Genomic DNA, 70,335 nt, shown 5'->3' on the forward strand with positions numbered 1-70,335 from the left:
CAGTTATTATTTATTTAGTGCTAATATCTTCTGCAGCGCTGTACAGAGTTTCGTTGTCTTTTCACTTAACTGTTCCTTAGAGGAGCTCACAATCTAATCCTACCATAGTCATAGTGTATGTCTGTGTATATCGTGTAGTGTATGTATCGTAGTCTAGGGCCAATTTAGGAGGAAGCTAATTAACTTATCTGTATATTTTTGGGATGAGGGGGGAAACTGGAGTGCCCAGAGGAAACCCACACAGACACGAGGAGAATATACAAACTCCATGCAGATAGTGCCCTGGCTAGGATTCAAACCGGGGCACAGGCGAGAGAGCTGACCACTACGCCACCATGCTGCCTGGTTGCAATGTAAAGCAAGTATAAAGTGAAGTGAAGAGGGGTGGTTCAGAGCAGAAGCGGCAGTAGGTCTACAGCCTAAAGGGGTGGTTAGATGATGAGGTCAGGCTGGTTTTTAGATGCACTGTTTTTTGATAGAATAAAGTTTGATATATACTTTTAATATTTCGGGTTGAATTGTCTTATTGATATGTACCACTCACCATTCCAATTCCTTCCTACCCTGGTTTTTCTACAGCCTAAAGTGCTGCACTATATAAAATACGGTAGTATAATGCTGCAGTTTATTGAAAATGTATGTGCTTTGTGTGGTAGGTTAATACCTACCACACAAAGCACATACATTTTCAATAAGCTGCAGCATTATACTACCGTATTTTATATAGTGCAGCACTTTAGGCTGTAGACCTACCGCCGCTTCTGCCCTGCCCCCAATCAACCTAGATTTTCCGTCCTGTCTGATTGACACTTTCAATTTCATCCCCCCAGGCCAATCCGCGCCTGCGTGCGATAACCACGAATTATAGACAAGACGGAAATCCTGGCCGTTGTCCCTCAAAATGTATTGTGCCCCCCTGATGCCTGTACTTTACCTGTCACACTGTTCACAGTGTCCTTGCTGTATTTCCGCATTGGCACTCCACGTGATTACTGGCATATACACATGGGGTGAGTATGTGACATAATTTGGGCTGAGGCTGCCATGATAACGGGCCTCTAGTCTGTGTTTCCCCCCAGGCCAAAAGGTCCCAGTCCTCCCCTGAATCTACTACACCAAAAACGCTTTACAAAACCGCAAAATGCTAGGTGAAATGCTACAGAAAAATAAGAAAAAGTGTTTCAAAATCTGCTACCATTTTGCGGATCTGCTAGCAGTTTTTGGTGTGCTCCAGGCCTCCAGGAGCGCCACGGGGAGGATTCCCAATGCCCCCTTTTTATACAACTGGGGGGACCGCAGGGTCCCAGGCTCTCTCACTGCCTGGAAACCACAGCGGCACCCGGAGGGGGAGGCTGGGTGGCGTGGACGACCCCCCCCCAAGTGTGGCCAGCGCCGGGGAGAGCCGTCTGCACCCACCTCCCAATATTAATAACAGGCACTTACCTTAACGTCCATTGCGTTCTGCTGCATGCGCATTAATTTGGGGGCACCACATGACAAAGGAGAGAAGCATGGGTCACCCCGAGCTTTAGAGCTCAGGGCTGGCTCACACACAGCACTCCAGAGGGGGGGGGGAGGACAGGCACACTCACTCCAGGGTTCACACCACCGGAGCAAGCCACCCACCCACCACCTGCCTCCAAAGGATACAAACTGCACAAGATGCTTTCCATGAGAAAATTAATGCGCATGTAGCAGAACCCAATGGGCGTTAAGGTAAGTGGCTGTTTTTAATATTAGGAGGTGGGTGCGGACGGCTCTCCCCAGCGCTGGCCACGCTTGAGGGGGGGGGGTGGCTGCACCACCCAGCCTCCCACTCCGGGGTGCCGCTGTGGTTCCCAGGCAGCGAGAGAGCACTTTGCAGTATTGTTTTTTTGACCCTGCATAGTTTGGCATGCGAAAGCAAATGCATATTTGCATGAGCATTGCCTCATGAATAGCCAATTAGGCCACATTTGGAAAGCCAGACTTGCTAGGGTTAAACTTGGTGTTTGAGCACGCAAAATTTTTCTCATGGAAAGCATTTTTTGCAGTTGTATCCTTTTGAGGCAGGTGGTGGATGGCTTGCTCTGGTGGTGTGAGCCCTGGAGTGAGTTGTCTGCGCCTGTCCTCCCCCCACCCCGGAGTGTTGTATGTGAGCCAGTCCTGAGCTCTAAAGCTCGGGGTGACCCATGCTTCATGTGGTGCCCCCAAGTTAATGTGCATGTTGCAGAATGCAATGGACGTTAAGGTAAGTGCCTGTTTTTAATATCGGTAGGTGGGTGCGGATGGCTCTCCCCGGCGCTGACCACACTTTGGGGGGGGGGGGGATGCAGCTGCGCCACCCAGCCTCCCCCTCCGGGGTGCCGCTGTGGTTCCCAGGCAGTAAGATAGTGCTAATGTAGCATGAACTAATACCCGCAGGGCGATCGCTTTGCGGTATTGGTATTTGCATGAGCATTGCCTCATGAATAGCCAATTAGGCCGGATTTGCAAAGCCAGACTTGCTAGGGTTAAACTTGGTGTTTGAGCACGCATACATTTTCTCATGGAAAGCCTACTTCTTCTTGCTTCAAGGTTGAGGCACGTACTCTATTAGATAGCTAGATGTGGCGTATGCTACGACGCGGGTTGGCTAGTACATTATATTAATGTTTCTTAATGGGAATTTTTTTGATCTCTTTTGTAGAAAGTGCTTATACAGTGGCCTGATGAAGGGCATTATATGCCCGAAACGAGCGTGTCGTTGCCAATTGATTTCTTGCTGAAAGCCTTTTTTACAAATTACTGAAATTTCCTGTGATTATTCATGCAAATGAGGAGCATCCTGCAGAGACCTCCTTTTTAAGAATTTTGTAACTGTGTCAATAAAGATTTTGGATATTTTTGTACCACAAGACCTACAAGATTTTGTGCTTCATGTCTATACCATAGTCCTTTCTACAAATAAAGTAAGTAATGTACCTGCCCTGACCATGCTTGGCAGACCAGGCATCCGTGGTCAGATGGACCCTTGACCCAACGCTGTGTGCCAGAGATGACACCACTTGCCTCTCAACTTCATGGTACAGTTTGGGTATCGCCTTTTTGGAGAAATAATTGCAGCCTGGTATCTTCCACTGCCGTGTCCCAATGGCCACAAATTTTTGGAAGGGCTCAGAGTCCACCAGCTGGTATCAGGGGCGCCCAAAGGCACAGGCACACCAGGCAGCTGCTTGGAGCGCCGTTTGCCATCAGGGGGCGACAGTTGGACCTTGTAGTGCACCTGGAGCACACTCATTCATTCCCTGCTGGTGTCCTTTCTTCCTAAGTCGCTATAGCTGCGACCTCATGCGCCCCCTGGACCAATAGAATTAGAGCAAATGTGCTCTGCCTCGCCTCCACCTTTAGCTCCGCCCCCCGCTGCACGGAAGTTGCGTTAACATGTGCCGGTGGGTAAGAGGCATTTGTTTTGTATTAATCACTGCATCGGCATGCCTGCTAATAGTAAGGGCATGAAGAAGAGGGGGAGGGAGTAGCCATAAAGAGTAGAGTCAGCGTTGAACTCCGTGGGGTGCTGTGACCTGTGAGTGACATGAGAGCACTGTGAGGCTGCGGGGACTCGGGAAGGCAGTTGCTCTCTCTGCCTGCACATTCACTGTCAGTGTCTTCTGGGGCTGGCTGGGTCACCCGTCTCCAGGGAATAATTTAGGATCAGCTTTCTGCCTCATTGAGCTCTGGCTGCAGGATGAGGGGAGCTGTGACTGTGTAGCGAGGAAAGTTGGAGCAGCATTCTTTTTCTATTGGCCGGGTGGGGGAGAATGTGAGAGGCAGAGCAGACTGGGTGTGTAGAGCGAGGCATTGATTTTTATTACTAGGGGGTTGTAGCTGCTGTGTAAACAAGCACAGCATGGGCATCTGTGTGCACAGTGACTCAGTGTGTTACTGTGCACTGCAGTGTTTTGTGTTCTGACAGGTCAGGTGTGGACTGGTAGTACGTTTGGCTATCTAACTCACTCACTCACTCTTCTATCTATCTCTATTCCCCTCCCTATATCTACCCATCCATCCATCCCTCTCTCTCCCTCCCCCCATCTTTCTCTTCTTCTCCCTATAAGGGCTCTTTTCCACTATGAAATCGCAATCACGTTTCAATTTCCATCATGCGATTGCAATTGAGCTACTATACTCATTGGGCTTGATTTACAAAACGGTGCTAACTTTAGCACTGGCCCTTAGCACGTCTAAACTCAGTTGAAATGTGAGAAGTAGTGATCGTGCGCAAAGTACGCACGCAGGGCGCTCCGCGCGAAGTGCCCATTAAAGCCTATGGGACTTAGCGCGCACATAGAACTTTGCGCGCGTAAAACTTTGCGCGCAAAACTTTGCGCGCGATCTGATTGAGAAACCCGGTGCTAACCTACTTAGCACCCTGGTTAGCGCGCCTTAAGACTTTAGACGTGCTAAGTAGGTTAGCACCTCTTAGTAAATCAAGCCCATTATAGTCTAGCTCAATCGCATACAAAACGCGGCAGGACGACGATTGCGCTTTGTCCAAAATCGCATCGCAATCGGATCGCACTAATGGAAATTGCTGCTGCAGTTTCCATTAGTTGAATGTACCTTGCGATTTGCGATCAGAAGCAAATCGCAAATCGCAGGCTAGTGGAAAAAGGCCCTAACTACCTATATTTCTCTCTCTCACACACTCACTCTATCTATCTATCTATCTATCTATCTATCTATCTATCTTCCTATATATCTATCAATCCATATCCATTTATCTATCCCCCCCCCCCCCATCTTTCTATTTTTCTTCCTACATCTATTTCTCTCTCTCCATCTATCTATCTCTGCCCCCCTCTCTCTCACCCTGTATCTGTCCTATCTCTCTCTCTCTCTCTCTTCAGTTCAGGAGCCACATGTCAGCCACGAACAGAAGGCACAGCATAGCCAGGAAGGGGAGCCCATCCAAACGGGTGCCTTTAAGTATTTGCACCCCAGTACACTCATTGGCAAAAATTAAAGGGGGGGGGGCGCCACAGATTTTCCCTCCTGGGGTGACAGAAGGGCCAGAGGCACCCCTGGCTGGTATGGTAACAGCTGGCGAGGTAAAGTAACAGTTCCACCAAGCCAGCTGTCAGACACCGGGCAAGTGGGTGACTGGCAGACATTGGCTTCTTCCTGTAAGGATCCGCTCAGCTGGCTGCACAGGCAGACAGCTGTTTGATCATTCCTCTAGTCTGTGGGCTGCAGGTCTCTGGAAGAGAGACCTGTCTTTCCTTTGCAAGTTTCTGATCTGCTCTGCTGCTGAGGAATTTGCATACATTGGTTATGCAAATCATCTAGCTGTCTCATTTGTAGGCTGGCAGTATAAGAGGCTATGTTTCCCAGAGTCCTTTGCTGGTCATTCCTTCAGGGTTTGGTGAAACACTCCTAGAGTGTCAGCCATGCTATTTCTTGTCAAAATTATCTTAGAGTAATTCCTGGGACTGCACTAGGCAGCTTCCCTAGTGCAGTTAGGCTTATCTGTTTTGTCTGTATTGCCTCTCTGCTGCGATTGTCCTGTCGCCAACGGTGGGCGTCAGGAAATCGTTCTGTCTGTCTGGGGGTGCTAACCAGAGCAGCAGTTGTTACTGGTAGCCCCTTCTGTTTATCTTGCTTGGATCGCACTAGCCTCTAGCGGTAGCGGCTGTGGATCCTTCTGAACTTTGTTCTTGGAGTATAGCTGGAGCAGCGGTTGCTCCCTGCTATCTCATCTATCTGTCGTGCTTGGATCGCACTAGCCCCTAGTGGTAGCGGCTGTGGATCCTTCTGATCTGCTTTCTTGTTCCTGAGCTTGGATCGCACTCGCTCTGATGGAAAGAGCAGTGGATCTTTCCTCTCGTATTCCTGTTTTCCGTTTGTCTGTCTTGTCTGATGCGAATGCTTGCTGTAGGCTCGGTGAGGTAACTGCTAAGCAAGCGCTCGCGTTCTTTGTTTTGTGTTTGTCTGTCGGGGGTTAGTTAGGTGTGCTTGTCTCTGTTGCGCTTAACGTGCTGAGATCGCAGAGTAAACGCGTTCGCTGTTGCGAATGAGTGCGGTGTTCGCGTTTAGTTAGCGTTTGTTATTTTCGTTATTTCTCATTGTCGTTTGCTGTGCCTTTGCTCCTCTCGTGTTCTGTTCTGATCTGTCTTGTGTCACTTCTGGCGATCACCCTTCTCGCGATCGCGTTCCTACTTTTGTTTCTGCTGATGTGTGTTCACTGTCGCAGGCTGTTTAAGGGCTGTTCAGCCCCTCATTGTCTTGATCTGTACAATCCCCATCTGGCATCTGTGGCCGTGCAGCGATTTTTCTCGTCTGCACTCCACAGCACCATCTGCCGGTGGGAATTGCCCTCTACTGGTGCTTGCACCAAAGCTGGGTTCCCCCCTTCATACGCTTGTGGAGGATTTCCGCCGTGTCAGCGCACGCCTTGTGCGCTGATCACGGAGATTATTCCGCATTCGTTACAGAATGACCAGCTAAACCGTAATTCCCAGTGTAGAGGGAATTTCCGATTTGTACACTTTTGTCGAGTATGGGTCCTATGTTTTTAAGAGCTTTAAAAAGCTAAATTCTGAGACCAAGACGGAATTCCTCTCTGAATGTGTGAGATTTTGCCTGAATCCTACCTTTCAGATTGTTGATCCGTCCACGTCAGCTCTCCAGTTAGCCTATGTGCTCTTGCAAGGGGATCTGTTCTCCTGGGCTTATAATGTATTAAAAGTCAATTCTTGGAATGATAATCTGTATCAATTTCTTACATTGATCTTCTCTCACTGGTTTAAGCTGCCTTGCTTACCACCTGCTCTGTTTGAGTCTGTAGCTGTTAATAAGTCAGCTGATCTATCCATTCCATACAAAACCATGCAGTATGACAATCAGTTCAATGTTTCTGTTGCCACTTCAGGTTTTAAGCAGATGCAAGAGGAATGCTCTGATTCCTCTTTTGCGTTTAAACAGCAGCCATTCAAAGTTGCTAAAAAGAAAAAATCGAAAAAACACAAACATCTGAATAAAACGTTTCCCAGTGATGTTGACAATGATGTTGCTCAGTGTCAGGATTTTTTGCCCCAATCTGAAGCATTTGTGGACCCCTTAATAGGCAAAATTATTTTCTATATTAAAGGAGTAAGAAAGTCTATGCATATTCCTGACCCCAACCCTTATGAGTGCTACTTAGATACTGGGTTGTTTGAGCCCCCATTTGCTCCATGGGATATTGGAGCATTGGTTGATGAGTTCGAGATTGATTGGAAGGCGGTTTGCGATTTCTACATCGCAGAAAGCGCAGAGACGCTAAACACTTGTATAAATTCTGTGTACACTTTGATAGATTCTGATGAGTGTGACCAATGTTTTGTGGATCCTGTGATGTGTGTCTGGCAGACGATCTTGGATGAGTTGCACACACACCAGTCAATTGATTCCAATAGAGAGACATTGTTATCGAATGATTGTTCCTGCCTTCCTGGGGTAAAGCATGTGAGTTTGGACACCTTACGTTCTGAAATGAATGGGTGTACCTTTGTGGTTGATTCCTGTGCGAATCCTGAAAGATTCTCTCCTGACTGTGTGCAGTTTGAATCTATGCGATCTAATGCCTGTTTCTCCGATGTTCCTGCAAAGTGTGATCAACATGAATGTGCCATTCCCCTCAAAGGTAGACGGGATCCTTGGTCATCAAAAAACAGATCTTTAAGATCTTCCATCTATGATCCTGCTATGGGGAAAAGTCCTAAATTATGCAGCATCAAAAGTAAAATTAATATGTCTAATAAAGTTTCTCCTGTTGTTGTCGCCACTTCTTTTGCAAATGAATCTATGTCTCATTCTGTTCACACCTGTGAAGGCCTGTTGCCTGATGACAGTTGCTCCAGTGTTTCTGTCCTAAATGCCTTGCAGTCTGCTCCGCAGATCACGGAGGTTTGCGCTATGGAAGCGTCAGTTTCACAACCTAAAGCGATCTTGGATTCGCAAATTTTGCATTCTGTCTCCTCGGATTCGACATCGTTAGCCGAGTCTAAGAGTGAGACAGCACTTTGGTTTTACGAATCTGACTCTGAACCATCTTTGCTGGGTCCAGAGAAGGTTTCTCTGAGCCTGCCCTGTACCATGAATAACAATATGATGTCCAATCACACTGACATTTGGGAGTCCCTTTCTTGCTTTGAAGAAAGTACTGACTCTCCACCCTGTACTCTGGATGAGTAAATATTGCCTTGTACAATATCTCCTGCAGTGTCCCTAGAGGCTCGTCTAGGTATTGCTGCTATTCTCACCCATTTTTCTGCAGTTTTGGAGTTGCAAGCTAGTTTGACTGCTATGCAGAATTCTGGGTGCAGTGAGATTGAAGTTAGGGAGTCAGTGTGTGTTCCAGTAAATATTCCTGTACATCCCGCTCATGATGATGAAATTCAGTCTCAGCTTATGGTGGAACCATTCCTGGGACATCTGCCCTGCCTGCAGGAGGTATTTAATGTTCAGCCCTGTAACATGGATAGTTCAGAATCATTCATAGAAAACTTGGAAAATGACATTTCTGAGGTCTTAGTTGATGTTTTGGAGATTTCCAAGTCCCTCCTAAAAGGTGCAGAACTTCTAGGAGATACCTCCTGCCCCCCAGATCCGTCTGAGGTTTTGCCCACTTCGGTAGGCATTGCTCTTGTGCTGACTACCTTTGCAGGTCTTGTGGTGCTCCACTCATGTGTAGTCAATGATGATATTACAGTCACAGAAAATTCTGAAGTTAAGTCCAAGTCTTCTTTTGAAAGACCAGTACCTGTGACCCCTACTTGTGATGATTTTCTGCCCAGTCCTGGTTTTGGTCTTGTCGTGTCGGACTCTGAGGTTGGCAGTTCCTCGACATGTCCTGAGGTTTCTCCTGTGCTGGTGTACCCCAATGTGCTCTGTGACCCAGAAAGCCCAAGTGTGCCTCGGTTACCAGCATGCTCAGATGCTTCCTCGGTGGAGACATGCTCTGATATTGCTTGCCTGCTTGCATGCCCAGAAGGGGTCCCTGAAAGTCCTGATCTTGATGGGTGTCCTGGTAATTCTGAATCCAGAGAAATCATAGGTTCCATAGGGGTTCTTGGTAGTTCTCCATGTGAGCCTGGTGAGCGTTCTGGCCTCTTGGGATCTCTGCGGAGCTTCAAAGGGTTCTGGGAGATTCCGGGAGAAATTTTGCTTGGTGCCCTGAATAAGATCAACAGTGGCTTTTGTGTTGAAAGGGACACTTCGAACAGGTATTGTGGCAGGTTTGGTATTTTCGGACGCTCCCTGGAAGGTGGTGGGTATTGTCTGGAGGGTGTCGATGGCTTCTCCTCTGGCATTTACAGTCCTGATGGGTGTTACACTGAGACTTGTAGTACTGATGGGCATGTTTCGGTGGCTTCTGCTTCCGATGAGGTCGGTTTCGGGTGGACTGACTCTGGAATTGGGCCTTGTCGGGCTGTCCCGACCTTCATGAGTCTTCAGTTAGAGTTTTGTGGAAATACCAGTTTTGAGGGATGTCTGGAATCCGTCCATAGAGGAGGGGGTACTGTAAGGATCCGCTCAGCTGGCTGCACAGGCAGACAGCTGTTTGACCATTCCTCTAGTCTGTGGGCTGCTGGTCTCTGGAAGAGAGACCTGTCTTTCCTTTGCACGTTTCTGATCTGCTCTGTTGCTGAGGAATTTGCATACATTGGTTATGCAAATCATCTATCTGTCTCATTTGTAGGCTGGCAGTATAAGAAGCTATGTTTCCCAGGGTCCTTTGCTGGTCATTCCTTCAGGGTTTGTTGAAACACTCCTAGAGTGTCAGCCATGCTATTTCTTGTCAAAGTTATCTTAGAGTAATTCCTGGGACTGCACTAGGCAGCTTCCCTAGTGCAGTTAGGCTTATCTGTTTTGTCTGTATTGCCTCTCTGCTGCGATTGTCCTGTCACCAACAGTGGACGTCAGGAAATCATTCTGTCTGTCTGGGGGTGCTAACCAGAGCAGCGGTTGTTACTGGTAGCCAGTGGTGCTCAGCAGAGCTCGAATATTCGAGTAGCTCGAATATTCGAGCTCTTTTTCAGCTATTCGAGCTCGGTATTCGAGCTCCGAATAGCTGCAGCTATTCGAATGGGCTATCCGAGTACACTCGAATAGCCCATTCACTATTCGAGCTATTCGAGCAACCCGGCGCTATTCGAGCTCGGTACCGAGCTCGAATAGCGTCATAGCCCAGATTGATGTCCTTAGAGCCAATCAGAGGGCTCCCAGGCCCTCTGACGGCAGCCAATCACAGAGGGGGACCCTGGCCAGCCCCTACCCTATAAATAGCGGCCGCCATGTTCCGTTTCTCCATGCTTGCCTGAGACTTGTACAGAGAGAGAGTTGCTCCTTTGTGCTTTGGCTTAGCAAGTGCTCTATTGTGATCATTTACCTAGCGTTTTTGCTCACCTACACCTGCCATATACACCTATATTGTTGTTAGTTAGATAGACATTGTATTTTAGTTAGTAGCTTGTGTGTTACATTAGAGACAGGCAGCTGCTGCAAGCTTACAGGTTTAGGCCTCAGGGGGGCCTTGCCTCTGTGGGCAGCTGTACTCTGTTTATTTCTCTCATCTATACCAGTATTTCTGCTGTCCTTTACTAATAGTATTGTAGTTATACTGTACTAGGAGTAGGACACTCACTGACTGTCACTGTTTATAGGCTACTAGCTAGCTCCTGCGTGTGTGCACTCACTCACTGTCTGTGTGTACACACACTCTATTTCCTTCTGATTACTGATAGATTATTGTTAGTTAGTTGTACTTACTTACTACTTACTCTTACTGTACCCGTAGGGACACTCACTGTCACTGTTCATATAGGCTACTAGCTCCTGCGTGTGCGCACTGCACTCACTGTCTGAGTGTACACACACAACACACACTCTATTTCCTTCTGATCGATGATTGATTATCGTAATTAGTTAGTTCTACTTACTGTTACTACTTACTCTTACTGTACTAGGAGTCTAGGACACTCAGTCACTGTCCATAGGCTACTAGCTCCTGCGTGCGTGCACTCACTGTCTGAGTGTACACACACCCACACTCCATTTCCTTCTGATCGCTGATTGATTATTGTAATTAGTTAGTTCTACTTACTGTTACTACTTACTCTTACTGTACTAGGAGTCTAGGACACTCAGTCACTGTCCATAGGCTACTAGCTCCTGCGTGCGGTCACTCACTGTCTGAGTGTACACACACCACCCACACTCTATTTCCTTCTGATCGCTGATTGATTATTGTAATTAGTTAGTTCTACTTACTGTTACTACTTACTCTTACTGTACTAGGAGTCTAGGACACTCAGTCACTGTGTTCATAGGCTACTAGCTCCTGCGTGCGTGCACTCACTGTCTGAGTGTACACACACCCACACTCCATTTCCTTCTGATCGCTGATTGATTATCGTAATTAGTTAGTTGTACTTACTGTTACTACTTACTCTTACTGTACTAGGAGTCTAGGACACTCAGTCACTGTCCATAGGCTACTAGCTCCTGCGTGCGTGCACTCACTGTCTGAGTGTACACACACCACCCACACTCTATTTCCTTCTGATCGCTGATTGATTATTGTAATTAGTTAGTTCTACTTACTGTTACTACTTACTCTTACTGTACTAGGAGTCTAGGACACTCAGTCACTGTGTTCATAGGCTACTAGCTCCTGCGTGCGTGCACTCACTGTCTGAGTGTACACACACCCACACTCCATTTCCTTCTGATCGCTGATTGATTATCGTAATTAGTTAGTTGTACTTACTGTTACTACTTACTCTTACTGTACTAGGAGTCTAGGACACTCAGTCACTGTGTTCATAGGCTACTAGCTCCTGCGTGCGTGCACTCACTGTCTGAGTGTACACACACCCACACTCCATTTCCTTCTGATCGCTGATTGATTATTGTAATTAGTTAGTTCTACTTACTGTTACTACTTACTCTTACTGTACTAGGAGTCTAGGACACTCAGTCACTGTGTTCATAGGCTACTAGCTCCTGCGTGCGTGCACTCACTGTCTGAGTGTACACACACCCACACTCCATTTCCTTCTGATCGCTGATTGATTATTGTAATTAGTTAGTTCTACTTACTGTTACTACTTACTCTTACTGTACTAGGAGTCTAGGACACTCAGTCACTGTGTTCATAGGCTACTAGCTCCTGCGTGCGTGCACTCACTGTCTGAGTGTACACACACCCACACTCCATTTCCTTCTGATCGCTGATTGATTATCGTAATTAGTTAGTTCTACTTACTGTTACTACTTACTCTTACTGTACTAGGAGTCTAGGACACTCAGTCACTGTGTTCATAGGCTACTAGCTCCTGCGTGCGTGCACTCACGGTCTGAGTGTACACACACCCACACTCCATTTCCTTCTGATCGCTGATTGATTATTGTAATTAGTTAGTTCTACTTACTGTTACTACTTACTCTTACTGTACTAGGAGTCTAGGACACTCAGTCACTGTGTTCATAGGCTACTAGCTCCTGCGTGCGTGCACTCACTGTCTGAGTGTACACACACCCACACTCCATTTCCTTCTGATCGCTGATTGATTATTGTAATTAGTTAGTTCTACTTACTGTTACTACTTACTCTTACTGTACTAGGAGTCTATGACACTCAGTCACTGTGTTCATAGGCTACTAGCTCCTGCGTGCGTGCACTCATTGTCTGAGTGTACACACACCCACACTCCATTTCCTTCTGATCGCTGATTGATTATTGTAATTAGTTAGTTCTACTTACTGTTACTACTTACTCTTACTGTACTAGGAGTCTAGGACACTCAGTCACTGTGTTCATAGGCTACTAGCTCCTGCGTGCGTGCACTCACTGTCTGAGTGTACACACACCCACACTCCATTTCCTTCTGATCGCTGATTGATTATTGTAATTAGTTAGTTCTACTTACTGTTACTACTTACTCTTACTGTACTAGGAGTCTAGGACACTCAGTCACTGTGTTCATAGGCTACTAGCTCCTGCGTGCGTGCACTCACTGTCTGAGTGTACACACACCCACACTCCATTTCCTTCTGATCGCTGATTGATTATTGTAATTAGTTAGTTCTACTTACTGTTACTACTTACTCTTACTGTACTAGGAGTCTAGGACACTCAGTCACTGTGTTCATAGGCTACTAGCTCCTGCGTGCGTGCACTCACTGTCTGAGTGTACACACACTAAATTTACTTGTGATTACTACTGATTATTGTAACTGCTAGTTGTACTTCCTGACTGTTACTACTTACTTACTGTACTAGGGGACACTCACTCAGTCACCTCACCAACCAACCCACTCCATTAAAGTACCCCACTTTTCACCCGCCCTTTTACAAAACTTTTGTCTATACGCCCAAAACATTTAAGATGTCTGGAAGTGGCAGCCAGCGCGGTTTGGGCAAGGGGAAGGGCAGCAAGGGAATCAGGAGGAGAGGGAGCAGCATTGTGGCAAGCCGCGGCCGCGGGCGCGCCACCATGCACAGTTCCGCAGCAGCAGCAGCAGCGTCAGTGGCTAACATTCCTCCCATAGCCACTGGCCGTGGACGCCTTGGGCGCCGCCCAGCAGGAGCATCTGCAACTCACGCTGCAGAGACACAGCAGCAGCAGCGTGTAGCACCTGCTCCCATTTTCCTCCAGCCGGGTCGGAAACGTCCCATTGAGGAAAAGGATGCAGACACTGTGGTGCAACTCATGACGGAGGATGAGCAGCCCGCCATCAGCTCTGCATCCGAGGCCTCCACCCTCACCACCACCACCACCCCTGTTCGCAGCAGCCGCCCAGCAGGGTCTGGGGAGGAGGCCAGTTCACCGTCACTCGCCGACCTGTCATTCAGCAGTCTTTTGACCCCAGGCATCATGAGTAAATTGTCTGCTGTTGTTGGCGATCTTGAGGAGGAGATGCTGATGGGCACTTTGGGGGATGAGGGATTGGACAGCAAGACTGTGGCGACAGTCAAGCAGCCCATCCATGCATCAGGAGAGGAGTTTGGGGGGTCCTCATCCCAGCAGGACATGTTTCAGGAGGGGGAGGATGATGATGACCCGGTGACAGACAGAGACTGGGTGCCACCACCTCCAGGGGATGTCGTCCTCAGCAGCTCTGAGGAGGAGGAGGAGGATGCGCTTGTGGGCCTTGCAAGGAGGCGCATCATTGCAAGCATTGGCAGCGTCCCACAGCCTGCTGGTGTCTCAGGCTCAGCAGCAGCAGCAGCAGCATCAGCCAGTACCACCCCCAGCCGCACCCAAGCCCCCCCCCCAACCACCACAGGGAGACAGGCAGCAGCGCTTCCATGCCGTAGGGGGAAGTTTCTGTCACCAATCTGGCGGTTTTTCACCATGCCCACTGTGTACAGCAAGTATGCCACTTGCAACCACTGTCAGCGGAAGTTGAGCAGAGGTGCAGACCCCTTAAAGTTCAGCACCAGCTCGCTCATCAACCACCTTGCGGCTAAACATTTCCACCAGCATGAGGAGTTCCAGAGGCTGAAGGCATCTGCTGCTGGCAGTGGCACCACACCCATCACTGCACAGCCTTCAGCAGCAGCAGCAGCAACAGCAGCCACCCACCCTCCTGCTCCTCCAGCAGCACCAGCAGGAGTGCGGAAACGCACTGCTCCTCCCCCCTCTGCAACTCCTGCCGCCGACACTGAGGCCTGTTCTGGCAGCCAGTCCTCAGTGGCCTCCTCTGCTGTGTCTGCTGATTCCCGTGTCAGCAAAAGGCCACGCCAGAGCCTTTTGAGCGAGTCCTTCCAGGGGGTGGTTAGGGCTCTGCCTCCCAGCAGCCGTCGCGTGCGGCAGCTGAACGGCTTGCTGGCACGGGCCATGTGCTCCCAACTCCTGCCGTACACGCTCGTGCAGGAGGGGAGCGACATTCGTGCGCTGCTTGCTTGCGCAGCCCCAGACTGGCAGCTCCCCAGCAGACACTTCTTTGCCCGCAAGGCCATTCCTGCACTGCACCGCTTTGTGATGGCCAATGTGGAGCGAGGGCTGGAGCACGCGGTTGGTGAAAGGGTCCACGTCACCATGGACTCCTGGAGCAGCCGCTTCGGGACAGGCCGCTACCTGTCCTTCACTGTCCACTGGGTCAGCTTGGTGGAAGGGGGTGAGGATGGGAGAGCAGCAGCGGGCACAGCAGCAGCAGCAACACAGTGGGTGGTGCCACCCCGCAGGCTCAGGGGAACTGCAGCAGGTTCCTCCGATCCTCTGCCATCCTCCGGCACACCTGGCCAAACCCCCCGCCTCAGCAGCAGCGTGAAGGCCCGCCACTGCCAAGCGCTGCTGCACTTGGTCAGCCTTGGGAAGACCAAGCTGACGGCAACCCATGTGTTGGCCAAACTCCAGGAGCAGGAGAGGATTTGGCTGACCCCCAGAGGCCTCAGAGTCGGAGAGGTGGTGGCCGACAATGGGGCCAATCTGGTTGCCGCAATAGACAGGGGAAACCTGACCCACATCCCCTGTCTTGCCCACGTGCTGAACCTGGTGGTGCAGAAGTTCCTGCGCACCTACCAGGGGATGGGCGAACTGCTGGAAACGGCAAGGAATGTTGTGCGTCACTTCCGGCGCTCGGCTGCAGCCTGTGCGAGCCTGGAAGACGTGCAAAAGGAGCTGGATCTGCCACGCCATCGGCTGATCCTTGACGTTCCGACTCGCTGGAACTCCACCCTGGCGATGTTGGAGCGTCTGGTTGAACAGAGGCGCGCTGTCAAACAGTACCTTGCCCTGGCCACTGTTTCCGCAGCTCAGAGAAGGGACAAGACCAGCAACATCCCGTCCATCGTCCCCGATGATGACTGGAGGCACATGCAGCAGGTGTGCTTAGTGCTGGCTCCCTTCCTGCAGGCCACAAACATGGTGAGCAGGGACCATGCTATGGTCTGCGAGTGGGTGCCCCTGGTTTCTCTGCTGAACAGGGCCCTCGATGCTTTGCTGGAACAGGGAGCGGCAGCCTTGGACCAGCAGGAGCGGCAACCAGCTGCGCAGTCCACCTCTGAGGGGGAGGAGGAGGAGGACTTGGTGGAGGTCCCTGACCTGGCAGCTGATGAGGGGGATCAGCACAGCGCAGCTGAGTTGGTGCGGGGGTGGAGAGAGGATGAGGCGGCAGAGGAGGAGGATGAGGACAGCACTGACGTCGATGTGCCAGCAGACGTGGCCCGCCTCTTCCCAATGGCAGCGCACATGCTGACGTGCCTGCGCAGGGACCCCAGGGTGATCCAGATGAAGCAGAGGGAGGACATCTGGATCAGCATGATGTTGGACCCACGCCTCAAGGGGAAGTTGAGCCAGTTCCTGCCGCCTGCAGGAGGAGACCCAGCGCAACAAATAAGGAGCTTGCAGCAGGCCCTTGTTGAGCGCTTGGAGGAAGCCTTCCCCCAGCCTTCCACCCCCACTGTCCAGCAGCCAGCACAGAGGCAGCAGCAGGTGCCTGCATCCAGCAGCAGCAAGCGCCCCACAGACCTGCTGTCTCTCAGCCACGAGCTCTACAGGACTGTAGAGGCTCCGGCAGCAGTGACTAGAGAGGAGATGCATGCAGCAGCATCCTCCTCCGGTCACAGCCAGCGCCTGACCCGCATGGTGGCTGACTACATGGGGTCGTACAGCGGGCTTGACAGCGATGCCCCTGTTGATCCCATGGAGTATTGGGTCAAGCGCATGGAGATCTGGAGCGAGCTGGCGCAGTACGCCCTGGAAGTGCTGTCCTGCCCCCCTTCCAGCGTGCTGTCCGAGCGCTGCTTCAGTGCAGCTGGTGGCGTGGTCACCGAGAAACGCTCACGTCTGTCTCACAAGTCTGTGGACAGACTGACGTTTCTCAAGATGAACCAGGCGTGGGTGGAAGGCGAGTTCCTGGCCCCTGTTGTCGGCGAGAGGGGGACATGAACTGGCTGCCGGAACCATCGTTAATGTGCCTTACCACCCTTTACCACCTCCTGGCTCCTGCTCACTAAGCCAGCCTGGTTCACTTTGACTATTACGTCACCTGCAGCCACACATTTTACACCTACAGTGGGCTGCTGTGTACTGCCCTTCTGCTGTCTGTCTGTGTTTCCCACTGCCAGGGTACACAGAATTACCTTCTTCTGCTGCCACTCTGCCACCAGCTATTACGTCAAACAATAGCTATATTGGTTGCAAAACCAAAAACCAAAAAACCATAAAAAAAAAAAAGGTTTAATTTTTCTGAGGTGCCCGGGTTGAAAACTGTGTTGTCCCAGTTGTGTATTGGACACAATGTGGGCTGCACGACCGCTGTCTGGGACCTCCTGTTGTGTTTATTTACAGCCCTGGTATCACCGCTAGGTACCAGGGCTATTATGTCACGCTGCCTACCTGCTGCCACACTCACACTGCTCCTCCATACCTCCTCCTGCTGCTGCTGCTGCTGTCTGTCTGTGTTTCCCACTGCCAGGGTACACAGATGATTTACCTTCTGCTACCACTCTGCCACCAGCTATTACGTCAAACAATAGCTGCTCGCCTACTCCTCCATTCCTCCTCCTGCTGCTGCTGTCTGTCTGTGTTTCCCACTGCCAGGGTACACAGATGATTTACCTTCTGCTGCCACTCTGCCACCAGCTATTACGTCAAACAATAGCTATATTGGTTGCAAAACCAAAAACCAAAAAACCATAAAAAAAAAAAAAAGGTTTAATTTTTCTGAGGTGCCCGGGTTGAAAACTGTGTTGTCCCAGTTGTGTATTGGACACAATGTGGGCTGCACGACCGCTGTCTGGGACCTCCTGTTGTGTTTATTTACAGCCCTGGTATCACCGCTAGGTACCAGGGCTATTATGTCACGCTGCCTACCTGCTGCCACACTCACACTGCTCCTCCATACCTCCTCCTGCTGCTGCTGCTGCTGTCTGTCTGTGTTTCCCACTGCCAGGGTACACAGATGATTTACCTTCTGCTGCCACTCTGCCACCAGCTATTACGTCAAACAATAGCTGCTCGCCTACTCCTCCATTCCTCCTCCTGCTGCTGCTGTCTGTCTGTGTTTCCCACTGCCAGGGTACACAGATGATTTACCTTCTGCTGCCACTCTGCCACCAGCTATTACGTCAAACAATAGCTATATTGGTTGCAAAACCAAAAACCAAAAAACCATAAAAAAAAAAAAAGGTTTAATTTTTCTGAGGTGCCCGGGTTGAAAACTGTGTTGTCCCAGTTGTGTATTGGACACAATGTGGGCTGCACGACCGCTGTCTGGGACCTCCTGTTGTGTTTATTTACAGCCCTGGTATCACCGCTAGGTACCAGGGCTATTATGTCACGCTGCCTACCTGCTGCCACACTCACACTGCTCCTCCATACCTCCTCCTGCTGCTGCTGCTGCTGTCTGTCTGTGTTTCCCACTGCCAGGGTACACAGATGATTTACCTTCTGCTGCCACTCTGCCACCAGCTATTACGTCAAACAATAGCTGCTCGCCTACTCCTCCATTCCTCCTCCTGCTGCTGCTGTCTGTCTGTGTTTCCCACTGCCAGGGTACACAGATGATTTACCTTCTGCTGCCACTCTGCCACCAGCTATTACGTCAAACAATAGCTATATTGGTTGCAAAACCAAAAACCAAAAAACCATAAAAAAAAAAAAAAGGTTTAATTTTTCTGAGGTGCCCGGGTTGAAAACTGTGTTGTCCCAGTTGTGTATTGGACACAATGTGGGCTGCACGACCGCTGTCTGGGACCTCCTGTTGTGTTTATTTACAGCCCTGGTATCACCGCTAGGTACCAGGGCTATTATGTCACGGCGAGCTGCCTGCCTCATTGACTGCCTGCTGCCACACACTCATCCTCCTCCTCCTGCTGCTGAATTTACCTCCTGCTGTCTTTGTGTTTCCACTGCCAGGGAGCACATACAATGGCGCTTCCAACATGCGTGCGCCCACCAGCTATTTGTTACGCTCAAAAATAGCTGCATTCCTTTAAAAAAAAAATTGAAAAGAGAAATACGTGAAGAAGAAGAAGACGATATTGAAAAGGAAGGAGAAGATGAAGATGAAGAAGAAGAAGAAGATGAAGAAGAAGATGAAGAAGATGATGAAGAAGAAGATGAAAAAGAAGAAGAAGATGAAGAAGATGAAGAAGAAGAAGATGAAGAAGAAGAAGAAGAAGATGAAGAAGAAGAAGAAGAAGATGAAGAAGATGATGAAGAAGATGAAGAAGAAGAAGAAGAAGAAGAAGAAGAAGAAGAAGAAGAAGAAGAAGAAGAAGAAGAAGAAGAAGAAGAAGAAGAAGAAGAAGAAGATAAGATGAAGAAGAAGAAGATGAAGAAGAAGACAATATAGAAGAAGAAGAAGAAGATATAGAAGAAGAAGAAGAAGATATAGAAGAAGAAGAAGAAGATATAGAAGAAGAAGATCGAGAAGAAGAAGAAGAAAGATAAAGAAGAAGAAGAACAAGTATATACAGTAACACTACTGAACAAAATTAAGGACACAACTTCTCTTTCCACATTTTTTTTTAAAGGAACATCCCCACATAATCACTTGCTGTTGTTACTTGGAAAAAAAGAGGTTTCTTGCATCATTCACCCTCAAAACAAGTGTTGGAAGCTATTTAAGGCCAATTCGAATAGTCAGCTCGAATAGTTAGCTCGAATACCGACTCGAATAGTGAGCTCGAAGTCCGAGGTCGAATCGAATAGTAAAAATTATTCGACTCGAATATTCGACTGACCTCGAATAATTTACTATTCGAATTCGACCAAACTCGAATTTTAAAAAGGGGTATTTGAGCATCACTACTGGTAGCCCCTTCTGTTTATCTTGCTTGGATCGCACTAGCCTCAAGCGGTAGCGGCTCTGGATCCTTCTGATCTTTGTTCTTGGAGTGTAAGCTGGAGCAGCAGTTGCTACCGGCTACCTCATCTATCTGTTGTGTTTGGATCGCACTAGCCTCTAGCGGTAGCGGCTGTGGATACTTCTGATCTTTGTTCTTGGAGTATAGTTGGAGCAGCGGTTGCTCCCTGCTATCTCATCTATCTGTCGTGCTTGGATCTTCTGTCTTGTCTGATGCGAACGCTTGCTGTAGGCTCGGTGAGGTAACTGCTAAGCAAGCGCTCGCATTCTTTGTTTTGTGTTTGTCTGTCAGTGGTTAGTTAGGCGTGCTTGTCTCTGTTGCGCTTAGTGTGCTGAGATTGCGCAGTAAACGCGTTCGCTGTTGCGAATGAGTGCGGTGTTTAGTTAGCGTTTGTTATTTTCGTTACTTCTCATTGTCGTTTGCTGTGCCTTTGCTCCTCTCGTGTTCTGTTCTGATCTGTCTTGTGTCACTTCTGGCGATCGCCCTTCTCGCGATCTCGTTCCTACTTTTGTTTCTGCTGATGTGTGTTCACCGTCGCTTGGTCGCGACTAGATTGGTGAACACACATTCATCCTGTACCTGTGCTCTTTCTCTTTAAGGGCTGTTCAGCCCCGCATTGTCTTGATCTGTATAATCCCCATCTGGCATCTGTGGCCGTGCAGCGGTTTTACTCGTCTGCACTTCACAGCGCCATCTGCCGGTGGGAATTGCCCTCTACTGGTGCTTGCACCAAAGCTGGGTTCCCCCCTTCATTGTGGAGGATTTCCGCCGTGTCAGCGCACGCCTTGTGCGCTGATCACGGAGATTATTCCGCATTCGTTACACTTCCACTCAAAGATTACCCTCACGGACACCTGGCTGCTGCTGTGGGCAGAGGAGCAGGAACCGCTCAAGGTGAGAGGGGGAGTGGAGGAGGGTGGCTGTGATTGTGAAGGTGCAAGGGAGAAAGCGACTGAAGATGATGCACCTGAAGGAGGAAGAGGAGAAGGAGGGTTGCTTTGCTTTTGTGTGCTTCTTTTCCTCAGGTGGTCTTCTCATTGCAGTTTGTGCCTTTTCTACATGTGCCTTCGTAAGGCAGTTGTCCCTACGTAGGTGTTGGCCTTTCCAATGGCTCAATTTTTGGTGGCAGAGAGTACAGATAGCATTGCTCTGATCTTTGGCATACACGCTAAAAAATGTACACACCACTGAGCCAGCCTGTGGTGTGGGCACTATGGTGGCGTCAGCAGCTGACGTTGAAGGGCATGTTGGCTGGCTGTCCATAGGTGGCGATACATGGCGCCGGACACTGCCACCAGCTGTTTCTGACAACGAGCTCCCCCTGCTTTTTTCAGCATCAGCAACTCATCTCCTCCTACTCCTCTCTGACTTCCCCTCTGAACTGTCCCCTTGGTCATCGTGTCTTTTAGGATCCCACGTGGCACCCATGGCAGTATCATCATCATAATAATTCTCCAAAGCTTCGCTTGTATCAGACACCTCCAAAACTGCACCAACAGCAGGTACTTCATCATCCTCCTCCTCACACCTTACGTCCATAGTGTCGCCTAACTCAGACATATGAGGTGGTGTAACTTGCTTAGCACCTTCATCTTGTTGTAACAATAATGGCTGTGAATTAGTGATTTTCCCACCAAATAACTCCTGCGAAGTGTCAAATATAGCAGATGTGGTACTTGGAGTAGCGCTGGTGAATGCGGAAGATGAGGTGTTCTGTGTTAAATAGTCATCCACGTCCTGACAATCTTGTGAGTTGATGGGACATGCCTTCTTCTGAGCACAGTACTTTGGTCTAGGGCCACACAAAATCACATCAGCACGACCTCAAACAGACCTGCCGGGTGGCCTGCCTCTGAGTCTGCCTCTGCCTGTTGTTTTGTCCATATCGGGGGGGATGAAGTGAAAGGTATGCACTGACTTGACTAATACAATGTGCAGTCACACAGGTGCAGTGAAAGGTAGCAGTAAATGGTATTACAATACAATGTGCAGCTGTCACACAGGTGCAGTTAACAGGTATGTACGGACTGGTATACTAAACAGCGTGCGGTCACACAGGTGCAGTGAAAGGTAGCAGTGACTGGTATTACAATACAATGTGCAGTTGTCACACAGGTGCAGTTAACAGGTATGCACGGACTGGTATACTAAACAGCGTGCAGTCACACAGGTGCAGTGAAAGGTAGCAGTGACTGGTATTACAATACAATGTGCAGCTGTCACACAGGTGCAGTTAACAGGTATGCACGGACTGGTATACTAAACAGCATGCGGTCACACAGGTGCACTGAACAGGTATGCAGGGATTGGTATTACAAATGTGCAGCTGTCACACACAGGTACCGTGAACAGGTGCAATGACTGGTGGTAAATTACACTGCTTGCGCTCACGTAGGTGCACTGAACAGGTTACAGGTATGCACTGCAGTGATTGGAATTACAAATGTGCGGCTGTCACACACAGGTACCAAGAACAGGTGCAGTGACTGGTGGTATATTACACTGCTTTTAATTAAAAAAACGCATAGAAAACGTGTAGAAACGCACGCAAAACATATCTGCATTAAAAAAAGGCAAAACACAAACACACAAAAAACATAATACAAAAATGCAAATGCACCTGCGGAAAACGCTATAAAAAACACTATGCCATATGTGAACCCAGTCTAAGTTATTTTCCTGTTAAGAGAAAAAAGAAAAAAACAAGCACAGGCAAAAGGCGGCTAAAATAAATAAAATACTTAATTCCTTAGCACAATATGTTAGTAAAAGCAAGGCACAAAAATACAGCTGTATTAAAAAATGGATAGCGGAGAAAATAGACTTCTTGTCACCTAGGAGGTTTTCATTCATTTTATTTATTTGTTTAAAATATTACTGTATTTTGTTTTTACTTCTCCTCTTCATATAAAGCTGAGTACATTTTATTGGCAATGAAAATCAAACAGTTGCCAAAAACTGCTCATTCTGTTTCCTTTTTTATTACTTTTTTAATCCAGTAAACATGATCTTTAGTGAGGAAAGTATAAACTGCTGGTCGTTGAGGATCTCCACATTTGAGAGGGCCAAAAGAAATAATGCCTCGGTACTTCTTCTTGCATATCAGAGGTCCTCCAGAATCACCCTGAGGCAAAAAAATGTGTTACAAGGCAATCACAATCAAATCAAATCACAATCAAAATATACACACATGGTGTGTGAAAAAACATAGTTAAAACATAGCTTTTAATCATCAGAAAGTAAAAAAAGAAAATCTAAGTTCAGCAGAGCTGAGATGGCCAGTCAGGTTTAAGCTCTAGTGTGCATGTGAAGTTGTTTTTGCGTGCACTCTAGCGACAGCCAAATGTTGCGCTCTGTGACTATGAAGCAGCAAGGAGACACGACTGTGCCAGAAATGACAGTGAGGCTTCGACAAGAGGGCACTGCCGATGCTGGAGGGAACATTGGCTTCCTATAGGCAACACTAACTATACTGGGGAGCACTTTGGCTTCCTAAGGGGGGATAACCTATATTGGGGAACACCTTCGGGAACTACCTATACTGGGGGACACCTTTGACTTAATATGGGGGGAGGAAAACTTTGGCTACCTGAGGGGGGGGGGGGGGAATTACCTATAATGGGGGACACCTTTAGCTACCTATGATGGGGAACTACCTGTCACAGGAGCCCTAGTGGCTGACCGCACTTAGCCTTCTAAACGGTGCCAGCGCACAGATCGTGCGAACTCTGGTCGCAGTCAATGCGCAGGAACCATTAAGACTTAGCCGCAGACAACTCAGAAGGGAGCCTGTGAGACACGGGTGATTACAACTTCACCCACTGGTTCAGAGTAAACTGCCACCACCGCGGTTACCATGGGACCGTGGAGCCCACTAACTGACTGACTAGTCCTGCGAATAAAACGGTTAAACACACGGTATTCTGTCTAGCCAACAACAAACAAACAGTAGCGTATCTTCAGAGACCCGGGATCAGTTCTGTGTGTGCTGATAAGCAGGGTAGCGGACAGTGAATGACTTGGAGAAAGTCGTTTATTCACGCAATATAAATAATTAATATATACAGACAATTATTAAAATCACAATTATTAAGACAGTAATAGCCAGTATAAAAATAAAAGAAGGGAGAAAAATACTTAGTTCCTGGAAAGATGTCCTTTTTGTGGGAAAAATCAGAGTTCTGGGTTTCAATCAGAGTTCAGAGTTCAGACCAGGTGGATGCCAGCATATCCTCAAGCTGGCACCTGATGAGTTCAAGATGTTTTCAGGGTGGAGGACACTGAGTTTGGCTCCTCTGCCATTCTTATGCCCCTGATTCAGTAGGAGGGAGTGAGGGCGGGGCCACACACCCCCTTAGAACATGAGTTGAGTCCTCCCCTTGTCCTGGAGACCAGAAATCATGCCTTAACCATATATGGGCTCTATCTCACAGAACCGTACAGGTCAGGGCAGATTTACTAATATTTTCAGGTCGGTCTCGATTTACCCAGCGCCCTGATACCAGACATGAGGGGTGGGACCCCTGTGGTATCATCAGGGCACTTTCAAACTGCCTAACTGGCAGTCCTTACCTCAGAATGTTCTGAAACTTCCTCAGAACCAGCACCGGGGCTCATGCTACACTTCCCCCACGTTTGGCGAAGCTGCCATCTCAGGAACCCCAGAAATATGACAGATCTGGGAAGTTATGGATATGCTATGAGACTCAGGTTATTCCCAGGCAAAGGCTCTTTGAAGTTTGGGGCAGCCAGCTAGGTGTCACCTCCCCTGCTGGGATGGAGCCAGCGGGTCTGGCTTTCCCCCCAACTAGATTGCTTCTGCCATGGTGCTTGTCACCTTATACCTGATGGATGGGCCATCAGCACAGCTTGAAGCCAGGGACTCTCCGGGGCAGATTAGGCTCAGGCTCATTAGCATATCAAAAGAGCCATCCAGCCTTTAGGATGGTGCTCTCTCTCTGCTAAGAAAAGGACTTCAGCTGCCCCTACACACTCAACCCAGATTGTATCGATTTGAAGCGCAATCGATGCAGGGAATCGAGTGCGATCGCTTTTTCTTCACGGGCGGTTCCAGGACGCGCCTGCGGCCCCGCAACCGTCCGTGACAGCCCTCCCCCTTGTCTGCGGCTTAGCCACACATCCGCAAGATGTGTGGCGGCGCCGCTAACCTGGCTGACGGGCCTCGAGTTGCCGGTACGGCGGGAAAACCTATTGGAGCCTGTGGCTCGGTTCCCCTGGACCGGTCGCGGTCTGCTACCCTCAGGGTTGACCCGACATGGACCGTTCTGGACAGGGCGTTTGCGCCACTGCAGTCGGACGTGGTGTCTGCCGGGACTGCTGACAACGGGCAGTGGGTTGGTTAGGTCAACAGCCAGCCCACGCAGGGTTCCCCTGCTAAGTGGCTGTGGACCTAAGGGAACCCCGCGGGAATCCCTGGACATTCCCAGCTCCTGACAGATGGCACATGCCCTGCAGTAGTTTGCTACATCCCTGTTCATCCGGGGCCAATAAAACTGGTTCCGAATACCGGCAAGTGTCTTGCGGACACCCGAGTGCCCTGTCAGAGGATTACCATGTGTGGATTTCAGCACATGTCCCCTGAACGCACTCGGGACCACAAGCAATTTGGTATTCGCGTGGGATCTACCTGTAGGGGGCTGTACAGACTCACTGTACAGTCTCCCACCTTCCCAGTACACCTTGAAAGCGGCCCCGTCTGCGAGGGGCTCAGCGGCTTGCTGCCTGAGCACCTCCAGGCTTGGGTCACGTTGTAGTGCGGCTGAGAATACGGCGCTGTCAGTTTCAGCCAACTGGCTCATGTCACACGAGGCCAGCGGCTGAAAGGTCTCATCCCTGCGGTCAGAGGAGGGGGAGGAGGCCGGAACCCCCTCCACCTGTTCTGAGCTCGGGTTCTGAGCAGTGCAGCTGCGCGGTACTGCTAGCACAGGTACACTGTCAGAATGGCACAGACGGACATTACTCAAGTCATCATTGCATGCAGTAATGACATTGACAGGTATAGACATTTTTTCATTACAGACAGGTTGTACAGTAAACTCAGGTACAGTTACAGCATCATCACAACAGACAGTCTGTACATCAAACTCAGGTGCCTTTGAAGCAGGCACTATTGAACCTGGTACCCTTGAACTGGGCACATTCAACCCGCCTCCCCCTGGTGCTCCCCCAAGTGTATAAAGTACCTGGTGGTGGGTGGAGAGTCCGTCTCCTTCCGTGAGCGACAAGGCGGTCATGGCAGGTTCATAGTAGGACACAAGCTTGCCCAAATCAGTCCCCAGCAACACAGGGACTGGGAGATCCTTCATAACCCCAACAACCCTTTCGTGGATCCCTAATCTCCAATCCAGCTTCACTGTCGCGTGGGCTATGTGAAAAAGGGTGCCCTCTACTCCAGTAAGGGCAAGGGATCGGCTGGAGCTGATGCTCTCCTTTGGCACAAGGTGTGAGTGAACTAACGTGATGTCAGCTCCAGTGTCTCGAAATCCGGTGACAACTTTGCCGTTCACTCTAACAAGTTGCTGCTGGTCGGTTCGGTCGCGGATTTCCTTTCCGCGGGCAAACAGGACAAAATCTGATGATCCAGGCTGTGGTTCGCTGGCGGGTTGCCTCTGCTGTGGGTGAGGTGCAGGTGATGCAGATGATCCAGGTGCTGGTGGTGTCTGTCTCCGCTCCGGGCAGTCGAATTTCATGTGTCCGGGCTGGCGGCAGTAGTGACAGGTGACCTCTCCAGGCGCTGCAGGCCGGGGTGCAGCAGCTGCGCTGGGTGGCCTCTGTGGCGAACGGCTCACAGGGGCAGGAGAGTCTGCCAGAGTATTGGGCTGACCTCCTCTCCAGCTGGATGGGACAGTTCTGCGTGTATCAGACACCCGGGTAGTTGCAAAAGTCTCAGCAAGGTCTGCAGCGACAGTGGCTGAAGCCGGCCTGCGTTCTAACACAAACTGTCGTACATCAGCAGGGCAAATGTTCAGAAATTGTTCGAGGACTATCAAGTCCTCCAGGACGCCATAAGACCCTTTGGTGAGGCCCAGAGTCCACTGGCGGAGTGTGGTGAGCAAGCTGCTGACCACATCTCGGTACGAATCAGAAGACTTTTTCTGCCAGGCCCTGAACTTCTTCCGATAGGCTTCTGGCGTCAGCTGGTACTTAGTAATGATAGCGTCTTTTATAGCAGCATAATCATTATCCTTCTCCGCAGGCAATTCTGCGAAGGCATCAAGCGCTTTGTAGCGCAGCAAAGGTGTCAGATGTCTGGCCCACTGGTCTTGGGACAGACGATACTGACGGCATGCTTTTTCAAAAGACCGCAAAAACAAGTCAATGTCTGTGTCTTTTTCAATATTAGCAAATTTAAATTTTGCACTTACGGGTGCTGCAGCTCCTTCAGCAGGGAGGCTGGGCGGTGAACTCCGGCTGGCCTGTTGCACTTTTGCCATGTTTAGCTCATGCTGTCGTTGGCGCTCCCGTTCTCGCTCAGCGGCATCCCTCTCCGCGTGGCATTCTGCAGCAGCAGCCTTGCGTTCTGCAGATTGGCGTTCCCGCTCCTCACGGGCTTCCATGTACTGCATGTACTTTTCCAGGTCAGTCTCCATCAGCTTTCGTAATGCCTGCTGCATTACCGGGTCAGTACCAACGGACAGTCCAGTACTGGCCGGTTCCAGGCGAGTACCTTCAGAAACTCTGGGATTGGGGTCCACACTGACATTCTCCTGCGTAACTGTTGCAGCAGGGCCCGCAGGATGCTCAACCTCCGTATGCGCAGAATCTTCAGTCTCTGGTTCCCCTTGACTTGGGTCAGATGGGCTGGTATCCACTTCAGCGGACACCCCCGGCTCCCGCAGTTGCTGGGTATCCCATTGAAACAATTCCGTTACCAGGTCCCGTTGTGTCTTGCGGCCGACATCAATGCCTCTCTCTTGGCAAAGATTTTGCAGGTCCGCCAGGCACATTTTCTTGTAGTTCCCGGACATTTCCATGCCAAATAAAATAAAACTTTTGGGGAGGGGTACTGGCTACACAGTCTCTCTGTATATATAAAAAATATATTGCCTTCCAGCTACACCAACGAATTAGTTCCTTTCTTGATAGCGCTAGCGCTATCTTAGATACTTTCAGCACAACACAGGTCCCAACCGCTGCCTAACACTGTCACAGGAGCCCTAGTGGCTGACCGCACTTAGCCTTCTAAACGGTGCCAGCGCACAGATCGCGCGAACTCTGGTCGCAGTCAATGCGCAGGAACCGTTAAGACTTAGCCGCAGACAACTCAGAAGGGAGCCTGTGAGACACGGGTGATTACAACTTCACCCACTGGTTCAGAGTAAACTGCCACCACCGCGGTTACCATGGGACCGTGGAGCCCACTAACTGACTGACTAGTCCTGTGAATAAAACGGTTAAACACACGGTATTCTGTCTAGCCAACAACAAACAAACAGTAGCGTATCTTCAGAGACCCGGGATCAGTTCTGTGTGTGCTGATAAGCAGGGTAGCGGACAGTGAATGACTTGGAGAAAGTCGTTTATTCACGCAATATAAATAATTAATATATACAGACAATTATTAAAATCACAATTATTAAGACAGTAATAGCCAGTATAAAAATAAAAGAAGGGAGAAAAATACTTAGTTCCTGGAAAGATGTCCTTTTTGTGGGAAAAATCAGAGTTCTGGGTTTCAATCAGAGTTCAGAGTTCAGACCAGGTGGATGCCAGCATATCCTCAAGCTGGCACCTGATGAGTTCAAGATGTTTTCAGGGTGGAGGACACTGAGTTTGGCTCCTCTGCCATTCTTATGCCCCTGATTCAGTAGGAGGGAGTGAGGGCGGGGCCACACACCCCCTTAGAACATGAGATGAGTCCTCCCCTTGTCCTGGAGACCAGAAATCATGCCTTAACCATATATGGGCTCTATCTCACAGAACCGTACAGGTCAGGGCAGATTTACTAATATTTTCAGGTCGGTCTCGATTTACCCAGCGCCCTGATACCAGACATGAGGGGTGGGACCCCTGTGGTATCATCAGGGCACTTTCAAACTGCCTAACTGGCAGTCCTTACCTCAGAATGTTCTGAAACTTCCTCAGAACCAGCACCGGGGCTCATGCTACACTTCCCCCACGTTTGGCGAAGCTGCCATCTCAGGAACCCCAGAAATATGACAGATCTGGGAAGTTATGGATATGCTATGAGACTCAGGGTATTCCCAGGCAAAGGCTCTTTGAAGTTTGGGGCAGCCAGCTAGGTGTCACCTCCCCTGCTGGGAGGGAGCCAGCGGGTCTGGCTTTCCCCCCAACTAGATTGCTTCTGCCATGGTGCTTGTCACCTTATACCTGATGGATGGGCCATCAGCACAGCTTGAAGCCAGGGACTCTCCGGGGCAGATTAGGCTCAGGCTCATTAGCATTTTAAAAGAGCCATCCAGCCTTTAGGATGGTGCTCTCTCTCTGCTAAGAAAAGGACTTCAGCTGCCCCTACACACTCAACCCAGATTGTATCGATTTGAAGCGCAATCGATGCAGGGAATCGAGTGCGATCGCTTTTTCTTCACGGGCGGTTTCAGGACGCGCCTGCGGCCCCGCAACCGTCCGTGACACTACCTATACTGTGGGACACCTTTGGCTACCTATGGGGGGATCTGTGCTAACTAAACTGGGTAGGTTATATTTGGGGTTGGTTTGGCTAGCTATACCTATGTAATGTAAAGTTTGCCATATTTCATATGAGGTGTAATATTTATTTATTTATTTATTTTCATATGTAGCATCATTTTGGCTAATTTGATTCGGGGGAGTATTGTTTGCTGCATTTCAAATGGGGTGTAATGTTTCTGCATTTCATAAGTAACTGCATGTTTGCTGCATTTCATATTTGGGGAAACGCTTGCATTTCATTTATGGGGCAGTGTTTACTGCATTTTTGCATGTGGCATCATGCTTGCATCAATTCTTATATGATGTAATTTTGCTGAATTTCATATGTGGTATCATATATTCTGCATTTCATATGGAGTGTAATGTTTACTGCGTTTCATATGGGTCATAATGTTTGTTTTATTTTTTTTGTAGGGTAATGACCGTTGCATTTAATATTTGATGGTCATAATAGCTGCATTTGATAGTCTGGGGTTATTGTTGCAGTATTTGCCTTTTTGAGGGTTCATGATTTCTAACAGGTATGTTAATACATGAGTACAGTGCCCCTTACCTGTGAGATAGAATGTAAAGAACGTGGATCTTGGCAACTGTAACGTTCTTACCTTCCAACGGCAGGTCCCGCGGCATCTCCAGCGTGGTCCGGGCAAGCGCGGGACTTCGCAGCCGACGTGCTCTGGCGGCATCCCCAGCTTCCCTCCAGCGGTGAGTTCCGGTGTGCGTGCGACCAAACGCGTGCGCGGCGGCTTACAAGCGTTATAGGCTTAGGAGGAGGGTCTAGCTTAGGTCAGCAGTGATGTCACTGATGTGACATCACTATGGGAGTGGTTTTCTGGGGATTTGGATCTGTATATAAGGCCAGTGCTTTCAGTCACTCGCTGGCCTTGAAACTAATCAGTTCGCTGGTTCTTGGCCTAGCTAGTGCTCCTGTGAGATACATTAATATATTGTGTAGACGCACAATATATATGTACTCAAGTCAGTCAGTCTTTTGTTATTTTGTAGCTATCACGTTTATTATTTTGTAATATACATTGAATATTAACTATATTGTATATTTACCTGTGTACCGACCTCTCGCTTGCTCTTTGACCTCGCTCCTGTCTAGTCCTTCTGTACCGCTGCCATCTGATTTACGTTACCGACTCGGCCTGTCCCTGACTCTGTTACTGCCTGATCCTTGCAATACGACTGACATCTGATACACATGTATGACCTTGCTCGAATTTGACTACGATTTAGCTTTACGACTCTGTACTTCGACAAATACTTGACTTGACTAATATGACCGGTCTAAGACTTTTTATTTCTGTTATTGTGTAATTATCTGTATGATATCTCATCATGCACCAGCGTGATAGCAACATAAGTATCCCAAATGATTACCAACTCTGCATGTGCCCACCAGTGCGCCCCCTCCCCCCACACACGCTTTTCTACCTATACTTGGCTACCTATATTGGGGACACTAATTCCTAGATACCTATTATGAGGGCACTTATACCTGGCTACTTATACTGGGGGCGCCTATATCTGGCTACGTATACTGTCTGGTGTCAATTATACCTGGCTACCAATTCTAGGGACACTCATTCCTTGCTACATATACTGGGGGCAACTATACTTGGCTGTCTATACTAAGGGCACTTCTACCTGGCTATTTATACTGGGGGCACCTATACATGGCTACCTATACTGGGGTTACTTATACCTGGCTACCTATATTAGGGACACTCATTCCTGGCTACCCATACTGGGGCACCAATACTTGGTTATCTATACTAGGGGCACTCATACCTGGCTACCTATACTGGGGGCACCTATACCTGGCTACTTATACTGGGGGCACCCATACTTGGCTACCTATACTGCGGGCACCCATACCTGGCTACCTATACTGGGGGCACCTATACCTGGCTACCTATACTGGGGGCACCTATACCTGGCTACCTATACTGGGGGCACATATACCCGACTACCTATACTGTGGGCATCTACATTATATATGGCTACCTATACTGGGGGCCCTCATACTTGGCTAACTATACTGAGGGCACCTATACCTTGCTACCTATACTGGGGGCACACATTTCTGTCTACCTATATTGGGGGCATCTATACTTGGCTTGCCTATACTGGGGGCACCTATACCTAGTTACCTATACTGGGGGCACGTATACCTGGCTACCTATACTGGGGCACCTATACTTGGCTACCTATACTGGGGTCACCTATATCTGGCAACCAATGCTAAGGGCACCTATACCTGGATACCTATACTGGGTCACCTATACCTGGCTAACTATACTGGGGGTGCCAATACCTGGTTACCTATACTGGGGCAATTATAGCTAGGGCTGAGCTCTCGGATTCTGAATTTCGAGTTTGACATCGGAATTTGGCAGTTCCGAGTATACAGTCGAAACTAGAAAATTTAGCAGTTCCGAGTATCGAATTTGGTTTTCCATTGAAGTCAATAGTGTCAAATTCTGTGGTTAATTGTGAAGCGGCAGCCCCCGTAAATGCTATCATCACCAAATTTGGCATGTATGTTAAGCAGATGAGTAGGGACGTGGTAAAAAAATAATTTGTGAAAAGACCTTATAGTTTTTGAGCAAATCGATTTCAAAGTTTCATAGGAGAAATGGTTTTTAAACTGTGTAAAATGACACTTGCTGCAGAACAGGGCACTGCATTCCGAGTTCTGTATACATATTGTGTACATTTCATGAAAAAAGAAAGCTTGGAGTCCCCCCTACAGAGCCTCTGTACCCCTTGTCTCCCATACAGGCTGGGATAGCCAGAATGCGGAGCCCCGGCCGACTGGGGCTTCGCACCCTGACCTATACTAGCCCGTATGGTCCATGGTATGGGGGGGCTCTGGAGGAGAGAGGCGGCCAAGCCTTCCCCTCTCCCCCAGAGCCCTTGTCTAATCCATCGACAAGGGGCTCTTTCCCACCTCCGCTCCAGTGCCCCAGGAGGAGGTGGGGGCTGTCAACGTCCTGGGGGGGTTCATGGTGCCATCTGGGGGTCCCCTTTTACAAGCAGATCCCCAGGGGCCGCCCCCTCCCCCGGAGAAATAAGTATAGGGTTACCCATTTCCACAAAGAGTTAAAAAAAAGATATAAAAACACGACAAAGAAAAAAGTCCTTTATTGCTCTAAATTAACCAGAGATACTTACCTTGCAATAATCCCTTGCCAGTATCCTCCGAAGTGGTCCCACGCCAGTATCCTCTTAGGAGGTCCCACACACCCGCCCAACTCCCGGGGCTAAATGGCTGTAGACAACCTCTGCAATCTGTATTGCATAAGCTAGAAAACAAACAAAACTAAATTGTTTTCTGAAACAAGAATTTTCGGCAAACAGTGCCACAAACAAAATGGCTGTTGGGGAATCCCCATTCCCCAGAGGCCACCTCAACGTGTCAGAATGAGCGTTATTTCACATGAATGGGTAGTTCCAGGGGACCAGGGCACCTCCTGCTCTGGTCACCTGGACCCACCATCTATGTGAAAAATGGCTGGATTTGGCACTCTAGTGTGGCCTCCAGCGATTGGGGATTTTCCAGTGGCCATTTTGATTGCATTACTGTTTGCCGAAATTTCTTGTTTCAAAGGCAAAATTTTTGTGTTCCTAGCCTCTGCTATACAGATGCAGAGGCTGACTGTGACCATTCAGTGGCGGGAGTTTGTCAGTGTGGGAGGGTGATGGGATGTCCTAGACAGGGAAGCTCATCCGGATTCCGGATATCCGGGTAACCCGGATATCCGAACGTTTTTACGATATCCGGATGGATCTGGATCCCGGACACCTGGGTCCAAATCCGGATAGCTCTATGTGGATATTTGGACGCATACCCGGATATCCGCGGATATCTGTCGGATACCCGGATCCGAATACTGTAACTAAGGAGATGACGTCATTGAGCCAATCAGTGGGCTCCCAGCAGAAGCCACTCACAGAGGGGAACTCTGGCCAGCCCCCCCTGTATATAAAGAGGCGGCCATGATGAGAATCTTGTCCTTGCTTTGTGACTGCCACTGAGAGACAACTCCAGTGTGTTTGGCTAAAGCAAGTGCTTTCTACTGGGCTTGATTCACAAAAGCGTGCTAACAGTTAGCATGCTGGTGAAAAGCCCCTTATCACGCCTAAACTCAGGTGTGATAAGTTTAGGCGTGATAACTATAGCACCAACTGGGTTAGAACCGCAGTGCACAGCTGATCAAAAGTTTTGCGCTAGCAAAGTCTGGTGCGCGCAAAACGTCGCATAGAGTTTAATGGCGCTGCTCTGCGCGCGATCTAAATTTATGTAAACTTATCACGCCTAAACTTATCACGCCTAAACTAAGTTTAGGCGTGATACGGGGCTTTTCACCAGTGTGGTGCAATGGTTATCACGCCTAAAGTCTTTTAGGCGTGATAACTGGGTTATCACTGCTTTGTGAATCGAGCCCAGTGTTAAACCCAGCATTTTTACACCTTAACATCTGTACTATAGCACTGTTTTATTGTTGTTTAGCTAGTAGTGTGTTGTATTGTGATTGTAGTTAGTGTGTGTGTCTTAGGGATGCTCGGAAAATTCCGCGGAATTATAAATTCCGTGATTCCGACCGGAATTAGGTCAATTCCGATTCCAGTAGTCAAATCGGAATTCCTATTCCTCTCAAACGGAATTCCGCGGAAATTTTTTAATTCCGACGGAATTTTCCGGAATGACATAAAAAATCTCTCCCTCCTCCTCCTCCTCCTCCTCCTCCTCCTCCTCCTCCTCCTCCTCCTGCATCCATCCATCCATCCATCTCATCCATCCATCTCATCCATCTCATCCATCCATCTCATCCATCCATCTCATCCATCTCATGCATCCATCTCATGCATCCATCTCATGCAGTAGGGAATTGCAGATTTTCAAAACAGCTTATATACCATAGCTGGGATTTGAACCCAGAACCTAGTGTGTAGTAGGTATCTGTCTTACCCTCTAGACCATGACCCACACTACATGCTAAAGCTGCCGGTAGCATAAACCATACTTCCATTATGATCAATTCGATAGAAAAAGTAGCATGATTAAGGATTTGTACTTTTTGAAAAGCATGCTTATATACCATAGCTGGGATTTGAACCCAGGACCTAGTGGGTAGTAGGTATCTGTCTTACCCTCTAGACCATGAACCACACTGCATGGAAGTAGGTATCTGTCTTACCCACTAGTAAGGCTGAGGCTGGAGAGGCTGCAGCCTCAGGGCGCAGTGTAGGAGGGGGTGCACAATTAATTCAGCTGTCATTCCCAATTGTGTTTGAAGCAGAAAGAAATAAGAAAAGGTGATACATGGCAGCGACAGCAAGCCAGATAAGTAGAGATTAAGGTGTTGGGGGTGGGGGGGGGGGGGGGCCTGGGGCACCTCTTAGTGTAATAGCAATCAGTGTGTGACAGCTGGGGTGGGAGGGATGGGGGGATCGGAATTCCGCGGAACTGACCCGGTATACCGTCGGAATGGAACGGTAACGGAATTTCTATATGTCGGAATGCGGAATTGTGCCGGAAACGGAAATCGGCTATTCCGACCATGCCTGGTGTGTCTGTGACAGTCTCTACTGTCTGTGAGCTGTGACAGTCTCTGCTGCAGCCTGCAGCAGCTCTGGTAGTTCGGTGTCTGTGTGTGTGCTGTTTGTGCACATAGGCCAGGCCTGTGCTATTGCCTTAGCTACACAGCATAGTTTAGGGCATAGGGATTACTGTATTATTGTGTAGTTATTTAGTACTGCTGTGCTAGTTGTTAGAGTAGTACAGTGTCTGTATTAGCTTACTAGTACAGATTAGATTACTGCATTTCTGCTGTGCTGCTGACCCTGAGTGTCAGTGTGTGTGACAGACCGTTAGTGTGCACACTGTATTCTACTCTGCTGTCTGTCACTCCGTGCAGATTCATTCAAGTCCAACACCAATTACCCCGATTTCAATAAAGTGCAAGTACCCCACATCCATCTGGTGACATCATCACACAAACTTGCACTATGTCTGCTGGCACTGGCAGCCGGGGGAAGGGCATCAAGGCCAAGAAGAGAGGGAACATTGCTGGCACAGTCACCGCCAGCAGTTCTGCTGCACCAGTGTCCATTCCGCCGCTAGCCACTGGCCGTGGACGCACTGGGTGCCCAGCTGATAGGGGGAGTCGCGCTGCAGAACAGCATGTAGCAGCCATTTTTTCAGCAGGGTCGGCGCCGCAAATTGGAGGAGAAAGACGGCGAGCCTGTGATGCAGCTGATGGTGGATGAGCAGGCCACCACCAGCTCTACAACAGACACCTCCACCCCCACCACCACTCCTGTTCACAGGAGCAGCAGCAGCAGCCCAGCAGTGCATGGGGACTCGTCGGTCATCATGTCGACCCCAGCGGGCAGCCTTGCCTGAGGTGTCCACAGAAGAGGAGTTGGGGTCATCAACATCCCAGCAATTGTTTGAGGAGGGGGAGTATGATGTGTATGATGCTGGTGATAATTATGATAATGATGACGAGATGAAGGACCGTGACTACAAACCACAGGAGGGGGATGTTGGCTCTGGAGTCTGAAGAGGAGGAGCCATGCGTGTGTCTGTCCCGGAGGATCAGCATCGCTGACATTGGCATGAGCAGCAGTGGGCGTGGAATGCAGAACCCACAGCCTGCTGCTTCATCTTCTGCCGCAACCACCAGCTGCACCACTCAACCCCAGGCCCCAACCACCCCAGGCCCAACCCCCGCAGGCCGAAAAAAAGCAGCAGCAGCCAATTCAGGGCGTCAGGGCAAATTTCTATCCCAAATCTGGCAGTTTTTTGACCTTCCTTCAGTGGACTGCCAGTTTGTCACTTGCAATGTGTGCCAGATGAAGCTGAGCAGAGGTTGTAACCCCTCCAACTACGGCACCTCCAGCTTCATTAATCATCTTGGCAAAAAGAATTATGTTGAGCATGAGGATTTCAAGAGGCTGAAGGAAGCTGGCGCTGGCAGTGCTCATGCCAAAGCACCATCAGAACCCCCTTTGCCACTCCTGCCGACACTGAGGCCTGTTCAGGCAGCCAGTCCTGAGCAATCTCTTCTGCTCCCTCCTCATCTTCGTGTGCAACCCAAAAACGCCAACAGACCCTGCTGATCCCCAGGGTGGTCAGGGCTCAGCCTCCCAGCAGCCAGCCAGCTGAACAGCCTGCTTGCAGATGCCATGTCTTCCCAGCTCCTCCCATCCTCCTTTGTGCAGGAGGGGAGTGACATGCATGCGCTCCTGCAGAGCGCAGCGCCAGATTGGCCAACACCCAGCCGGCACTACTTCTCACGCACGGCCATCCCAGCACTGCACCGCTTCGCGATGGCCAACGTGGAGCATGGGCTGGATCATGCGGTGGGTGAGCGGGTCCATGTGACCATGGACCCGACAGGTTTGGGACAGGCCGCTATCTGTCCTTCACGGCACACTCGGTCAGTTTGGTGAAAGGGGGTGAGGAGGGGACAGCAGCATCAAGCACAGCAGCAATCCAGTGGGTGGTGCCACCCCACAGCAGGGTCAGTGAAAGTGCAGCAGGTTCCTCTGGTCCGGTTCCACCCTCCGGCAAACCCACCACTGCCAAATGCCCCCGCCTCAGCAGCAGTGTGAAGGCCCACCACTGCCAAGGCATACATATAAAAATGGCACCGGTAGACTTGGGCACAGGATACAGCTGTTATATGGCTGATCCTGCTTCTGCACAAGTCTGGGCCGTTTTAATTACTATTCCTCCTCCAGGCTGCCATGGATAGCAGGGGAATGATATAATTCGGCTTCTTGCTGGAGGCCAAATTATTGTGCTTTTAAGCAACTTTGGCTCCGTCTTCTGACGGAGCCGACGTTACTCACTGAGCGCCGCTATAGACTGATTCCCATTACAGTCTATGGCGGCTCTGGCTGCGCCCAAATCTAGCAGGGCTGAAAAGCACTGCTCCGCTGCCAAGCGCTGCTGGAGATGGCCAGCCTGGGGAAGCACAGAAGCACAGACTGGCAGACCATGTCCTGGAAAAACTCCAAGAGCAGGAGAGGAGTTGGCTGACCCCCAGAGGCCTCAGAGTCGGAGAGGTGGTGTCCGACAATGGGGCCAACCTTGTTGCTGCCATCCACCGGGAAGACCTCACCCACATCCCCTGTCTGGCCCACGTCCTGAAGCAGATGCGTGCTCAGGAGGACATGTGGATCACCTTGATGCTGGACCCACGGCTGAATGGGAAGCTGCATCAGTTCCTGCCTGCAGGAGGAGACCCTGTGCGCCGAATGATGGATTTGCAGTGGTCCCTGGTTCGGCGCTTGGAGGAAGCCTTCCCCCAGACTTCCCACCCCCCTGCTGTTACATTCCAGCCTGCACAGCAGCAAGTGCCTGCGTCCATCAGCAGCAGGCACCCTTCAAACCTGCTGTCTCTCACAAAGGCACTGTACGAGTACGCCATGCCGGTACAGCTGCCGACTGAGGAGGTGCCTGCAGCAGCATGTGGCTATCAAAGCCAGAACCAGCGCCTGACCCGGATGGTGGCAGACATGGGGTCCTACAGCGGGCTTGACAGCGACAGCCCTGTGGACCCCTTGGATTACTGGGTCAAGCACCTGGATATTTGGAGTGAGCTGGCGCAGTAGGCCCTGTAAGTCCTTGCTTACCCCCTTCAGCGTGCTGTCTGAAAGGTGCTTCAGTGCGGCCGGTGGCGTGGTGACTGAGAAGCGCTCTCGTCTGTCCACCCAGTCTGTGGACAGACTGACATTCCTCAAAATAAACCAGGCTTGGGTGGTTGGTGAATTCCTGTCCCCTGTTGTTTGCAAGAGGGGGAAATGAAGTGCCTAGAAATAACTTTGCTTGCCTTACCATCCTTTACCACCACAACCTCCAGGCTCCGTCTTAAATCATCATAAGCCTGGTTAAAAAGATTTTTTACTGAGCCGTGGTACCAACAAGTGCCATGGTGAACTATCTAAACACAATTGCTGTGTAATTTTTTTTGGAGGTGTCTGTGCTGTCCCAGCTGTGGGGAGGCCTCAACTGCGGCAGTACGACCGCTTCCTGGAACCTCTCCTAATGTTTTACTAAGCCGAGGTACCAACACACTAAGTGCCATGGTCAGGCCCGGCCCTAGACTTTTTGCCGCCTGAGGCAATTTTCAAAGAAAATCCAGGCCAGGGTGCGCTCCACTGACGTCACTTCCTGCGGCGTAGCAGGAAGTGACGTCAGTGGAGCGCACGCTGGCCTGGAACAAGGAAGAGGTGAGTAATCCCCGCCCGTTGCCTCTTACAAATAGCTGCAGCCACAGCACAGACCTTTTTAAAGCTGGAGGGGAGCGGAGGACGGGGGACCCAGGCGAGGTAGGGGGGGTCCGACCCCCCTCCCCGCCATTAGGCCCAATACCCCCTTCCTGCCCGCTATCCCCTCCAGCTCAGGCGGCCCCCCACACACACAGAAGTGCCGCCTGAGGCAAAAGTTTCACCCCGCCTCATGGGCGGGCCGGCCCTGGCCATGGTGAACTATCTAAACACAATTGCTGTGTAATTTTTTTGGAGGTGTCTGTGCTGAAAACTGTCATGTCCCAGATGTGATTGGACACAATGTGGGCTGCACGACCGCTGTTTTGAACCTACTCCTAAAGTTAATTTACAGCCATTTTTTGTTTTTTGTTTTTTTTTTAACTTCCCACATAATAAATTAGTGTTTCCCTTTAAAAAAAACATGCAAAGATGCCACATACATCATTTACCTCAAAAAACATTTTGGAAGCTATTTATAGGCCACTTCCAATTTTTCTATCCGGATATCCGAATCCGCCTGGATAGCCAGGATAATGCGTTCGGATATCCGCATGTACGCAGATATCAGAACGTTCAGATCCGGATATCCAATCCGGATCCGGCTATCTGGGTATCCAGATCCGTATCAATTCGGATTTTGAAAAGGGGTATCCGGGCACCCCTGGTCCTAGAGGATACTGGCGTGGGACGACTCCTGAGGATACTGGCGAGGGATTAATGCAAGGTAAGTATCCCTGGTTTATCTAGAACAATAAAGGGCTTTTTTTCGTTGTAGTGTTTTTATTTCTTTTTTTTTAACTCTTTGTGGAAATGGGTAAGGGGTACTGTACTCATACTCATACTATACTCATTTCTACTGGAGAGGGGGTGGCCGCTTGTTAAAGGGGACCCCCGGATGGCACTATGAACCCCCCCCAGGATGTCAGCGGCCCCCACCTCCTCCTGGGACACCGGAGGTGGGGAAGAGCCCCCTGTCCATGGATTGGACAAGGGCTCCGGGGGAGAGGGGAAGGCTTGGCCGCCCCTCTCCTCCAGATCCCCCCCCCCCCAAACCATGGACCATGCGGGCTGAAATAGCTCAGGGTGCGAAGCCCCAGTTGGCCGGGGCTCCGCATTCTGGCTATCCCAGCCTGCATGGGAGACAAGGGGTTACAGAGGCTCGGGAGGGGGGACCCCACGCTGTCTGTTTTCATGAAATGTATACACTATGTACAGTATACAGAACTCGGAATGCAGTAACCTGTACTGCAGCAGTGTCATTTTACACAGTTTAAAAACCATTTTTCCTATAAAACTTTGAAATTGATTTGCTCAAAAACTATAAGGTCTTTTCACAAAGATTGTTTTTTACCATGTTCCTACTCATCTGCTTAACATACATGCCAAATTTGGTGATGATAGCATTTACGGGGGCTTCCTAATTAACCACGGAAGTTGGCACCATTTAATTCAGTAGAAATGCACTCGGAACACGAAAATTTGGAACATGAAATACGGTTTTCACCTGCGGTACGCCGAATTTCGGCGAAATCGGAATTCAGCTGTTCCTATAGCTCACTACCTATACTAGGGGCACATCTGGCCATCAATTCTAGGGAAGGGGCTTATACTTATGAGACGTCTGGCTACCTGCCTCAGTGATTACTGAGGGGCTGAAAGAGAACACTGATTGTCAAGGGGCCTTTTGATCCCTTGCACCAACCACTGCTGCCACGGGGACCTTCAGGAGCATCCCTTGCACCAACCACTGCTGCCACAGGGACCTTCAGGAGCGTGCGTGTGCATACATGCACGATTGTGAACGGCAGTCACTTAAACTTTTTTCGTTTACTATTTTCCTCAACAATTGTAACACTGATCATTGAAGCTAAAACAGCACCAATTGGTTCAGGTAACACGTGGTCCCTTGCAAGAATTGGTGCCGTGGCAGGCACTCACAGGGGTATGCATGATTATCCACTGCAGTTTATTTAATATTGCAAGCGAGGCTTACTTCCTGGAGGCTCAAGCGATGGAAAAGATAACGTAAGCCTCACGTCCTGGCAGCTAAAGTTGTTAAAGCATTACCTAAATCAACATGTTTAATGTAGGCAGATCTACTTCATGAGTAACACCAGACCATACCTTAATCACTCTAACATGATACTGTGCACCTGTTGTTGTTTAAGGCATATTCCAGGAAAAACTAATAAGCAGAGCCGGTTCTCTCATGAAGCAAAGTGAAACACTTTCATCAGGTACAGAGATTAAAGGGGCAGCATATTTGCACTTACACTTACAGCATGCAGTCAGAGTAGGAGGAGAAACAAGAGGAGAGCGAGCTAGAGGAAAAGGTCATCAAAAGCAACTTATGCTGTGGGAGGAGTCTGACAGTGAGTGAGGAGGGGGGAGACAGGAGATAGCAGCAGTGCTTCATTTGCACAGAAGAAGGGAGGAGGTGGCACTGCGGTCCTGACTGAGCAGGAATGGAGGATGGTCGACTGACTGAGGTTGAGCAGTTTGTTTGTCACAGACTCACAGCCAGCCAGGGATGGCGCTTCTGAGAAGGCAAAGGGGGCAATTGCCCCTAAGCCCTCAAGCATCAATAGGGGGCCCAAAGCGTCTCTCCTGTAAAAATTACATGTATATGGACTCTAGAGTGACTGCGGGCTGCCGGGTAGCGAGGGGTCTTGTGACGCTGGTGTGCTGCAAAGAGGGCTGCGGTGGGCAGCGGACTTATACGTTATCTGTTTCTGCCATGCCCACGTTGGGTATTTCTATGGCAACCTTCCTTTCTTGTGGGACGCATCGCGGGCAACCACAGCGGCGCTCTCCCCTATGTGACGCAGGCATGTGACGTCAGTACGTCCCTGCTGGCGAGGAGGGAGAGGCACTCTGCTATCACCACGGGTGAACTGACTATACCACTCTCCGGCTTTGGATGCTAGAGGTGTTTGATAAATCTCTGATGCGCAGACCAAAACTGACTCCACATTGATTTCTTCATTCGCTGCCCTGCGTTCATCAAGTCAGCAGCTTGTTGAAACCTCCCTCAGGCAACCCCCATTTGCTGTAGGCACAAAGTCATTGAGCTTCCCTCCTCCTTCCTACAAAGCATCCAGTGCTCTTGCCTTTTTTGTGGACCGGAGACCAATAAATACACTTTCCATTTTTTAATTTCTTCACGTCGCTGATGTCAGATTAAATGGTCAAATTCAATAAAGTGCACTTGAGCAGGGGCGTAACTAGAAATCACTGGGCCCCCCTGCGAATATTTCACTGTAAATTAATTGTAAAGTGGGCAGCATTTTACCAGACAATCGTAATGTGGGCCAGAAAATCGTAATGTGGGCAGAGTTCACCAGAAAATCGTAATGTGGGCCTTTAGAAAATCATAATGTGGGCAGAGTTCACCAGAAAATCGTAATGTGGGCACCAGTCACCAGAAAATCGTAACGTGAGCAGCAGTCACCAGAAAATTGTAACGTGGACAGCATTCACCAGACAATCGTAATGTGGGCAGCGTTCACCAGAATATCGTAATGTGGGACAGAAAATCGTAATGTGGGCAGAGTTCACCAGAAAATCGTAATGTGGGCAGCGTTCACCAGAAAATTGTAACATGGACAGCATTCACCAGACAATCTAACGTGGGCAGTGTTCACCAGAAAATCGTAATGTGGGCCAGAAAATCGTAATGTGGGCAGCGTTTACCAGAAAATCGTAACGTGGACAGCATTCACCAGACAATCGTAACGTGGGCAGTGTTCACCAGAAAATCGTAATGTGGGCCAGAAAATCGTAATGTGGGCAGAGTTCACCAGAAAATCGCAATGTGGGCAGCAGTCACCAGAAAATCGCCATGTGGGCAGCAGTCACCAGAAAATCGCAATGTGGGCATCAGTCACCAGAAAATCCTAATGTGGGCAGCAGTCACCAGAATATCGTAATGTGGGCAGCAGTCACCAGAAAATCCTAATGTGGGCATCAGTCACCAGAAAATCGCCATGTGGGCAGCAGTCACCAGAAAATCGCAATGTGGGCATCAGTCACCAGAAAATCCTAATGTGGGCATCAGTCACCAGAAAATCCTAATGTGGGCAGCAGTCACCAGAATATCGTAATGTGGGCAGCAGTCACCTGAAAATCACAATGTAGGCAGCAGACACTAGAAAGAAAAATGCACCTGTGAAAAAAAAAACAATTCACTTACCTGACAGAAGTCTTCTCCTCTCCCGGCATCTGGCTCGCAGCTCCCCGAGTCCTCCTGCAGCACATCTCCCGCGCTGACAGGCAGAGTGCAGTGCTACGGCAAGATGGCTCCCGAAGCCCTGTACTAGAGACACACATAGTCTCCAGTGTAGGGCTTCTTCGGCAGCCATCTTGCCGTAGCCCTGCTCTGCCTGCCGGAGACTATGCAGGCTGCTGGAGCGGGGCAGTGGGGAAATGAACTGGCGCAGCGTCTATCAGACGCTGCGGCCAGTTGAGCACCTTGCTGGGGGGTCCAGAGCAGCGCTCCCCCCACGCACAGTGAGCGGGCCCCAGAGCAGCCCCGGGCCCCCCTGCGGCTGAGGGGGTCGCATCCCCGGTAGGTACGCCGGTGCACCTGAGATGATGAAAGAAAAAAAAGATACATACCTGGGGCTCCCTCCAGCCCCCTTCAGGCTAATAGGTCCCTCCCACCGCCTAGACCTTCTGGTAGATGCCCCGTTATCTTCGCCAGTCGGGGCGTACTGCACAGTCGCAGTCCGGCCGCACGTGCTTCCCTGGCTGGAAGTGTTCTGCATCTGCACAGTAGTACTGCGCAGTTACAGAACAATCCCAGCAACAGGCTGTGTGCGGCCAGACTACGCTTGCACAGTACTCCCTGACTGGCGAAAATAATGGGGTATCTACCGGAGGGTCTAGGCGGTGGAGAAAGATGGCAAGGGACTTATTAGCCTGAAGGTGGCTGGAGGGAGCCCCCAGATATGTATCCTTTTTTTGTCTTTCATCCTCTCAGGTGCACTTTAAGGAAATGCTGAGAAAGGGGGATGGGCAATAAATAAGATTGGCCTGCCCTCAACTTGCTTTATTTAGTGGGTATAAAAGTATGTCCACAATTGAATCTGCATGATTGATGAACTGTTACATTACACTACCATCTGCACTGCTTGGCTTGCTTTCCAGTGCCAGTAATGCCAGGACTGTGTAATATCATCTGACCTAACATGAGTCTGGACAAACTAGGCGGAAAAGGTGGAGGGTTGCATGAAGTGGTGAGGGGGATAATTAATCCTTGGGGAGATGACCTAAGACTGGGGAGCGCAGCTGACCATTTATACTTGTAGATGTGGGTGGGGGACCCAAGTATCACAAGTCAGAGGGAGACTGGCTGAGGTGGGGAAGGGGGGTTGTGGGTTCAGAAGGCCCCCAAGTTGTGGGTTCAGAGGGGCCCCAAGTTACTTTTGCCCCGGGGCCCAATTGGAGCTAGAACCAGCCCTGCAGCCAGCATGCCAGTGTGTTATTGTGAGCTGCAGCATGTCATGTCTCAAGTTGTCACAAGTTTGCCTCAGGCAGTAAAAAGTCTAGAATCAGCTCTGCTGCTAAGTATTGTATACTTACATTGCAAGTATCTTTTCCTCCTGTGGGATCCAGAGTGCACATCATATTTTTGGTGATGACATAACCATCAGGATACAACATTGCAGCACATTTCCGTCTGCTTATAGCTGGCAGGATGACTTCCATTAGCTTGTCTGAACCGTGGATATCTTTGTTATTGGTTTTGCCCCATCCTGCTGCTTCACAAAGGGTTTTAGGTTTCACATCACAGAATATTGTTGGCAATTTCAGAGGCTGCACAGCTTTGGTACACTTTGCTTTACCAGAGAGCTGAAAAAAAAGTTTTGAAATGTTAAAGCCCCATCTTAGGCAACAAATGAAATCATTCCAGAGGCGGGCATAGTCCCGTGTAGGCCGTGCAGCCGCACAGGGGCCCCATGTCCTCTAAGGCCCATGCAATTGCACCAGTTAGGGCCTGATTATCCTCTACGCTTTTCTTCATGTATTTCGCTCTGAAACTCAAGAGAAACAGTCAATGGCGTAGCTAAGGAGCTGTGGGCCCCGATGCAAGTTTTACATTGGGGCCCCCAAAGCACTCTATACATAACAATTGATACGGCGCACCAAAACCTGCCAATGGCAACCACAGTGTCAGAGGTGCAAGAAGGGGATGGGGAATAGATTGTTAATGATTATTATCATTCAAAGCATCTATAGAAGTGATTATTATGAGCACTGGACTGATAGAGAGCTAATATTGTAGTTGAGGAAAGGCCCCTTGGGGCCCCTCTGGCCCAAGGGCCCCAATGTGGTCGCAACCTCTGCACCTCCTATTGCTACGCCCCTGGAAACAGTGATAATAACTTGTGTCCCAGTCATATACAAGTTTAAAATGTTTACTACATTAATACAGTGCCTACAGAATGTGACCTAGGTTCATTTACTTTTATCTTATCAGCATTGTTTGGATCCAACCATGCTCTGTTATGACCATTCTCATTAACATGAGGCCCACTTCATTTATTCTGCACTGGGGTCCACTACATTGTTGGCTTTGTCCGCCACTGAATCATTCTGAATTCTCAATCTATCTATTTAAACAGAGATGAAAAAGTTAGAACATCTTCTCAGGTTACAAAGAATACAAATTATATAATAGTAATTCTTCTATTGCCATTGGACACAGGGACAATGGATTAAGGGCACATGACCCGAATATTTACCCCAAACTACGCGTTTCTTAACCCACTGAATAATTGCATTTCTTTTTTCAGTTCGATATACAAGATAGCTGAAAGAACATTTTAAATGTGCTATAACAACAGAGGCGCCAAGCAGAGTAAAATTAGTTAAAATTGTTAAAAAGGGGGAAGTGGGTGGACTCACCTCCCTTCTGAAAAAATGGCCAGACAATTTTTGGAGGGAGCAAAGTCGGGTCAAGAGCCAGATATAGCGCCAGCACAGAGGCGCTATATCTGGCTCTTGACCCGACTTTGCTCCCTCCAAAAATTGTTTGCCTGAAGAAGTGGGACTGTTACCCGTGAAACGCGTTGCACTTTTGGAGCTCATAATAAATGTTACTTTAAACTTGAAGTAACCTGCCCGTTGTCTGGCCATTTTTTCAGAAGGGAGGTGAGTCCACCCACTTCCCCCTTTTTAACAATTTTAACTAATATTACTCTACTTGGCGCCTCTGTTGTTATACCTACCACATAATTGTTGAGTCCGCCCTGGGTGGAGGGGTGTATCCCTATTTCCTTACATCTACAGAGAGCGACTTCTTAACCCTGAGCGGGGTCAGGTTACAATTCTCCCCGCCTGCTTATCTAGTGGTTGCCTTGGAGGCGACCCGTCCTTGTGAGTATAACCATTGTGTGTGTTTGCATCAGACATCACCTCATTAACATACTACACCATATCGGGCTCTCGGTTCTCCCCCTTTCTTTCAAAATTTTAAATGTGCGTACCTTTACAAGCTGGAGGTCATTATCAAGTGTTTCTTGATCATAGTAGGGGTATTTAAGCCACTTTAAGACTGTGAAATTCTGTACATATTGGTCTTCTCTGCTCAGCGAGTGGAGCCCCAATTTAATTCTTGTTGAATTATCACTTAAAAAGAAATCAGTGTAAATGAATGCCTTCAAAAGAGCTCTCCAGATGTAAAATCCCACAATAATCAGTTTTACTTACTATACATACTGTACATGAATACCATTTATGATTTTCACAATATTAATTTCTAAAAGACTAGCATATTTATGCATGTTGGATATTGTGCAGGTAGTATAATTGCACAGAAATTAGTAGTCATTTTGGCTGCTTTTGACTGAATGTGATTAATTTTAGTAGTAGGGGCTGGTGCTACTGACATCGCTCCCAAACGATTTGACAAAATAGTTACATCTCTGCAAGTTTAAAATTGCTATCCCTAACCCTACTTCCATCTCAGTTGCCAGGAGAACAACAACAACAAAACATGTATAAAGGGCTTTTCTCCTGTAAGACCTAAAGCACATAAGCTTGTCCTGTCAGTTGTCAATTGCAATCCATAACTTTCTGCATATAGAGGCATATTCCATTGGGATCCACTAGCCTAGTACATACATCCAATTTTGATTGGCCAATCACTGACCAATCTTACCACTTCCATGTAGTATGAGAGTTTACCTACAAGTGCTGTTCATAGCATTCGAAAGAATCTGTGCCTTCTTACTACATGGTGGTGGTAAAATTGGTCAGTGATTGGCCAATCAAAATTGTATGCATGTACCAGGCTAAATACAATGTATCTTTGTTTGCTGGTGATTTGGCCCTCACATTATGATCTTCATTCCAATAACATGTGTAGCCCCAAAAACACCTGACCTGGAGTAGAGACTGTATCGGAGGAAGGGAAGGTTAGTAGATGGGCCCTTGACTAGCTGCATAGATGTGCAGAGCCAAAAACACGGGCAGATTATATAACTTGCATGCAAATGCAGCAAATGGAGGATGTTAACTTCTAAAAACAGTTTGCATGCAGATTATTCAGTATTAGACTCTTCCACAGTGATGAAGTGCCAGTTTTATTTTATATTTAAATCTAGTTTTTAAGTTTTTACTGTTTCATTGTCTCTGCTCAATGACACCTTCATTGAGTATGCCATAGCTCAAAGCTAGTAATTATTTACCCTTTTTATCTCTCTCCTGCTCTCAGAAGTCATTTACCGATAGGAAAATGTTTTATGGCTGTAATTTCTTATCAGTGAGGGTTATACATAGACGGACCTAGTCTGACCCAGTCCCGACCCCAACAGAAACTGTCACTTGCATACCTGGTGTTTAACTTTTTCAGGCAGAGACAGAAAAAATGGAACACAGCCTAGTTATTTGTGTGCTTGGCATTGGCACTGTACATACACATGTTTATCTCATTATGCCACATGTCACCTCGGTGGAAAGGATGGAAGATCCAATTCAAAAGAAAGTTCTAATGAGCATGGAGTTTAATAAAAGTTCAATCGCTGCTGCTCTCTTATGGAGCAGATTGTGTATCTTGTGTAGCTGTGAATATCCACTGGTGGAACCAGGCCAGAAGAATGTCTGTGATAGTGCAATAGTGCAACTACAATTGGCCACTATTCAGAGACTGCCACTTACAGTGCAGTGAGACAGTTATGCCACTTACAGTGCAGCGAGGCAGTTATGCCAGTTACAGTGCAGCAAGGCAGTTATGCCGCTTACAGTGCAGCAAGGCTGTTATGCCACTTGCAGTGCAGCGAGGCAGTTATGCTGCTTACAGTGCAGCAAGGCAGTTATACTGCTTACAGTGCAGCAAGGCAGTTATGCCACTTACAGTGCAGCGAGGCAGTTATGCCAATTACAGTGCAGTGAGGCAGTTATGCCAATTACAGTGCAGTGAGGCAGTTATGCCAATTACAGTGCAGTGAGGCAGTTATGCTGCTGACCGTGCAGCAAGGCAGTTATGCCACTTACAGTGCAGCAAGGCAGTTATGCCGCTTACAGTACAGTGAGGCAGTTATGCCAGTTACAGTGCAGCAAGGCAGTTATGCTGCTTACAGTGCAGCAAGGCAGTTATACTGCTTACAGTGCAGCAAGGCTGTTATGCCACTTACAGTGCAGCGAGGCAGTTATGCTGCTTACAGTGCAGCAAGGCAGTTATACTGCTTACAGTGCAGCAAGGCAGTTATGCCACTTACATTGCAGCGAGGCAGTTATGCTGCTTACAGTGCAGCAAGGCAGTTATGCCGCTTATAGTGCAGCAAGTCAATTATGCCGCTTACAGTGCAGCAAGGAAGTAATGCCACTTACAGTGCAGCGAGGCAGTTATGCTGCTTACAGTGCAGCAAGGCAGTTATGCTGCTTACAGTGCAGCAAGACCGTTATGCCACTTACAGTGCAACGAGGCAGTTATGCCATATAGGGCCTGTTTCCATTACATGCAGTGCGATGCAGCTACATAGCCGCTTCGCACTGCGGCCGAACTATAACCAATGCATGGCAATCAACCCCTAAAGTGTAGTAAAACACTGGCAGTATAAATACTCACATCTTACAATGAGCAGCAGTTAGCACCCAGCTCCAATCTATCAAGGTTCCACCACACACATCACTTTTCGTTATTAATGCCATGTATGGCCTGGAATGAGGTTTGGCCTCCCTTCCTCCGATGATTTCCATGCACTCACCTGAAACATAGAATTAAATGGAAGGGATTGTATAAAATATGTCTCTGATGAGTATGTAGTTTTAGACCTCATTTATACTGTAAATCAATGCAGGCCCGGAATTACATCACATGAGCCAATAGGCACACGCCTCTGATCCTAACGTTTTGACATTAAGAGATACAGATCTGCGCAATAACAGTAGATTCCAGCCAACATCATGTCAGATAATTGATATATACATCAAGAAAGTTCAAGAGGAAATCGATGCACTGATTAGGAAATCCAATATGATAGGATGGAAGGCAAGACCAAACATCAGTCGAGCTGTAAGAGAGGCCATTAAAGAATTATCATCTAATACAGCTATCACCATTAAACCCGCCGATAAAGGCGGGGCGGTAGTGGTCATGGACACCATAATGTATCGTAACGAGATCTTGCGACAACTGGCGGACAAAATAACATACTTACCTATACCATCTGATCCTGTATTAAGTACTCAGGCCAAGATAGAGGACATTATATCAGAGGCCAGGACTGCCGATCTAATTGATGAAAAACTTGCTCAGTTTCTGGTGCAGGTGCACCCCATGACACCAGTTATCTATGTGTGCCCCAAAATCCATAAAAGCCTGAGTAATCCACCTGGTCGACCAATAGTGGCGGGATAGATTCTGTCCTCGCCCCTATAGCCAAATATCTTGATCAAATCCTTAGGCCTTATGTGATATCATTGAAGTCATATCTCAAGGACACCCAAATGTTTCTCAATATATTGCAGAATATGTCTTTAATAGCTGATGATTGCATTTTGGTTACTATGGATGTGGAGAGTTTGTACACCTCCATCCCACATATTGGTGGGATGGAGGCAGTACAATACATGCTGGAGACTTCATCAGATATGTCTCCGCAACAAATTAGCTTCATTGGTAGGTTGTTAGAAATTGTATTAAAGTGCAATTATTTTAGATTTGAGGAACAGTTTTACATGCAGGTTCGAGGCACAGCTATGGGGTCGAATGTGGCCCCTTCCTATGCAAACATCTATATGGGGGTTTATGAGGAGATGTTTGTATATTCGGACCCCTTGTTTCAAAAACACGCAATACAAGGGTTTCGATACATTGATGATATATTTTGCGTGTGGGCGGGGCCACATTCGACCCTACTTGAGTTTGTTGATATACTGATGTCCAAATGTACTGATATTAAGTTAACGTTACACACTTCCATGGAGCAGGTTAACTTTTTGGATACGACGGTTAGGAAACAAGATGGCAGACTGGTCACGGATCTTTACACTAAGCCCACGGATGTGAACTCCCTACTGCATTTTGGGAGTTTCCACCCGTGGGCTACTAGGAGGTCCATTCCAGTGGGACAATTTCAGAGAGTACAGAGGATAGTTGAGGATGAGGTAGCAAGGACACGGAGATATGATGAAATGCGTGCAAAGTTTATTGAGAGGGGACATCCAGAAGATATTGTTGTGACTGCAAGGAATAGAGTAGAACATGGTCACAATAGTGGCAGATGTAGGAGGGATAATAGTCATAGAATACCTTTTGTTACTAGATTTAATACGCAGAGTGAGAACATAGGAAAAATCATTAGACATCATTGGTATTTGCTGACAGATAGTTTCCCTAATATCGAACAGTTCAAGAACCCTCCAATTATTGCCTACAAAAGAGCACCAAATTTGAGAGACCGGTTGGTCCGTGCTGATATGGGTAATAATGCCAGAGGTCGGTCAAAATCTAATCGTATTGGAACTTTTCTGTGTATGAACTGCGTACACTGCAGTTCAGTAATAAAGGGTGATTATATTACCCATCCCCATAGTGGTATTAAGTTTAAATTGAAGGATTGTTTTACATGTGATTCGACATATGTTATATATGCACTAAAGTGCCCATGTGGTTTATTATATATTGGCCAAAGACTCAAAAAATAAAAACGATTATCATCACATAAACATGCGATTAGGGAGTCTTTGACCGACCAGGCTGTAGCCTTCCATTTCAAACAGGCTAACCATCAAGTTAGCCAATTAAGGTATATGGTGATTGAACAGGTAGGGCCCCTTAGGAGGGGCGGAGATAGAGTGAGGAGATTACTGTATAGGCAGGCATACTGGATAAAAAAACGTGATACTATGAAACCCTGGGGATTGAACCGGGAATTAGATTTATTTCCATTGATTTAAACACTTATTGTGCTCCATGAGTGCCTTCCTATATGTGATCTATGTCACTTTCATAGTTGGTGTCATTTTAGGTATGTAAAGTGCAGTAAATGTGGTGTTTACTGGTTAATGTAGTGTATATTTAAAGAGACACTGAAGCGAAAAAAAAATATGATATAATGAATTGGTTGTGTACTATGAATAATTACTAGAAGATTAGCAGCAAAGAATATATTCTCATACTTTTATTTTCAGGTATATAGTGTTTTTTCTAACATTGCATTATTCTATAATATGTGCAGATTACACAACACTCAGCATTCAAAATGATTCTTTCAGAGCAGTCTGTGAAGTAATGACCTCTCCTCTAGCAGAGAAAAAGTAAACAGTTCACTTACAGTTGAGATAATAAAAGTCAGATAACAGCCCTCTCCACGACTAACTTAGTCGGAGAGCTTAATGGCTTGTTTGCATAGAGATAACAACTGGAGTTTCTCAACTCTTCCTGTACTGGAAACAATTAGACTGATGTATCTGATCTTAATGTTTTATTTCTTAGCTGTACTACACATACAAATCATAATATCATAATTTTTTTTTTCGCTTCAGTGTCTCTTTAAGTGACTTTACCTTTTTGACCCACACTTATATAGCAAGCTCTATGATTGATAAGCCTGTGAGTCTTATGACAGATCTGTCTGCATGTTGAATTAGCGATATGTTGGTTAGATCTAGTTAGAATTGAGGCATCTTCCCCTCACATGCCTCTGTCCTCCCTTGGTTTATATTTATATTTATTAGCTAATGCCTGTCCTTAGAATATAAATCCATATGCAGCACGATTAGCTGCTTTGTTTACACTAGATACGTATGTGATGTGAGTTTCCCCCATTGGTGTGTGCGAGAAAGACACGCCCCATTCCATCTGCAGTGCAGAGCGGCGATACTCTCGCCGTCAGCATCTGCTGTTGTCCAGGAAACGTGGGCGGAGACGCGTGACGCTGTCTCCGCTCACGTGACACTTGCAGGTTCCCCATCAGGTCCGCTGGACGGACGGCCCGTTGTGGGACACAGCAAGGCGTTCCTGGACACAGAGGCTGCCCCTTATCGCACATATTGATGGTGAGTGTGGGAGGAGGGTGTATACACATTTGAACGCACCTATTGGGATCGACTTGAACAGTTCCCCATCAGGTCCGCTCTGAGGACGGACCATATGATTGGAAAAGATATGTGTATGTATTTTATTGGTTGATTCCCATCATGCTGGGTATAAAAGTGCTGTGCATGTTAGAGTGTGTTATACTACTGACAGCTTAGCTTGATAAAGGGGCGGTTGCCCTGAAACGTCGCTGTAATAGCTGCTACTGAAAATAAAAGAGCCTATATTAATCAGATGGTGCCGATTTCATCCATTTGGAAATCCACTACAAGCCAGAGTGTGGCTGGCTTAACCAAGGCACATCGCATTGCTTTACAAAGAGGAGTGCTTCACTATATACTTTCAAGTAGCCAGAGGTATCCTCAGCATTAAGTAGCTAGAGGTGCCCTCAAGTATTAGGTACTTAGAGGGACCTCAGTATTCCGGCGCATAAGGCGACTGGGCGTATAAGAGGACCCCCCAACTTTTCCAGTTAAAATATAGAGTTTGGGATATACTCGCCGTATAAGACTACCCCTCTTCCAATGCACACCAAATTAAAATAAAAATAAAAAAATCATGTACTGGTGCTGTGTATGAAAAGATAATGGTGCTGTACTGTATGTGTTACCCAGTATATAACAGTATATAGTCAATTGACTTGTTGCATTGGTCAACTCTCCTTAAAGTGAACCTCCAGACTAAAAATCGACTCAGCAGCACTGAAAGGGCCTGGTGTTTCTTTAACAGTTTCACAGCATCAGAACTTTCTTTCTCTTATACAAGCCTCATTTTTAGCTGCACAGAAGAAAACTGCCCGGGCAGTTTTCCCCTTATGCTGTGCAAAGCATGATGGGGTTTCTGATGTTGTTGTTCTCGTTCTGCGGTTTTGGTGCATTTTTTTTTTTTTTTTACATTTTGAATTTGACATTTGAAGCCTAGCGCATGCAGCTGGGAGAGGTTATCAGGACACAGGATAGTTGGAATTGTCTTATGCTCTCTGTCACCTCCTTACAACCAAAAAGATGGCTTCCCCCATGACAAAGATGGCAGCCCCCATGAATCACAAACATTTGCCTGTTCTTTTAAAACAGGGTGGGTAAAAAATTATATTACCTATCTATTCTAATTAACATAACTAATGTAACTTAATGACAGTATGTTTGTTTAGGCTGAAGTTCCCCTTTAAGTAGACTGGTCAGTTCTCCTTGTCTACCTGTTTATCAGAGCAGTATGAATGAATAGATTGCGCTCCCTCAGCAGGGAGATCTGAGAGGCGGTAACAGGATAGGGCGTATCACCCGGCATCAATGACGCCTGGCGTATAAGACGACCCCCAACTTTTCAGAAGATTTTCAAGGGTTAAAAAGTAGTCTTATACGCAGGAATATACAGTAGGTAGCTAGTGATGCCTCAGACTGAAGGGAGATCTCGCCAGTGGAATGCCTAAAGCTGGCCGAGTAACCTATCATCTACGCTCTGCTACGGGACTCTGCATAGGGAAGGAGAAAGGCACTCGGGGAAGGGAATGAGCCGCCTTTCCATCATCAGGCACCTGTAGGCACTTGCCTACAATGCCTGATGGTAAATCTGGCCCTGAACCATTGAGAATGCCAGAACTAAAGCACTGGAAAGCATAGCAGGTTAGTTCAGTGAGTGATGATCATGGGTGAAGTCAGATGAAGGAGGAAGATTATTATTATGCAGTTAAACATCTTCAACAGAGCATTGCAGCTAATAAGGTTATACAGTACACAAACTTCTCCCAACATTTGCTTCCCCTCTGCCTAACATTAACCTCTCCTCTGTCTATGACTTACCTCTCCTGTGTCATTCCCCCATCACACACACACACCAACCAATTTAAGGTAACCAGGAAACCCCTCCCCCCCCCTCCTCAATGACAACAGCCAGAGGTATTCCCCTCCGCCCGGTAGGCTCCACAAACACCCAAACTATATTAGTAATCAGAGAACAACAGCAGCTTTGATGAAATCCCCCCCCCCCCCTCCTCCTCCTGCTCCTGGCACCTAACCTTTAAATCTCCCCCTTTAACACAAAACCCACATATGACACCTAAACCTTTACCTTCTTCCCCACACAAACCCCGCTCTTGACGCCTAACACTTAACCCTCTCCTTCGCACACATCGCCTGTCATCCGCAGAAAGAGTAGGCAGATAAGGATTGCTTTAAAGGACAACAGAAGTGAAAATAAACTGATGAGAAAAATAATTGTTTCTATTCTTCTTCTAAAAATTAAACTTTTTTAAATATCACAGTTTCTTTTTATATTTAAATCTAGTGTTTCAGTTTTTACTGATTCATTGTCTCTGCTCAATAATACCTTTATTGAAGTATGCCAGAGCTCAAATCTATGAATAATTGACCCTTTTTTATCTCTTTCCTGCTCACAGGCCTGGTGCACACCAAAACCCACTAGCAGATCCGCAAAATGCTAGCAGATTTTGAAACGCTTTTTCTTATTTTTCTGTAGCGTTTCAGCTAACATTTTGCGGTTTTGTGAAGCGTTTTTGGTGGTGTAGATTTCAGATATTGTTACAGTAAAGCTGTTACTGAACAGCTTCTGTAACAAAAACGCCTGCAAAACCGCTCTGAACTGCCGTTTTTCAGAGCGGTTCGCAGGTTTCCTATACTTTACATTGGAGGCAGAAACGCCTCCGCAATCCAAAATCTGCAGCAGCCCGGGAGTATGCGTTTCTGCAAAACACCTCCCGCTCTGGTGTGCACCACCCCATTGAAATACATTGCCCTAGCGTTTCCACATCCGCAATCGGATCTGAAAACGTGCTCTGGTGTGCACTAGGCCTCAGAAGCCATTTACTGACAGAAGAGTGTTTTATGGATGTAATTACTTATCCGTAAGTAACTGACACTTTCACACCTTATATTTAACTCTTTCAGGCAGAGAAAGAAAAAAATGAACACCACATAGCTATATGTGTGCTTGGCACTGTACATGCACATGTCTTTCTCATCATGCCACATGTCACCTCAGTTGTTCTTAACCACTTGCCGACCAGGGGTGATTTGCCTGATCTGTGCTGCGTGGGCTCTCCAGCCCACAGCACAGATCAGTATTATGCCAGGTCTGATCGCCGCCGGCCATCTGCGTTTTGCGCGGGGGGCTCCTCAAAGCCCCCCTCCACAGCCATTTCCGCCCTCTGCCTCCTTACCTCCCTCCCTCCCTCTCTCCGTAATGCGCAGGACGGAGTTCCGTCCTGCGCATTGAAGGATAGGCTTCCGCCTATCAGATGCCGGTGATCCCCGGCCAATCAGTGGCCGTGGATCGCCGATCTGCCCTACGGCGCTCTCCGGCTGTTCACGGAGACACCCTCCGTGAACTGACATGGAAAGGCCGCGGTAACCCGCAGACGACCAGTTTACGCCAATCGGCGTTAGCTGGTCGTCAAGAGGTTAAATTAGCAGTAGCAATGAGCAAACAAAAGCTTCCATTGGTGGGGAAGGGATGGAGAGATAGGATACTGTACTTCAAACAGTTTAGAGAGTCACACTTGATTACATCCACAACTTCCCCTCCTGGATAAATAAGGGCAATTTATCTTGTTAGAAGCCAAGATAAAATGCAGAAAAAAAGAGCTGGGTGAGGTGGGGGTTAAAGGTAAAGGTCCGTACACACGCCGGACTGGAGGCAACGACGGGTCCGTCGTCACCTCCCGCTGGGTGGGCGTTCCAGCGACAGTCCGGCGTGTGTACAGTCTGTCTGCAGACTGATATGGCTGTTTCTGAGCGATTCGCCCGGCGGATCGCTCAGGAACAGCCGTATCAGTCCGCCGACAGACTGTACACACGCCGGACTGTCGCTGGAAAGCCCACCCAGCGGGAGGTGACGACGGACCCGTCGTTGCCTCCAGTCCAACATGTGTACGGACCTTTAGGTTTAGTGGGGAGGGGTCTGTGTGAGAATAGGGTTAGGATTAGCTATAGTAAAATGTTTGTAAAATTGACCAATTTTTAACTATGGAAAGATAAGGTATCGGTTGAAAAGGGCGCCTGAGCTGCCTGCATGAAAAGAGCGCTGCCATAGACATCAATGTTATTTCTGGAAATATGGGCTACAAGGTGTAGAAAAGGGCGCCCGAGTTTTGATATAGGCTACAAGCGGGCTCCCCTTTGTAGCCCATATTTTTTCGGCTACAAGGTTTTCGGCTACAGTAGGGCGCCCCTTTGTAGCCCATATTTTTTTCGGCTACAAGGTTTTCGGCTACAGTAGGGTGCACCTTTGTAGCCCATATTAATGCCTTTTTTTTTTTTGTAGCCGAAGTTTTTGTATGGGCTACACCAGGCGCCTTTTTTTGTAGCCTAAGTTTTTTTATATGGGCTACAAGCGCTGGAAGCCGAATTATTTCATTCCTCCGCTATCCATGGCGGCCTGGAGGGGGAATAGTAATTAACACATCCCAGAGTTTTTTTGTAGCCGAAGTTTTTATATGGGCTACGCCAGGCGCCTTTTTTGTAGCCGAAGTTGGTATATATGGGCTCCACCAGGTGCCCTTTTTTACAGGCGCCCTTTTCATATAAATCCAAAGATAACACTGTAAATAGTAGAATATCAATATATGTACCAATAATCTACTATCTGCATTTTCCCTGCGCCCGATTTTCCCTGGTGCCCTTGTTTCACATACGCCAGCAACCTGTCAGAAAATAGTATCATCACAAATCCATACAACCAACCTTCCTTTTTAGATAAAATGCATGCAAAAAAATCAACTTATCTTAGTTTTTTTTTCCAATCATTTTGTAACTTACAGTATTATACATTTCAGACAAATAGAATTGTACTTACATGGATGGATGAGTAAGGTGAATGTTGCAGCAAATAGTGGCAGGAAGACCCTCATAGTGACTGCAGAGTGTCACTTTTGTGGTTATTGCACAATAAGATGAGAAGACAGAGCAGCTTTTATATTTTAGTAGCAGCTATATAGCTCAAAGTTGCAGCATTGTGATTGGCGGAGTGTTGCTTTAGTCACGGGATACAGCCTGAGCTAACTAAGACCTCTATCTATCATCACAACATTTTTCATAACCAACTGGAGATTGTGCAACATCCCCTTTCTGTTCCGTAACACATGCTTAGCCATTCTAGTATCAGGTTAGTGCAGTCGTTTTGGAGCTGAAAACAAAATGCAAAAAAAAAAAAAAAAAAAACCTGGCCCTGAGAGCCATTAAATTTGGCCCTCGAGTGGTTTCCCCTCTTTGCATTAAGTTTGGCCCACCCTAGACCATCAGGGAAGCTACACCAGAGGTGAAGCCCTAGATTACCAGGGAAGACACATGGCAAAGGGAAGGGAAAGCACTAAATACCAGGGAACTGGGTAAGGGGGGAGGGGGGTCACTATACACCATTGAACTGTTTAGGGGTGGGTGTGAGGGGGGGACCACTAGATACCAGGGAACTGTTAAGGGGTGAAAGGGGGCCACTAGATACCAGGGAACTGTACAGAGGGGGGCACTAGACACCAGGGAACCAGATTTAACTGTTTAGGGGTGCAATTGGAAACCCCAAGACACCAGGTAACTGTATGTGAGAGGGAGAATGCATCAGACACCAAGGAACTGTATATAAGAGTTATTGGGACCACAACACATCAGGGAACTGTATAGGGGACAGAGGGGGTGGGGGCATTAGACATCAGGGCATTTTACAAGGTGGGGTGTTGACCACTAGACATTGAGGTTGGCCCACAACTTGGTCCCAGTATTCAGTTTCTGCCCACTTTATATTAGAGTTTGACAACCTTTGTTTAAAGGCACATACTGTACTGAGAGGTTCAAAAGGGACATGAGTCTGTGAGGAGCTTACCTTCCAGTGGCAGGTCCCGCGACGTCTCTGGCGTGGTTCGGGCAAGTGGCGGGACTGCCGCGATGGTATCCTCTGGCGGCATCCCCGGCTTATCTCCGGCGGTGTCTTCCGGCTCGCATGCGATCCAAAGGTCGCATTGCGCACGCACGAGTTCGAGTGAGCCTTATAATCTCAGGAGGAGGGTTATGGATGACTGCAGGTGATGTCACTAGGTGACATCACCAAATGGGAGTGGCTACTGTTTGAATATTTTTGTATATAAGGCCAGAGGCATTCAGTGCTTGCTGACCTTGATACTAATCAGTTCGCTGGTTCTTGGTCTAGCTAGCTACTTTGAGCTACATTAATATATTGTGTAGACGCACAATATATATGTACTCCAGTTAGTCAGTCATTTTCATATTATTTTCGTATATATTCTTGATTGTATATTTATTCTGTGTACCAATCTCGCTTGCATTTTTGACCTCGCTCCTGTCTAGTCCTTCTGTACCGCTGCCATCTGGTATTCGTTACCGGCCTGTCCCTGACTTTGTTTCTGCCTGATCCTCTCAATACAACTGACATCTGATTTACGTGTATGACTCGGCTCGATTATTGACTATGTACTGTATTAGCTCAGTGACTCTGTACCTCGATATATACTTGTGCACAAGTTCTGACTGATCCAGACTATACCTTGTACTGTTGTGTATTATCTGTACGTTACCTCGTCACGCACCAGCGTGATAGAGACATTCTGCATGTGGCATTCCTACCAACATGTATGACAATTTGTGGAACCAATGCCTTTTTTTGCATTTGGTTTTCATCTTTGAAGATGGAGGAAAGGCCCTACTCAATCTGCTTATACTCTACACAATTTATATGGAGGTAGTCCCCACAATTGCCAGACAATAGAACATTGGCTTTATTTAGAAAAAAATGCTAAAGCTGACATGTTTTTAGACCTAGTGGGTCCTTAATCACACAGCTCAAAGGTCACAACACTAATTACTGAATTTCCTGTATGCAAAAAACTCCTCTGAGACTCAACCTCCGTTGCAGTTGTGGAAAATGAGCACTTTCCAAGCAAAGTTGTCACTTTGCTTTCTCATTTTATTTTTATAATTTTTTCAGTTTGTGTGTTCAGAAAAGCTACATGCACAAACTAGATGGAATGTGGCATGAGTAAAGGTGTCCCACGAGGTCACTTTAAAGGTGGCCACTAATGATACAATTTGACGAACAATCAGTTACAAATAATTCTTCGCATGAAGGATTGGACATTATCGTTTAGGACCACTAATGGATAAAAATCAGCAATTCGATCAGATTCACAGGATCAATCCAAAAATCAGATTGATTTCATTAATGTGATCGGATTAGTTAGGAGATTTTTTTCCATTAGTGGTCCCAAACAATAATTTACAATCGTTCCTACGAAGAATCGTCTGCAAACGATTGTTCAGCCAATTGCATCATTAATGGCTACCTATAGATCTGCCATGCCAGATCTTAAAGCAACAGTTATGGCCAAGTGCTTTGTTCCACTCTTTACCCCGCCCACCAGAATATGCTCCATTGTGCACCGTGCCGTCATCCTTCCTCCCCTCCCTATAGTACGAATTCACTCGGCTCTGGTATAATTGTGCACCGGAACTGCTCGTTCCCTAAAGTGGCATTCACAGGATCAACAAAGTGGACACATTAGAAGGTTTAGGTAACTAAATGAGAGACTTATGTCACTGTCTGCTCATATTGTTAAAGAGACTCTGTAACATTAAAAAGATCCCCTGGGGGGTACTCACCTTGGGTGGGGGAAGCCTCCGGATCCTAATGAGGCTTCCCACGCCGTCCTCTGTCCCACGGGGGTCTCGCCGCAGCCCTCCGAACAGCCGGCGACTGTGCGGACTGTCAGTTCAATATTTACCTTTGCTGGCTCCAGCGGGGGCGCTGTGGCGGCTTTCCGTTCCGAACTACACGGAAATACCCGATCTCAGTCGGGTCCGCTCTACTGCGCAGACGCAGGAAACTTGCGCCTGCGCAGTAGAGCAGATCCGATGGCGATCGGGTATTTCCGTGTAGTTCGGAGCCGACAGCCGTCAGAGCGCCTGCGCAGGAGCCAGGAAGGTAAATATTGAAGTCACCGCTGCACGGACTCCACGGAGGGCTGCAGCGAGACCCCTGACGGATGAAGGACGGCGTGGGAAGCCTCATTAGGATCCGGAGGCTTCCCCCACCCGAGGTGAGTACCCCCCAGGGGATCTTTTCATGTTACAGATCCTCTTTAATAAGGAAGCAGACAACTACTGAACTGGTGACAGAATCATGGGCAGGGTCGGGGGCCCACCAAAGAAATGTCAAACTGGGTGCCCCACACATCCCATGATTGTGGTGGGGTATAAAAAAAAAACCAAGCCATCAGAAGGTGGGTGTGGTCGTAATGTATCATGGACAGGGCCAAATGTACATGATCTTAGCAGCATTGTAATTCAGAGACACTGTTGCCCAGCAAAACTTTGCATAGAGTTCCCTTCCTTTAATATAAAGTAATGTCCTAGTTACCATACACATGACTTTGATTAGATTGTGAGCTCCACTGTGGACAGTCAGTGACATGACTATGTACTCTGTATAGTGCTGCAGAAGATGTCAGTGCTATATAAATGCATAATAATAATAATAATATGGTAGGACATTACACTAGGACTATGGTAGGATTAGATTGTGAGCTCCTCTGAGGACAGTCAGTGACATGACTATGTACTCTGTAAAGTGCTGCAGAAGATGTCAGTGCTATATAAATACATAATGATAACATGGTAGGACATTACACTATGGCTATGGTAGGATTAGATTGTGAGCTACTCTGAGGACAGTCAGTGACATGACTATGCACTCTGTAAAGTGCAGCAGAAGATGTCAGGGCTATATAAATACATAATAATAATATGATATGACATTAGACTAGGACTATGGTGGGGATTAGATTGTGACCTCCTCTAAGGACAGTCAGTGACATGACTATGTACTCTGTAATGTGCTGCAGAAGATGTCAGGGCTATATAAATACACAATAATAATATGGTATGACATTAGACTAGGACTATGGTGGGGATTAGATTGTGAGCTCCTCTGAGGACAGATGTCTAGCTACCTGTGTAGCACTGTTCACCTACCCTGCCTGTCACATAACATCATGCTTGTGCATGTCCAGTCCCCACATAGGCATAGAACACATCCCTAGCAAGCAGGCTAGAGATGTGTCTGTACAGCATCAGCCCTGCAGTGTGTTGTCAAGGGATGAAGTAATTAGGGAGGGATGGAAGAGTGAGGGAGTGACACAGTTCCTCACCAGACCTGCAGTTAGCTGTGCCTTAGGGAAGCAGGAAATTTGGGCGCATGAGGCAGGTGGACAAAAAGGGCGCCGCCGTTCACTCCCATAATAAATATCGTTTAAATCGGCGCCCAACAGGAAAAAAGGGCGCCGGAGAAAAATAACGTTTTAAGAGCGGCGCCCGGAGACTTTTAATGTTTTATAACTGTTTCTCATGATTACACATTATTTAATGATTTATAATTTTTAAAACATTAATTTTAAACGAAAAACAGTACAATATTTTTTAAAACATTACTTTTAAACGAAAAACCGTACAATTTTTTTTTTTTTTTTTTTGCATTTTTAAACGAAAAACCGCACCATATTTTTTTAAAACGTTATTAATGCTTATCACAGGGGGGTATTTTTTTTTTTTTTTTTTGCATTTTTAAACGAAAAACCGCACCATATTTTTTTAAAACGTTATTAATGCTTATCACAGGGGGGTATTAGGTTTAGGCACTAACAGGGGGGTCTTAGGTTTAGGCACCAACAGGGGGGTCTTAGGGTTAGGCACCAACAGGGGGGTCTTAGGGTTAGGCACCAACAGGGGGGTCTTAGGGTTAGGCACCAACAGGGGGGTCTTAGGGTTAGGCACCAACAGGGGGGTCTTAGGTTTAGGCACCACCAGGGGGGTCTTAGGGTTAGGCACCAACAGGGGGGTCTTAGGGTTAGGCACCAACAGGGGGGTCTAGGGGTTAGGGATAGGTACAGGGAGGGTTCTGTGTGAGAGTAGGGTTAGGTATAGCTTTAGTAAAATTCTTATTAATGTTTTATAAAACGTTATTATAAATTTCAATTTTTAAACAGGGAAGATTAACGTTTTTAAAATTGCCGATTTTATACACATTATTTAATGATTTATAACTTTATAAAACATTATTTTGTAAACGAAATATAACACAATTTTTTTTAAACGTTATTCATGATTATCTTTTAAAACCCTGCGCCCTTTTTTCCCGGCGCCCTTTTTTAACGTACGCGTGCCTTAGTACTTGCAGAAAATCTGGCACATCCAGAGAAGAGCAAGTTAAAGGAGAAAAAAAGAAGTTTCCAAGGAGGGAGAAAGGGACATGAAGGAATAGGGAATGAGACACAGCAAACAGGCAGCCACAGATCAGGACAAGTTAATAGACAGCCATCTCATACAGAGCTTGTCCTGTCACAAACAGCTTTGCTGTCCTGATTGTGAAAAGTGTCCACTGGCTGCTGCAGCACCTCCTGCCCTGTGTGCCATACACATTGCTGGTGATCACATTGCATTCTTCAGTATTAGCAGGGCAGGAAAGAGTGTCAGGCAGCAGCCACAAGATAACAATCATACAGCCTGGGCCACAACAAGCAGGAGCAGTGTGGGAGGTCCCCATGGCGCGTACGTACAAAAAGGGCGTCTGGACAAAAAGGGCGCGGAGTGTAAACTCTAAATAATAATTAATCATTAATAGGGTTTATAAAAATAGTGTGCTATATTTCGTTTACAAATAAAGTTTAACAAAATTATAAATCATTAAATAATGTTTATAAAATCGAAAATTGTGAAAACGTTAATCTTCCCTATTTGTAAAGTTAAACTTATAATTACGTTTATTAAAAAAACAATAATATATGTTTAATTGTTATAATTGTATATTATTGTGAATAACCTTCATTTATGGTTTGTTCTTATAATAAAATCTGAAAATATTCTTTATAACGATGATATAAATATAAGTACGTTCGTAATAAGTGTTGTAAAACATTAGTAATTATTACTAAAATTTTACTAAAACTATACCTAAGCCTACTCTTACACAGAACCCTCCCTGTACCTATCCCTAACCCCTAGACCCCCCTGTTGGTGCCTAAACCTAAGACCCCCCTGTTGGTGCCTAAACCTAAGACCCCCCTGTTGGTGCCTAAACCTAAGCCCCCCCCCCCCCTGTTGGTGCCTAAGTAACCCTCCCTGTACCTACCCCTAACCCCTAGACCCCCCTGTTGGTGCCTAAACCTAAGACCCCCCTGTTGGTGCCTAAACCTAAGACCCCCCTGTTGGTGCCTAAACTTAAGACCCCCCCTGTTGGTGCCTAAGTAACCCTCCCTGTACCTACCCCTAACCCCTAGACCCCCCTGTTGGTGCCTAAACCTAAGACCCCCCTGTTGGTGCCTAAACCTAAGACCCCCCTGTTGGTGCCTAAACCTAAGACCCCCCTGTTGGTGCCTAAACCTAAGACCCCCCCTGGTGGTGCCTAAACCTAAGACCCCCCTGTTAGTGCCTAAACCTAAGACCCCCCTGGTGGTGCCTAAACCTAAGACCCCCCTTTATTATGTGGATAATAATGTTTTACTAATTATGGATGCAAAAAATATTTTGCAATTTACGTAACGTACTGATCGCTTTATTTTGTGAATAATAATGTTTTTTATTATGTGGATAATAATGTTTTACAAATTGTGACTCCAAAAAATATATTCCAATTTACATTACGTACTGATCGCTTTATTTTGTGAATAATGTTTTAAAAACAGTAAGGGATAAAACTTTAAATAAAAAAATATATTGCAATTTACATTACGTACTGATCGCTTTATTTTGTGAATAATGTTTTAAAAACAGTAAGGGATAAAACTTTAAATAATGTTTTAATTATTTAAATAAGATAAATATATTTAGTATTTTCATAAACGTTATTCGGCACGGGTGCATTTTATAAACGTAAATCAACACAAGCTCAGTTATAAATCATTAAACAGCTCCGGGCGCCGTTTGTAAACTTTATTTAGCTCCGGGCGCCGTTTGTAAACTTTATTTAGCTCCGGCGCCCTTTTTTCCTGCTCGGCGCCCATTAAACGTTATTTATTATGGGAGTGAATGGCGGCGCCCTTTTTGTCCACTAGCTGCCTGCGCCCTTTTTTCCCAGCTCCCCCCATGGCTCTGTGAACACAGCACAGCTCTTACTACTGCACTGTTCCTCTCTAGGAGCTGAAGCCTCAGTCATCCCTTCTCTCCTGGCATCCCTGGGAAGTACAGGGTCGTCTGCTTGTCACTTCCCTCCCTGGCCTCGGCTGAGCAGCTCCACACTGCCTGATTCATGTCATCATCACGCTGGGCTGGAGCCTTTGAACCTTGCCGCCCCAGCCAAGCATCACAGGGGGGCTGAGCTACATGAGACACACACAGCCCAGCCTGAGCCTGCAGCAGCCTCTCAGCGTGACTGATCCAAACGCTGAGAGGAGAATCTTTGTGCTGCAGGCATTGATTTGTTCACCCAAGGCTGGAGGCGGGGCCCACTGGAGATGTGGCGGCGGGGCCCACCGAGCAAATCCTCGGTAGTTAGGTGGGTCAGTACGAGCCTGATCATGGGCGTCCATCCAAGACTCGATGATGTGCCTGGGGAGCAAAGGCTACTGATTAAGGGTTCTGCCTCTGACACAGGAGACCAATGTTCGAAACCTCAGCTCTTCTTGTTCAGTAAGCCAACACCTGTTCAGTAATTAGACCTTGGGCAAGACTCCGTAACACTGCTACTGTGCCCTATTAGCTGCAACTCTGGCGCTTTGAGTCCGAATTGAGAAAAGCGCGTTAGGAATGTTCCTCTCAACAGGTGATCCACCACATCCAAACAGACTATACTTTTTTGTAGGAAGAGGACTATGGTAGACCTCTTCCTAAAGAAAAGTATCACCTTTCTCTTAGGGCCAACATTCCATTTTTCTGAAATTTGTGCTACAGTAGCTCTTCAGTATGACTTAGTCAGATAACAAGACACAGTTTTTTGCATTGGTCTGCAACAGCGGTAAAGGGATACCGTCATGCTACTGCGAGTGATGCGGTGGATAGATCTGTAAAGCAGCCGCATCACCCGAAGCCAGCTCTATAGGAAGTTCAAGCAGGATCTCAGCTTCAAGGAGGAGGAAAAAACATCTGTTGGTAAGTATTTTTTTTTTCCAGACTGACAGCAATGCTTTTATTGCACATATCGCCATAGAAAAAAGGGGAGAAGGGAATTGCACCCACACAAAACAGGGGAACATAGCAGCCGCACAAACGGGACACGGTAGCACAGAGATGGGGGAGACATTGCAGCCACACAAATGGGGGACAAAGCAGCCTCACAAACTGGACTTCATAGCACATAAATGGTGGAGACATTGCAGCCACAAAAACGGAGACAAAGCAGCCACACAAACTGTGGCTAAGTCTGTCACAGCTCATCTGCCACACGCACGCGCGCACACACACCCGCCCCTCCTGGCCCAGTCCTCCCTGCAAGCCGCACGTCATTCCCCAGCTCTCCAGATTTTAAAATGTTCAGAAGGTTTCATCAGGACAAAAAAAAGGTTGATAGGCTGGTCTGGATTGACAAGAAAAGGGTTCAGAAAAGAAAGTGCTGCAAACTCGTTACATTAAAAAAAGCATCTACTCAAACCATATTACTAAAGCTACACTGTATGGGCAGATGCTTCGTCTGAAGTGAAGCAATTGCCTGCAGGTAGACTTTGATAGACAAGCAGAAGTATCAGGGGCGTAACTAGACATCACTGGCCCCCCCTACGAAACTTTGGATGCCCCCCCCCTGCAAAACTTTGGATGGGGTCCCCCCACCCCCCTCGCTTTCTGCACACGAAAACTGAGGACCAATGTGTTTTCCCCATGCAGATAAAAACACTTAGACTTAAAGGAAATGTCAGGCAATCTATGCTACCCCCAGATGTACTTACCCAGGGCTTCCTCCAGCCCCTTGCAGCCGACAAGTCCCTCGTTGCAGCTCTGCTCCCAGTATATACATAGATACACCCACAGCCGTATTATTTTACTACATGAGAGGTGAAATTTGCCTTTTTAAAGCAGAAGGTAATTTGCAATAATTCAGCTACTATAAGCACATGCTATATTGAGGAACAACAATGACATGCTGAACATAAGATATCATATTTACTGTAACTGGCAAAACATTCAGAATGTCAGTGATTGATACTGTAATTACAGGATCTTGGACTCCATATGAGACAACAAGCTCTCAATGAGGCAGTGACAGTCATACATCAATCTTACCCACTCTATTGTGTTGTAAAAGTAATCAGACACCATAAGGTCATTAGCCCATGCGTGATAAGAATCTTGGAATCTCTTCAGAGTGATTGCTAAGGGACAGTCCGCAACTTTTTTCAAAATGTGACTAATTTGTTTGTAAGGTTGTGCAGGAAGTCATCAGAACTTTGCAACAGTGAGAGACAGATGTTTTTTTACGAACCCTAGGGAGCAGGGACAGTGTACAAATTCCAAAGTGTGTATGATTCCTTATCTGTGTGCTAGACACATGCAGTCAATATAACAATGGTGCGAGAGCAGAGTACGTTTTTTGTCTCCATGCACTTAGTTGTCAGTCTCTCAAACTTTTCCCCCCACGGGCCCCCTATGTCTTCTGGGGCCCCCTACGGGGGCATCCCTTGCAGGGTCTATTGTTACACACCTGAGAAGTATTAATTGACAGGTTTGCAAAACAAGGGTATGATATTCCATGGTTGAAAGCTGCAAAAGAAATAGCAGATAAACAGTAGTGATTGGCTGAATATCAAATTCTGGGTTTGCGAATTTCAATTGCGAATTTCCACAAAAATTCAGGAATAGTCGAATCCGGTGAATCTCCATAGACTTTAATGGGCAGGCAAATTTTAAAACCTATAAAGACTGTTTCTGGCCACAAAAATTATGGAAAAGTTGTTTCATCAACACCTGGACCGTGGCATGCCGGCGGGGGATCCAGGGCAAAAGTACCACCAAAAATTACGTAATTTATGCAGAGTCATGTTTTAATCGCTAAAGGGCAGAAAACACAGTACATTCCTAAATTGGTGTAATAAAGTGCTTCAAAACATCCAGCGTGTGTACATGTCGATCAGGTAGTGACGCCGCATGTAACGCACCACAGTCCGCAAACAACTGCAAAGACCTTTAGTAATTACGTCAGGAGAGCATATCTTTGTTTTTACTAGTTGAAACATCCAGGACATAAATGTTAGTCCTCTCGATGACAATCTTTGTGAAGTGGTGTTTAGTGGCCGCCGTGCTTGTGTGCACAATTGTAGGAGTACTGGCGATAGCAGATTTCCAGCCCCTATGGTCGGGTTGAGATAGTTCAATGACAGTAAAGTGAGGGAAAAAAACTGATTCTGCAGTGTGGGCCCAGTGTTGGCCTAGTAGGCTTTATTAATCACCTGAGGTGACCATGAAAAAAGTTTTTCAAAAAACATTATCCAGCTGATCAAATTTGGTCTGTCCACAATGAAGCAATGACCTTATCATCTTGGGTGTGCCAGAATAGATGACCATATAGGACATTGCTTCATTGAGATATGCAAGCCCCTTCACCACAACAAGATAATGATCACGAAGGGGAATTGACATGTACATGCCTTTTTTTGGGGGGGGGGTCGTTGCAGTCACTGTGTCGCACCCGAGGCCAGAAACATGGGGCATGCACATGCCTTAAAGATTAGGTTTTGTAGCAGCCGCTGCTGTAGCAGCAGCCTGAAAAATTCAGGATTTTCCTGGATTTAACTCTATCAGTTAGCCAAGGTATTTTTTTTTTACAAAACATTGTTTTTTCTACCTATATAATTTGTTTGGCTAACACGGTACAGAAACGTTTTTGCTACTAGGATTTTCCTGGAAAATGTTACACAAATGCGGCGTGGAGAGCATAAAGACAGCTGTGTGGGGAGTCTGGGGACTGACTAACAAGTCTTCCAACATGCAGTAACCCTCCGTGATCCATTCCTCATTCATCTTAATAAAGGTCAGGTAGTCAACACTTTGGTAACCTAGGCGACTTCTCTTGTCAGTGAAAATCCCTCCTGCTCCACTGAAGGTCCTTTCTGACAGGACTCTTGAGGCAAGACAAGCCAGAAGTTCGATGGCAAATTCTGACAGCTCTGGCCACAGGTCAAGCCTGCATACCCAGTAGTCAAGGAGTTCATAGCTCCTCAGAGTGTTGATATCTGCACTTAAGGCCAGGCAGACCGCTACCTGCAGGTCGAGGCGTTCTCTGAGGGTGGATTCTGAAGGGCCGTGATGCATTGCACTAAAGAAACTGCGCATGTCCGACATCACCATCACATCGCTACTGCGTCTTTTCCTTGCCGGTGTGGCCATGGGACGTGGAGGATTACTGGCACCTCTTCCCCTATTAAATTCCCATTCTGCTGTGACATCACCCTTGAATGCAGTCTACAGCATACTTTTCAGGCTGTTGTGCAACTGCTGCATCCTTTCTGCCTTTTGGTAATTTGGTAACATTTCTGCCACCTTCTGCTTATACCGAGGGTCTAATAGCGTTGCCACCCAGTACAGGTCCTTGTCCTTGAGCCTTTTATACAAGGGTCCCTCAGTAGGCAGGAGAGCATGAAAGACCCCATTTGCACAAGGTTGGATGCCAAGGTAGCCATGTCCTGTTCCTCGTCCTCACTGATGTCATGTAATGGTTTCCTCCTCCCCCCAGCCATGTACAACACCTGTGATCCCCGAAAGGTGACCACAAGCCTCCTGGGATGCCTGCTGTAGTTGGTCTTCCAACTCCACAAAGCCACCTTCCTCTACCTGAATGTGACTGCGACAAGGCTGGTTCTGGTGGTGATGGCGACCACAACTCTTCCTCTTCCTGGTCAAACTCATCTACGGCCTGATCCAGCACTCTTCACAGGGCATGCTCCAGGAAGAAAGCATATGGGATGGGGTCGCTGATGGCGCCTTCGGTGCAACTGACCAGTTTTGTCACCTCCTCAAAAGGAAGCATGAGCCTGCATGAGCATCCAGTAATGCGACAAAAAATCCCCAGCCCTGAAAAGGCTGTCCTAGCACCCCAGTCATACAAATACTTGTTAATTACCTCAATTCACTAAGGTTATCTCCTGTCTTTAATAATGTTTCTAGAGTTATCACCATGCTGATAAGGCATGTAGTATTCAGGAAACATTTTACCTCAGGCAAACCTAAATTTAACTCTTCTGTCTTTAATTTAAGGTGAGATCTCTAAAGTTAACGCTTCAATCCTTAAAATAACTCCAGAATTCTAAAGTTAAAAACAGGTTGTTAATTAACTGCATGTGAAAATAACTACAGAGGAGGTAACTTAAGGACTGAAGTGATAAGATAACTCTCTCACTGTGAAAACTTATCTTTACACTACTTGTATTTTGTACACGCAGTCACTAGGAGTGTGCACCCGTCTGGTCTGACTGTGACGTGCACCTCAATTTACACTGCACTTGATGGTGACTGGACGCAGAGGTCTGCTATATGACACAATCAAAATAGAACTAGAATAGCACTTATGATCTTGGGGTGTACTCTGTACACAGAGTCACTAGGAGTGTGCGCGTAGCTGACTGTGAAACATGCACCTTAATATACGCTAGACAGTGACTGGACGCAGAAGTCTGTGATATGACACAATCAAAATAGAACTAGAAAAGCACTTATGATCTTGCGATGTATTCTATACATGGAGTCACTAGGGGTGCTGAGCGCCCGTGTGTGATATGCAGCTCAATAGACACACACTGCACACTTGATGCACTGGGTGTTCAGTCAGGACACTACAACCTAGGCCCTTTGGTGCTCAATCAGGAGTCAGAAGTCTGTATAAACACAACCTATGTGTAAATATAGCAACCCTGAGAAGAGCCCTTTAATGCTAACTCAGGAGAACGCTGGAGGAGCCAGGACACTATACAAACACAACTTATGCCAGTACCAGTCCTGAAAAAGGACTCTTTTTGCTTGCTGAGGACACTGTATAAACAGCTAGCAAGGCAGTAGTGACACAGAATAGA

General features: G+C 47.5%; 1 protein-coding gene across 1 annotated transcript; it reads right to left on the minus strand.

Annotated features, from left to right (window-relative positions):
* Positions 1-22,659: 22,659 nt before the first annotated feature.
* LOC137528079 (granzyme A-like) lies at positions 22,660-57,327 on the minus strand. Its single transcript, XM_068249340.1, has 5 exons — positions 57,144-57,327; positions 48,861-48,999; positions 46,279-46,420; positions 44,372-44,641; positions 22,660-22,946 (listed from the first exon to the last, which is right to left on the minus strand). Exons 1-5 carry the CDS (start codon positions 57,196-57,198, stop codon positions 22,785-22,787), a joined length of 768 nt encoding a protein of 255 aa, XP_068105441.1. The 5' UTR covers positions 57,199-57,327; the 3' UTR covers positions 22,660-22,784.
* Positions 57,328-70,335: the final 13,008 nt, after the last annotated feature.

This window comes from Hyperolius riggenbachi, chromosome 1 (assembly GCF_040937935.1).
Source record: "Hyperolius riggenbachi isolate aHypRig1 chromosome 1, aHypRig1.pri, whole genome shotgun sequence".
Lineage (NCBI taxonomy): Eukaryota > Metazoa > Chordata > Amphibia > Anura > Hyperoliidae > Hyperolius > Hyperolius riggenbachi.

What these genes read in the sequence shown, in the direction of transcription:
- LOC137528079 (XM_068249340.1), bottom strand. Translation starts at nt 57,198, where the DNA reads ATGAGGGTCTTCCTGCCACTATTTGCTGCAACATTCACCTTACTCATC. An exon ending in CACCTTACTCATCCATCCAT is followed by an intron (nt 49,000 to 57,143) that starts GTAAGTACAATT and finishes TCTATGTTTCAG; the next exon opens with GTGAGTGCATGGAAATCATC. An exon ending in ACTGCTGCTCATTGTAAGAT is followed by an intron (nt 46,421 to 48,860) that starts GTGAGTATTTAT and finishes TTTCTTTTTAAG; the next exon opens with TGATAATTCAACAAGAATTA.